Below are 72,089 nucleotides of genomic sequence, written 5' to 3'. Positions count from 1 at the left end.
GTTTTTTTTTTTTTTTTAGATTCCATACATATGTGTTAGCGTACGGTATTTATTTTTCTCTTTCTAACTTACTTAACTCTGTATGACAGACTCTAGGTCCATCCACCTCATGACCAACAACTCAATTTCATTCCATTCTATGGCTGAGTAATATTCCACTGTATATACGTTAGGCTGATTATTTTTAAGAAACAGAAGACTCAGGAAGTCTTTCTTTCTACGTAAAGAATTTAGATATAAGGCCTGTTCCTGGAGTACAGCTGTCACCAGAGAAGCTGCAAAGAATGAAGGCTACATGTAGTTGGGGAAACTCTACAGCAGCGGTCCCCAGCCTTTTTGGCACCAGGGAGCAGTTTTGTGGAAGACAGTTTTTCCATGGGATGGGGGCGGTGTTCGGGGATGGTTCAGGCGGTAATGTGAGTGATGGGGGGAGCGATGGGGAGCGGCAGATAAAGCTTCGCTTCCTTGCCCACCGCTCACCTCCTGCTGTGCCGGTCCAAGGCCCGGGGTTTGGGGACCTCTGCTCTACAGGGCCTAGAGATCAGAGTCTATTCTGTGTCCCAGTGTCTCTGCAGGCCCAGTAAACCTTTGTTCACCAAACTTTTGCTTTTCCATTTCCATGTAAATTGCCTTCCTCCCCTTTGAAGTCCCAAATCACTACCACTAACATCCTTTTTTATCTTTTGCTTAAGATGGTATTTAAAGTGAGGGTTTCAGCCATTTCGGCAAGTTACTTAGCTTTCCTGGGTCTCTCTGCTGTATACATTTTATTAAACTTTTGTTTGATTTTCTTTTGTTAATCTCTGTCATGTCAGTTTTTTTTTATGGAAGTATAGTTAATTTACAATATTATATTAGTTTCAGTTATATAGCATAGTGATTCAGTATTTTTGCAGGTTATACTCCATTATAGATTATTACAAGATAATGGCTATAATTTCCTGTGCTATACAGTATATCCTTGTTACTTATCTATTTTATACATAGTAATTTGTATATGTTAATCCCATACCCCTCCTCCTTTCCCTCTCCCCTTGGTAGAAATGTAAATTGGTGCAGCCACTATGGAAAACAGTATAGAAGTTCTTCAAAAACCTTAAAATAGAATTGCCATACTATCCAAGGAATTCCACACCTGGGTGTATACCCAGAAAAAAATGAAAACACTAATTTAAAAAGGTACATGCAGGGCTTCCCTGGCGGTCCAGTGGTTAAGATTTCGCCTTCCAATGGGTTTGATCCCTGGTCGGGGAGCTGTCCCGCATGCCTCGTGGGGAAAAAACCAAAGCATGAAAAACACAAGCAATGTTGTAACAAATTCAATAAGGACTTTAAAAATGGTCCACATCATAAAAATTGTAAAAAAAAAGGTACATGCACCCCAATGTTTATAGCAACTTTATATATAACAGCCAAGACATGGAGGCAACCCATGAGCCCACCAACAGATGATTGGATTAAGAAGCTGTGTGTTACTCAGCCATAAAAAAGAATGAAGTTCTGCCATTTGCAGCAATGTGGATGGACCTAGAGACAAGTACTGTAGGACGTTGCTTATATGCAGAATCTAAAAAATAATACAAATGAATGCGTATGCAAAACTGAAACAGACTCACAGATACAGAAAACAAGCTTGACCTAGAGAATATCATCCTTCCTTTTATCCATGTGGTGTATCACATTGATTGATTTGCAAATGTGGAACTATTCTTGTGACCCTGGAATAAATCCAACTTGGTCATGTTGTATGATCCTTTTTACATATTGTTGGATTCAGTTTGCTAATATTTTGTTGAGGATTTTTGCATCTGTATTCATCAAAGATATTGGCCTGTAATTTCCTTTTTTTGTAGTGTCTTTGTCTTGTTTTGGTATCAAGGTAATGGTGGCCTCATAGAATAAATTTGGCAGTGTTCCGTCCTCTTCAGTTTTTTGGAATAGTTTGAGATAGGTATCTGGTAGAATCCCCCTGTGATCCCCTGACCAGGGATCAAACCCATGCCCCCTACAGTGGAAGCACTGAGTCCTAACCACTGGTCTGCCAGGGAATTTCTGAAGGGCGTTTTAAAATTACAGATTCAATTTCACTTCTAGTGATTGTTCTGTTCAAATTGTCTGTTTCCTCTTGACTCAGTCTTGGCAGGCTCTGTGTTTCTAGAAATTTGTCCATTTCTTCTAGGTTGTCCAATTCATTGGCATATAACTGTGTCATAGTCCTCTCTTACGATTTTTTTTGTATCTCTGTGGTATCCAAATTGGAACTGAAGAGGTAAAACTCTCATGTCAATTTAATTCTTAGAGCAGCCAGTAGAACCCAGAAGGCTGGAGGAAAATTTCTTCCTCTCTGACAACATTACGCATGAATTAATAGATTAATTGGGTATTTTCACTATGTTTCTCTTTGTCCCACCACATATACACAAAACAGGGAATATGGTAAACATATAAACTTTTTCTAATAAACTTAACAGTGAACATGGTGAAGAATTAGTTCCTAAATATCTTTTCTCTGTCATACAGTGTGAATATTTCAAATTGATCAGATATATGCTCTTACAGGGATCAATTTCATTTGAGGATATGACTGTGAACTTCACCCAGGAGGAGTGGGGTCAGCTGGACCCTGATCAGAGGACCTTGTGCAAGGATGTGACGCTGGAGAACTACAGAATCCTCATCTCACTGGGTAAGCAGAGCTTCTCTAAGTAACAACATCAGACCTATCCTTTGTTACCAAAGCATATGGATCTTTTGTAGAGTTTAATGATATTTAGGTTTGGACACCAGGAGTATTGTTTGTGTTTTCACGTCCCCTTTGAAAGATTCCAGTGGGCCCCTTCATTGTGCAGTTCCTGAAGCTGGTCCTTGGTTTTTCTTCTGAGTTCCTGAAGCCAGGCTGTGTTCTCTATATCCTGTATCACTTTCCACTATCAGGGCATTGCATTACCAAACCAGAGGAGATCTTCAAGTTAGAGCAAGAAGCACCATGGATATTAGAGGAAGAATTTGCAAGCCATTGTTACCCAGGTGAGTAATCCAGGGGAAATTAGATCCCAGGTGGTTGTTTTAGATATAAGCATCTTTGGAGCATTTTGAACAAATCTATTTAAGAGGCTCCATCTGTTTGGAATTGACTAAGGATATTTAACCTACATGCCTCAGATACCTAAATTCACCACCAGATATAGTCTCACACATAAATGTTTTCTTTTTCATTTGGCTTTTTAGGAGTTTAATCCCTACTACCTGTACCTTGAATTTCATTCCTATCTCATAATAAATATTTTATCTTAGTTAGTCCCCTTTCCTCTAAGCATTCTCAGTTGCCCACATTCCCTTCTATCAAGGACTCCTTTTGTTTTCAGGAGTTAATTATTAATTAACTTAACCAGTACTGCTTGAGCACTTGGTCCATGCCAGTCATACTCTAAATGAAAGAGATACAGCAGCGGGTGAAATAAGTCCCTTGCTCTCAGGGAATTTACTTATTAGCAGGAAACAGACACAGGAACCTGACTGCCCTGTGAGAAAATGATGTAGAGGGGTGGCAAGAGTAGAAGCAAGGAGACCAGTCAGGAAAAGAGATAATGCCATTGACTAGGTTTAGGGGGACAGAGTGTATAAAGTGATGAAGTTCTGGGTGTATGTTGACAGTGGGGTTAACAAAATTGGCACATAGACTAATCTACCTCCTCTAAATACTTCATTCCTCTGGTAATTTCGTAGAACAACATCTTTGTCTACTTGTGCTCCCTGTCACATTTACTGCACAATTCTCTGATTGGGCATATTTTACTGTGAATTCCACTCTTTGTAATTCATCCATTCTTATTGAACCTTTAATTCTCTATTCTTGATGTTTCTTTCACCCCTTCTATCCATTTTGGAAGGTATATTCGTGAAGGGTCACATAAATATATGTACATTCATTGCCAACTTTACTCTCCCCTTTTCTACCCCAGTAGCTTTGATTAGTTTGTTCACTGTCACCCCGTCCCCTCAGCTCCTCGGAAAAGTGGAGGAAATGGAAAAATTTATTTGGAACTTTTATCTCAAAAGAATGATTCTGAAACCAAAGAGTCAGATAAATAGTATTTGTGTATTAGCCCAATTTTATAAGTAGTTTAATTCATAATGTATGTTTAATTTTTCTTATTTTTAGATGAATTGAAAGTTGATGGCATGGTAAAGAGCAAAGAAAACCAAGACAGACATTTATGGCAGGCTGCATTTATCAATAACAAAAAAGTAGTTACTGTGAAAGAGAATGTATTAAGGAAACCATTTAATTTTTGCATAGACTCTATTCCTTCCAGAAAAATGCCCAGTAAATATAACCTAGATGGAATCAGTTTAGAAAATATATCAGAGTTAACCAATAATAATAGAAACTATTCAGGAAAGAAATCTGATGATACCAATGGGTGTGAGAAATTGATTCCTGAAATTAATCACGAGAAAACTCGTATTGGAGAGAAACTTAATGATCTTAATAAAAATGAGAGCACTTGCTATCATAATGAGGACTTTATTCAGCAACAGGAGAGTCACAGTGTGGAGTAACTATTTGAATATAATGAACACATTAAAGCGTTCCACAGTAATGCCCTCTTCATTACTCAAGAAGGAACTCACACAAGAGAGAAACTCTGTGATTATGGTGACTGTGAGAAAACTGTCAAGGATGAGTCAAACCTCATGTTACATCAGGTAATTTACTCAAGGAAGAATCACTATAAACTTAATGAATGTGGGGAAACCTGTGATAAGTCAGTCCTCTGGAAGAAATGTCATAGACTTCACATGGGTGAGAAATACCATGAGCGTAACGTATGTGGAAAAGCCTTCTTCCAGAAGTCAAACCTCACAATACACCAGAAAACACACACAGGAGAAAAACCCTATCAATGTAATGAATGTGGGAAATCTTTTTACCATGAGCCAGCCCTCATTGTATATCAAAGAATTCATACAGGAGAGAGACCCTATGAATGTACTAAGTGTGAGAAAACCTTCTATCAGAAGTCAGCTCTCTGTCATCAACATCAAAGAACACACACAGGGGAGACCTTATAAATGTAGTGAGTGTGGAAAATCTTTCTCCCAAAAGTCAGACTTGACTGTGCATCAGAGGTCTCACACAGGAGAAGAACCTTATAAATGTTACGAGTTTGAGAAATCCTTCAGTATAAAGTCAAAACTTACTATACGCTCAGGTGAGAGCACTACGAATGTAGTGAATGTGGGAAGATGTATTATATGAAGTCAACCCTCAATAAACATCAAAGACTTCACACAGGGGAGAAAATACATGAATGCAGTGAATGTAGGAAGACCTTCTGTGGGAAGTCAGTTCTCCTTAAACACCAGAGAACTCATACAGGGGAGAAACCGTAGGAATGTGTTGAATGTAGGAAAACCTTTTCTGAGAAGTCAACCCTCAGTAAACATCAGAGGATTCGTACCTGGGGAGAAACCCTTTGAATGTAACAAATGCAGGAAAGCTTTCTGCCAAAAGTCACAACTCATTCAACATCAGAGAATTCATCCAGGGGAGAGACCCTATGAATGTAACGAACGTGGGAGAACGTTTTGCCAGAAGGCCTCCTTCAACGTACATCAGAGAACACACACAGGAGAGAAGCCCTATGATTGTAACGAATGTGGAAAATCTTTCTGTAATAGTTCAGCCCTTGTTAAACATAAGAGAATTCACTCAGGGGAGAAACCCTATAATTGTAATGAGTGTGGGAAGACCTTCAGCCACAAACCCACTCTTGCCACACATCAGGGAATACACACAGAAGAGAAACAATGTAAAGACATTTGTACAAAACACTCCTCCCATAATTCAGAGCCTTTGGTATGAGAGAAACTATATCTGGGGAAGAAACTCTATGCATGTAATGAATGTGAGAAGTCCTTCTGCCAGAAGTCAGCCTTCAGTTTATATCAGAGAACTCACGTGGAAGAAACCCTGGCAGTGTTTTTATCAATATACATTTCCCTTTGCTACTGAGCACATTGCTAGTCTGTATTTCTGAGTTTCTCTTGCAACCACGTGGGACAGTGTGAATGAGAACTGGCCAATGGGATGTGAGTGTAATGATGTCATTCACTTCTAGGTCTGAGACATAATGGGCTCCGTGGCAGTCCTTTGTGTTCTCTGTTCTCTGTGGGGTAGGAATGTAGTTGCCTTCCATTGAGAGGTCTGTATGCACTGTATGTTGGTGAACTCACACAAGAGTGGAGACTCCTGTCGAAATCCTGAATGTTTAGAAGCCTCATCCATAAATCAAACTCACTGTAATGGGAAAAATCAGAGTCAAGAAATCTATTGGTTACAACAAATGTAGAAAGGCTTTACTAAAAGGTGATTGATATTTCACTGAACCTCAGGTAAATCAGAGTACAGTAAAACTTTATAAATGTTTGGCTTTCTGAAAGTTTTCAGTAAAACATACTTTATTATATTTCAGAGAATTTTTACTGAGGGAAACAATTTAGAAAACATGTTTTTTTAGAAAAATGTTTTGGTAACAAAACGTTTGCTAAATATAATAAAATATTTTCTATGTATGTAGCTGCTGTAGTACATGTGTTTTTGTAAAACATCACAAATATTTTGAATGAATCATGTATACAGCGTTATGTATGTGTGAAAAGTCCTTGAGCTGTGGGAGACTTTTATATGTGAGTGTATTGTATAATATTTTCCATGTTTAACATTTTCACTGGAACCCAATAGAATCAAACTAAAACATCAAGATCCTTAATTTAATGACCATTATGACATAATTATCATTGTAAATGTCACAGCAGTCTTTTATATTTTAACACAATATATATATATATTTTTAATTAGTTTATTTTTGGCTGCGTTGGGTCTTCATTGCTGCGTGTGGGCTTTTCTCTAGGTGTGGAGAGCAGGGAGTACTCTTTGTTGCGGTGCGCGCACTGGCTTCTCATTGTGGTGGCTTCTCTTGTTATGGAGCATGGGCTCTCAGCACGTAGGCTTCAGTAGTTGTGGCACATGGGCTCAGAAGTTGTGGCTCGCAGGCTCTAGAGTGCAGGCTCAGTAGTTGTGGAGCATGGGCTTAGTTGCTTCGCGGCATGTAGGATCTTCCCAGACCAGGGCTTGAACCCGTGTCCTCTGCTTTGGAAGATGGATTCTTAACCACTGCGCCTCCAGGGAAGTCCCTCTTAACCCATTTTTGATGAATCTAATGAAAAATGGCCTGAGAGCTCTAGCCCATGCTGTTCTTTCCCTTACCTGAAATCTGATAGCTTTGCCATTTGTGATAGTCAATTTTATGTGTCAACTTGAGTAGGTCACAGTACCCATATAATTCATCAAACACCAGTTCTGATGTTGCTCTGCAGGGTTTTTTTTGTTTGTTTGTTTTTTTGAGATGAGATGTACATTTAAATAAGTAGACTTTGTTAACCAGATTACGTTCCATAATGTGGGTGGGCCTCATCCAATCAGCTGAAGGCCTTAAGAGAGGGAATTCTGTCTCTAGAGACTCAGGCTGCAACATTAATTCTTCCCTAGGTCTCAGACTGGTGGCTTACCCTGCACATTTCAGACTTGCCATTCCCACAATCATGTGTGCCAGTCCCTGAAAATAGATCTCTCTGTCTCTCTCTCTCTCTACATACACACACACCCCTATTTGTTCTGTTTCTCTGGAGAACTCTAACCTGTCACTTACTGTATATCCATTTTTGAGATAACCTATTAAAAGCATCTGGAAGTGCCTGTCAAATTGTAGGTACTTATAAGCATTCATGTTTTTTCTCTGACTTCTGCTTTCTATCTGTATTGTTTAACAGGTTCATGTTTTGTTTTCCTGTATTAGTTGTTTATTGCTGTGTAACAATGTACCCCAAAACTTAGTGGCTTACAGCAACACTTTTATCTCACAGTTTCTGTGGGTCAGGATCTGGGCACAGCTTAGATGGGTGCCTCTGGCCTAGGGTCTCTGACAGACCACAGTCTTGGCTGTTATCATCTCAAAGGTCGACTGGGGAAAGATAAGCTTCAAGGCTCACTCACCATGGTTGTTGGCAGGATTCAGGTCTGTGCAGGCTCTTAGCCTGAGGGCCTCAGTCCCTCACTGAGAGGAACACTTGGAGGCTATCCTCAGCTTGCTTCATGAAAGTGTGCAATCTGCGATGGCAGGAGAGAGCATACCCACAGGAAGGAAGTCACAGTCATTTATAACTTAACCACGAAGTGACATCCCATCACTTTTGTTAGATTCCATCCATTAGAAGCGAGTCAGTAGGTCCGGCTTCAAACTCCAGGGTGAATTCAAAGGTGTGAATACCAGCGGGTGAGGGTCATTGGGATCATGTCAGAAGATGCCTACCACATTTTCATTTAAATCCATTCATTATTCAACAAACAGGTATTATATATGCCAGGCACTGTTCTAGCCACTTGTACCAGTGAATAAAACATACAAAATTCCCTGTCTTTAGCAGAGAGAGATAGTTAATTACATGTTTGTATGTTTCAAGGTGATAAATGCTATAAAAATTAGGTAAGGATAAGAGCACTGGGGGTGCGGGTGGGAAGTCAGAAAAGGCTTCAGAGAGGGGACAGTTGAGCAAAAGCTTAAAGGAGGTGAAGGAACTGGCTACATGAATATCTGGAGGAAGAGAAACCAGTGCAGAGACTCAAAGGCAGGAACATGCCTGCATCTTCAAGGAAGAGCAAGGAGGCCAGTGGCACTGAAGTCCAGTGAGCAAAGGAGAGTGTAATAGGAAATGAGGTCTGAGAAGATGGGACCGAAGTCTGCAGAGCTGGGAGGTTATTGTAAGGATTTTGACTTTTTCCTGAAGTGAAATGGATGCCATTGAAGGGCTTTGAGCGATGAATGACATGATCTTACTTGTTTTTGTTTTATAAACTTGAAAATTAAATATAATATACACTCAGAAAGCACACAAAGCACAAGTGTACAGCCCAATAAATATTTACAAAGTAAACATACCCATCAGTTATAACGCACCAGATGAGGAAAGAGAACATCACTGGCATTCAAGAAGTTGTCCCCAGGGCCCAACCTAGTCATACATCCCCTCCTCTACAAAAGTAAATTATCTTGACTTCTATTGCCTAGTTTCAAATGTTATATAAATGGAGTCATACAACATATTCTCTTGTGTCTCGCTTCTTTTGCTAAATATCATCTATGTTGTTGCTCAAGGCAGCTTATTTTCGTCGTTACGTATTATTCCATTGTATGAATATACTATAGTTTATTCATGCTTCTATTGATGGACTTTTGGGGTTTTCCTAGTTTGGATAATGCTATGAACATTCTTGTAAATGTCTTTCAGTATATATTTCTGTCGCTGGCTTGTAGAGTAGGTGTATGCTCAGTAATAATAGATATGCCAAACCATCTTCCAAGGTGTTTATACCAATTTAAATTGCGATAGATGCCTTGTTTTTTTTTGTTTGTTTTTTTTTTGCAGTACGTGGGCCTCTCACTGTTGTGGCCTCTCCCGTTGTGGAGCACAGGCTCCGGATGTGCAGGCTCAGCGGCCATGGCTCACGGGCCCAGCTGCTCCGTGGCATGTGGGATCTTCCCGGACCTGGGCACGAACCCGTGTCCCCTGCATCAGCAAGCGGACTCTCAACCACTGCGCCACCAGGGAAGCCCGATGCCTTACGTTTTTACAGGATCACTCTGGCTGCTGCATTGTGAAGTGACTGTGCAAGGGTAAGGGTGGTTGGAGGAAGACTAAGAGGTCATGCAGTAACCCATGTGTGGTAAGATGGGGCTCAGCCCAGAGCAGGAGTATTGGAGATGGTGATACGTGGTTGGATACTGGTTATATTTTAAAGGTAGGATCAACAGGAATTTCCTGACAGGTTGGATATGGAGGATAGAAAAAGAGAGGAGGCCAGGATGTGTCCACGGTGTTTGGCCTAATCATCTTTATGGACAGAACTGTCATCAACTGAGATAAAAGCTGGGCAACCAGTTAGAGAGAAGATCATTAGTTCCATTAGGGCCTGTTACGTTTGAGATGTCTATTTGACATCCAGCTGGATTGTCAGGGAGGTGGCTGGAGTTCAGGAGAGAGGTCTGAGTCATTGATACAAATTTGGGAGTTGTTGGCAAATTATATTATATTGATCAGGGTCCAATCGGGAAAAAGAAACCACACGGTAATTTGAACAGGCAAAGTTTATGTTAAGAATTATTACAGGATGGTATTTTACAACAACTTAACAGTTACAGGCTAGGACTTCTGTGGAAGTATCTCTTTCCCATTTCCCTTCTTCCTCAACCCTCTCCTTTCCTTTCCTCTTTGAAATTTAACCTGGTGGATGTGGACTTATTGCTGCTGAGAGCCATCTTGATACCAAATGAAGCCTAAATACAGAATCCATGATAAAGGAAAACATAACTGCAAATGGAGAGATGTGCCATTATGTGTGCCCTTGAATCAAGCTTTTCTTGAAGTAATTTATACTCTTGGGCCTGTCAGCTCCATTAACCAATACATTCTCCATTTGCCCAATCCAGTTTGGATTCTATTTTCTAATACTACAGGAAGAGTTATAATACAGATGCTTAGTTTTCAGTGTGTTTGCAGTATTTTCTTGAGAAATATTAGTTTCTCATTTCTCCTGTATTAGCCTTGGTGTCAAACTACCTGGTTTAAGTCTTGATCCTGACACTGTTAAGAAATCACCAGCTACTAAAGCTCTCTTTGCCTCATTTTCCTTAGTAATAAATTGACAATAAAAATATACCTTACTGATAGTGGTTTTGTGAGGAATAAATGAGATGAAATGTAAAGTGCTTACTAAGGTGTCTTTCACATGCTAAATAAATGTTAGCTATTTTTTACTGTTTAACAATTAAATAGTGTTTGTTATTATTTTCCATTGCTGAGAGATATTTGATTTATTCTGCAGTGTGTTTTGCTACAAACTGCATATTTTTAGCCTTTAATTTCCCAATTACTGAATTTTAAGGCTTGTAGTGTGTTCCAGAATAAATCATCCATATCACTATTGCTGAAGTGTGTGTAAACATAATCTCTTCCTATAACTTATTTTGTACATGTCATTGGTGACATAGCCTATGAAATTCTCTTATTTAAGAAACTTATAACAAATGATAAAAGAATATAAAATTACTGAATTAACTGTGCAAAAAAAACCCCAAGAATTATTAACTACAACAGGGAATTGGAGCAATGAGGTATGGACTTAGTAAGAAGTAAAGAGAACTCTAAAGTGTATAAGAACAGCAGATGTGAGGAGCAGCCGCTACCCTAGGGTGGAGGTGGAGGGCCCAGGAAGAGGTCCCTCCCCCAGACCCATACTTGCCCCCCAACAGCTGAGATCCAGACCTCATTGGAGGGGTGTGGCCACGGCCTACCAGTGTCAGGGGAGTCCCTGTGGTGCTGCACCACTGGAACTTGTTGGAAATCCCTCTTTAGGTGCTGGGGAAAGGGGCGGTGTCTTGGGAGAGTCATGCCATGACAAAACTGCTGGGAAGTTGGGATAGGGGAATGGGGGCCTGCTGGCCACCACATACCGGAGGAGCTGGCCCTGGAGAAGTTCCCACCTTCAGAAGCCCAGCAGGAAGCACAGCAGAACCAGGAAGGAAGACTGCTTCCTCCTGCAAAGTCTCTCCGTCACCCTCTACTGACAAAACCTAACATCATACCAGTGTCAAAGTAAATATAAAGGGCCTAACTCCATTTTTGCAGAGTAGGTAATGAAGGATGAATTTGTAGCACAGTGAATCAGTGACAGATACAGATGGCATATAAAACTAAAAGACAGAATGAAATCACCAAGGGAATAAGTATAGACACAGAAGAAGACCAAAGGCTGAGCCCTGTGGGCTATCACTTTAATAGGTCAGGCAGGAGTGGGACAACCAGCAAAGGCCACCGTGGAGGAGCAGCCAGGGTGGTATGTGGTATTCTGGGAGCAAAGTGAATCAAAGAATAGGAGGAGAGGAACCAGAAAACATATTGACAGTTCTTTTGTGAAATTTTTCCTCAAAGGGGAGCAGGGGAAAGGTGCAGTAACAGACAGGGGAAATGGGGTCAAGAGGAGTTCGTTTGTTTTGAAGATGAGAGAAATAACTACATGCTGTGTGATGGCAATAGTCCAATAAAGACTGATGATGCTGGGGAGAGAATAGATGGGCTGGAGTGACGCCCTGGAGTAGTAAGGGATGATGGGATCCAGCACTCAAGTACAGAATTCCTTTTAGGTGGACACAGTGGTAGTTCATCTACAGTAACAGGCAGCAGAGAGGGACACAGCTGGATGTGGTAGAAGTCTGTGGTGGCGGGAGTCTCCACTTCCATTTTCTCAGTGAACTAGAAAGCAAGGAAGGGGGAGGTGGTGAGAAGGAGTGAAGAGGGAAGAGGAGGTGTGAAATACACACGTAGAAGAATGGCATAGACCAGGCAAAGTTAGAATTATTAAAGTAAGGGTAGTCAGCATGGTTCTAGGTTTTCCTCCAGCCATGCACTGCTGTAGTATGGAGTAGATGGGCAACTGGCTTTATCCAGAGCTCTCAATTTACCAAGCAGGTGTGATGAGGCGACAGGGAGGTGAGGGAGTTGAGGATGCAAGACACTGATGATAATGATTGACCATGGAGTTTAAGCTAGGTTACTAGGGAGGGAGAAGTCATAAGGGAATAAGGTAGTACAATGTGGGTTGGAGGTGTGTGTAGGGTTACGAAGTCTTGATTTCAGGGCATTAGAGGGAGTAACCTGTAAAGAAAGCAGGTGGTGGGTATAGTGGGATGCTTCCAGGGTTCCATTCCTTGAACGGGACAAAGTCTAGGGTGTGATCACAGGGAGAGTGAGTCTGAGGTGAGAAAGAGGATAAGAGTGGGATTCATGGAGCCAAGAGGTTGTTAGGATTACGTACCTGTACGCTGAAATCTCCAAGAAGTGAGGGGAAGTGTTGCAGGGTGTCACAAAATTATAAGCTCTTCACAGATGAGAGAAGTGTGTGTCCTATACAGTAGCCTCCCAAGCACAGCACAGAATGTGTAGTGTAGGCAGAGTGAATACCTGCGGGATGCTGAGGGAGAGAACAGGTCCGCTGTGAAAAGGCATGAAGCATAGATGAGCCTAGTTTTGTGAGGTAGAAGAACTGAGACTCGGGTGCTTTGGTGGGATCATATTGAAAAGAAAGCCTCCAGGACAAGAGGGAGATTCAAACTCTGAAAATGTACCTAGCTTTGCAGGCACTAGGGCATTCCAGCTCACCCGAGAGGTGGGAATGGGCAGAGCCCTGGGAAGGCAAAGTTGTGCTTCAAGAAAACGGCAAGAAATGCATCCCCAGGGAAAGCTTTTTCCTGCAACAGAGAAAGGCCAAAGCATTTCGTGCTGGGCCAGAGTCTGTCGGTCCTAGCAAAAGAGGGTCCTAGCACTAAAGACGTCCGAGAAATCTCCAGCTCTGTCATCTTTAAGGATGAGCAAGCGGACCAACCATTGCGACTCCCAGCCGAGTGCTATTCCATTGGGCCAGTCGGAGGACGCAGTGCCTGGGGCTTTAGGAGTGGGCCGGCGCAGTGACTACGGGGTGACCAGGATAAATGTGTTATTTCTGGCTTTTGTCCAGAACCAGGGAGCGGGTACCATGCCGCACCGTCAGCACAGCCTCCGGATGAACTCGGGCGTGCGCTGCACCCGTGGCTCGGAGACCCAGGGTATCACCAGCGCAGCTCAGCTGCTGCGCGGCGAAGCGGCGCCCCTCGGCGCGGCAGCGGGGCAGGGCGGGGCTCCAGGTGGAGAGCACCGCGCAGACTTTGCTTGCGTCCGCTCTCAGCCAATCACGAGCCTTCCTTCGGCTTTCCCCTGAAAGTCATCCCTCAGCAGTTCTCTTTCTTTTGCTTCCTTGTTTCCCGCCGGCGTGTAGAGTCCTCGTGTACGTTGCATTTCCGTTTCCGGCGCTGTCCTTGCGGGCGTGAGGAGGAGCAGCAGTTGTGATCCCGGTACGGTCGCGGGCTGGGGGAGGGGGCGGCGGTGGGGTCTTCGGGGCTGGGGCTCCGGGAGGGTCGCGAGTCGCGCGTGTGGTAAGGTCCTCGCTCGGTTCTCCCGGGCAGTCTGCTCCCGGGCAGCGCCTCGTGGCCCGGGCAGACATATTTGGTACCTGCCGGAGAAGTGCTGAATGAATTCACGCAGAGAGCCGGGACCGGGAGGGGAGGTGACAGGGAGAGGTGAGAGGTCGTTTCCTACCGGGCTAATCCTAGCAGGTGACTTAAACCGGAGCCAGATCTGTGGACTCCAAATTGTGCTTTTCCCACCCCTATACCCCGAATAAAGGAGGAAGGCATTAGTACAAGTTCGGAACCCAAATGTAGTGAAGAAAAATAATGTCTCTGGAATTCTACAGCAGTTTAGTGAAAGCGTTCCTAGAACCCAGCTCTCCTGACTCCCGGCTAGGGTTTTTTGACATTATGCTGGTATATGTGGACTTTCTGTTTCCTCTGGTGTGTGTCCGTGGGAAACCTCAGGCTGGCCTCCAGCGGTTGTGCAGACTTCTGATGCGGCCCTTATAGCATGGTACAGAAGACATGGGTTTGTATTTCTTCCACTAGTTCAGATCGCAGCTGAAGCCGTCTCCATGCACAATGCCTAGTGCATTATAGGCCGATGCAAATATATATCGAACTGAAATGAATTCAGTACCTTAACTGAATGAAGTGACCCCCCCACCCCCTTTTTTTTTCAAGCAAGCGCAGCAGATTGTATGCGACCCAGTTTCCTAAAGAACTCTCTAATCCAGTGGTTTCCAACTTATGGGCCATAAATTCCTGGGCCTCTCAGAAATCATTGTAAGGGTTTCTACAAATCCATATGGTGTCCAGGCATCATCCAGAGTCAGATCTCACGCACGGAGATACTGCTGTTTCTTAAAGGTATATAGATGAGTATTAGAACTTGAAAATTTTACATATTCAACAGTTTTAAAAATAATACTGCTATTATGTTGGAGGTTGTTAAAATGATTTAGTTTTTCAGAATAAAATATCTTAAAAATAGTGTAAGTTTGGAGGCCATTTCATTAGTCCAGTTGATATTTAGGGCTGAGTTAGTGTGGTAACCACTAGTCACATATGGCTATTTAAATTTAGAGTTGAATTAATTAAAATTAAATAAATGTAAAATTCAGTTTCTCAGTTTCACTAGGTACATTTTAAGTTCTCAGTAGCTACATGTGGCTGGTGGCTACTGTGCTGAAAAATATAGAATATTTTCATCATTGCAGAAATGGACAGTGCTGATGTAGACATTTAAGACAAATAAAAAGTAACTTAAGCAGAGGTAACTAATTTATAGCATAATAGAGATAAGTGAGATTGGGGATAATTAATTAATTTATTTATCTTTGGCTGCGTTGGGTCTTCGTCGCTGCGCCCGGGCTTTCTCTAGTTGCAGTGAGCGAGGGCTGCTCTTTGTTGCAGTGCACGGGCTTCTCGTTGCGGTGGCTTCTCTTGTTGCAGAGCAGGACTCTAGGCATGCCGGCTTCAGTAGTTGCGGCACGAGGGCTCAGTAGTGCCTCGCGAGCTCTAGAGCTCAGGCTCAGTAGTTGTGGCGCACGGGCTTAGCTGCTCCGCGGCGCGTGGGATCTTCCCAGATCAGGGTTCGAACCCGTGTTCCCTGCATTGGCAGGCGGATTCTTAACCACTGCGCCACCAGGGAAGTGCCAAAAGTCGGGATAATAAGCAGTTTCCACGCCTGTTGGGTAAACAAATATATTTCTCTTCGTAAAGACGTAAATGAAATTTACTGTTTTTCTCTGGGTGTTTTCTGGATTGTAAAATGCTTCCCCTGCCCCCACCCCACTCAGTGTAGGTTTGAGTTAGTTGTGGATTGGTAAAAAGCTACTATGGAGACTAAGGACCAGAAGAAACATAGAAAGAAAAACAGTGGGCCCAAAGCTGAAAAGAAGAAGAAACGTCATCTGCAGGATCTCCAACTTGGAGATGAGGAAGATGCCCGGAAGCGAAACCCCAAAGCATTTGCAGTCCAGTCTGCTGTGCGGATGGCAAGATCCTTTCACAGGTATGTTTAGCTGGAGTCTAGTGGTTCTTCCAGTTATTCTTTTTAAACAGTAGGAGCCTCTCCAGAGGTTTGGATTCACGAGTCTGTTCCAACTCTGAAGGACATGGAGATGCAAGTCATATTTCTTTTACTGAAATGTGAGAAGTCTTTGCTGTGGACGTCACTTTGCCTCCAGCATCTGCACACTGATTGGCTTCTTTTGTCCAAGAGAAAAAGAGTTTTTCTTTATAGAATTTGTTTTGTTTGTAAACTTTAAACAATCTCTATGGTAACAGGTGTGCTTGTCTTATTTTCTGGGTATGTTTCATATAATTGGAGTATGTAGTATTAAACAGCTTTATTTAATGGGTCCTTATTATATGTACTTTAAAGACAGTGTACTTTAAACATTATTGAATTAACTTCTCCTAGTAGAAGAGCCAAATTTAACCCAATAGCCTCTGCTTTTATTATGGTACACTGCCTCCATGTTTGCCTCTTGTTTTCTTTTTAAACTATTAAAGTCAACTAATAAGGCAATCAGATTTAAGGTGTGTATAGTTTTCAGCTCTGCTATTGTGTTGTATATATTTACTGAAGTGGTTATTTGGATTGGCACCAGAAGTTAACAAGTTAATTGTATTCACATATTGTCTGTTCTGCTCTCTTTAAAGTTTGTGCTTCTAGGGATGATGCCTTTTATATTTTGAAAGTGAATTTACTTTTTTTTTTTCTTTTAAACAAATAGGACTCAGGATTTGAAGACAAAAAAGCATCACATTCCAGTGGTTGATCGAACTCCACTAGAACCCCCACCAATAGTGGTAGTGGTGATGGGGCCTCCAAAAGTTGGAAAGAGCACTTTGATCCAGTGCCTCATTCGGAACTTTACCAGGCAGAAGCTGACAGAGATCAGAGGCCCTGTAACAATCGTGTCAGGTAGGAGGTGCTGTCACAGACTGACATGGCAGGTGTTGTCATCTGTGGGACATGCATGTCTTTGTTTAACATTTTTTTCACTGGTAAATGGTAAAGTAATATTGTCACTCCGTGTTACTGCTCTTGTACTTTTATTAAGGTGGCTGTAGCTTCAGAAAAGGATAGATTCCCAGAGATAATAATGATGTAGATGTATACCTTATTGTAACTGTTGTATGGATTTACCAGCTGTGCTCCTCTGAAAGGCTTGGCAGGCCTGGGCAGGCTGGCTTGGTTATGGTGAGCACCTTCATTTAACAGATAGTGAGTACCTGCTATGTACCAGGTGCACCTGTTTGCCCTCCTGAAGCCACGTTCTTGTGGAAGTGAGGGAGTTTTTCCTTTCTTTTTCCTGTGAGAACTTGTCTGCTCTGGGAAATGGTGATGTTTCTAAAGTCTGAGGGAGGATGAAACAAATTCCCAGATGGCAGTGGTAGAATCTGAAATCTCTTCTCATAGTAATAATATAGTTGGATTGAGGCCTTTCTTTTTCTTTAAGGCATTCCCATCATTTTGACTGATTTCTTTTAGCTTAATTTAGAAATAATGATTGCTCCATGAACATTCTGTTGCATTAGGTTTGAGGGTTTTTTCGCTGTAGTGACAACAGGGGAAGCTTTGATAGAGATAGAAGCTTTGGCCCACTGCTGAACAGCAGGATCACAGCCATCATGAAGCCTACTTGTCTGCCCATTCCAGTTGGAATTTTACCTATTTGAGCACTTGATTCCTATGGGTAGGCTTTTGATATTATTTTAAAATTAGAAAACATAACAAGAAAACTAATTTACTTTATTTGATATTTACTTTATTTGATCAGTTTTCTCCTATAAAAATGAACTTCTGGCATACTCTTGTGAATGTACAAGGTGCTTTCCTAGATGCAATTAAAAATAATAATTAGAGTTAACAGATTTTTTTCCAAGGCTTTTTAAAAGTAAAATTTTCATCTTTTCACTTATAGGTAAAAAGCGCAGACTCACCATTATTGAATGTGGATGTGACATTAACATGATGATTGATCTGGCTAAAGTAGCGGATTTGGTAAGTCATTGGGGGCAGCATGGGTTTCTGATGGGGATTTACAGCAATGTGATAGGTTATTTATCCCATGTTGAAGGGAAGAAAGATTTAAGATTATTTAAAAAATGATGAGTATCATCAGGGATACAAAAGATGTGTTTGAATTGATGATGATAATAATTGTTATAGTAAAAATAGAATGTGCATAATGAAATGTATTCTGAACTCTGAAAGTAGACCATAGGTCAGAGAAAACCTTTAATGAATGTAGCTAATAAAAGCTCATTAAGATATGCATACATACATACAAGTTTATAATAGTACCATTTCCTGGACCCTTACTAGGCACTGTGCTAACAGCTTTCTACAAATTTAGCTCATCTAATCCCCCCAGTATGCCTTAGAGGTAAGTAGGTATTATCTCTAGTTTATGTATGATGAAATCGAGGCTCCCAGAAGTAAGCAATTTTTCTGAGGATGAGAATTCTGCTCTTGATGGTGCCAGAAAGTCTGTTCTTAATGATTATGATAAAATATGGATCTTTTTACCATATTGGGTAAAAAATCTCATGGATTACCCTTGAGAAGTTGTCAGAATTTATAATAGAAAATCTGTACTGTACTCAGCATCTGGAAATTGTGCAGCCTTGATTGCATTTACAGAAATGTTAATGTCTGTTAATTACCTTTAAAACTAGCAAAAATAGGGCTTCCCTGGTGGCGCAGTGGTTGAGAGTCCGCCTGCCAGTGCAGGGGACACGGGTTCATGCCCCAGTCTGGGAAGATCCCACATGCCACGGAGCGGCTAGGCCCGTGAGCCATGGCCTCTGAGCCTGAGCGTCCAGAGCCTGTGCTCCGCAACGGGAGAGGCCCCAACAGTGAGAGGCCCGTGTACCGCAAAAAAAAAACAACCTAGCAAAAATAAGCCAAAAAGGAAAAAATAATTCAACCGTATTGATTAGGAAGTGTGGGGTAACAGATACCTCATTGGTTTTTTTTTTTTTTTATTTAACACCTTCTGAAGAGCTGTTTGGGACAAAGAGCTACAGATTTTACCCTTTGGCTCAGGAAGTCTCCTAAAACATAAAATAAAAAGTAATTTAATATAGATGTTACAGTTGTGCCATCTTAATATCAGAAAATAAGTACCATTCAAATTTTGAATATGTAATGCTGCCATTTAATAAAAATAAGTATGTTACTGCCAACACAAAGCACTATAAACTTATTAAATCTTGTGTACTTGAAATGATTGAAATAGTTCAGCATGTCATTAGTTTCTGTTTTATGTAACATATATTGTATACTAATCTTAAAAGCATACACATATTAAGAAAGATGCCTTTCATATACGTCTTTTTAAGATTTAAAAAGGAACACATGCATTTGGTAAGATATTCAAACTGTGCTACATGGTATGCACGATGCATGATTTTGCTTTCCTTGCTCTGACCCCTAGTCTCTCAGTCCCCCTCAGCAGTATTTTCCAGATACATGTATAAATACACATACAACCCTTTTAAAGTACACACTGTTTATCATACACAGTGTTCTGTGCTTTGCTTTTTTTCACTTAGTACGTCTTGGAGGTGTAAAATAAGCACTAAGTTCAACCTCATTATTTTTAAGTATTCTGTTGTATGTACCATTATTTATTTAGCCTAGCTTAATGTTTGTTTTTGTTTTTATTTTTGTTTTATTTATTTTTGGCTGCATGGGTCTTTGTTGCTGTGTGCGGGCTTTCTCTAGTTGTGGCGAGCGGGGGCTGCTCTTGCTTGTGGTGAGCGGGCCTCTCATTGCGGTGGCTTCTCCTGTTGCAGAGCATGGGCTCCAGGTGCGTGGGCTCTAGGCGCATGGGCTCTAGAGCGCAGGCTCAGTAGTTGTGGCGCACAGGCCCAGTTGCTCCACGGCATGTGGGGTCTTCCCAGACCAGGGCTCGAACCCGGGTCCCCTGCGTTGGCAGGCAGATAGATTCTTAACCACTGCACCACCAGGGAAGCCCAGCCTAGCTTAATGTTGATTGCTCTGTTCTGAGTCATAAAGCTTCCTAAGTAACAGCGAAGGCACACAGTACATGGATTCGCGCCTGTGTGTGTGCGCGCGTGCACATGGATGAACATTGGAGGAGTAATAGAGGCTTTACTTATCTTTAGTTGACAGAGATTGTCAGCTCACGGACTGTTTGCCACCCACCTGTTCTTCTGACTCTATGACTGATTGCTTGCAACTTGTCACGCCATGGTATCAAGTGGGGTGTAGGAATACTCCACAGCCAGCCCACACAGCTGTGCTTCCTCACAATGCTCAGTGGTCCACCTTCATGTATTTTGTGGCTTAGGATTATGAATGTTCCCTAGTTTAATCAAAGATTAAGTTTTTCTGTTTTTCTAAAAATTATTTTTAGTTAGCTACAGAAAGATGAGGACAGAGATGTCTTAAGTCTCTAGGAATCAACTATGAGATTGTTTGTTTTGCATGTTTGAAGAGTGTAAATTTTAAAAATTGGTCTTATGTACTTATATTTTCTTACAGATTACCATCCATGACTATCCTTTGACTCAGTTCTGCACTGGTAGACTTTTTTAGTTTCTGAGCAATTTCATGTTACCAATTAACTTCTAAGGTAGAGCTTTCTTACTACATACTTCCCAGTGGAAAACTTTTTCCCCCCTGAGGAGATTGAAACAAAAATGTTTGGCTTTCTTCATGTTTTTGATGTTTTTCATTGATTACCACGTCCTCCCATTTTTTTGGATATCAGAGACCTGTTATTTGGTTTCCTTGTTAGAGATCTGTTATTTGGCTTAAGAACACCTTACAAAAAACTTTATTTCTTGAAGTGAGGACTTTTCAGGTAAGGGCCAAATTAGATCCGGCCCTTTCTGAGTTATTTCTCATATATGCACATTCTTGAAATGTGGTTGAGACTGTGTCAAGGTTGCCTTTTAGAGCAAGTCAAAGGATAGTGTTTTCTCTATCATGGTGATTCCCTAAATAATCATTTGCTTTAGTCTAGAGCAGGAGTTGGTGAACTTTTTCTATAAAGGGCCAGATAGTAGATATTTTAGGCTTTGTAGGTCCTAGTTTCTATTGCAACCACTGAACTGCAGTTGTAGCACAAATGTAGGTGTAGACAATATGTAAACAAGTCAACATGGCTGCGTTCCAATAGAACTTTAGTTATAAAACAAGTGATGGGCCAGATTTGGCTCATGAGCCATAGTTTGGTGATGGTCTATTTTGGGTAGCCTCCTTGAGAAATTGTGTCTTCTGTTTTTAGGTTCTGATGCTTATAGATGCCAGTTTTGGGTTTGAAATGGAAACATTTGAGTTCCTAAACATCTGTCAAGTACATGGCTTTCCTAAAATTATGGGCGTTCTCACTCACCTAGATTCCTTTAAGTATAATAAGCAACTGAAGAAGACAAAGAAGCGACTAAAACACAGGTTCTGGACAGAAGTCTACCCGGTAGGAAGAGAATTAATTATTGAATACTAACACTCTAATCCTTTAAAAATAGAATGAGTGGGAGAGATTAACAAACATCTTTACAGGATCACCTCCTTCATTTCCTTAATATATCTGTTCATAGTCCCTAGAATATTTTCTTGAGATAGTCTTTATTCCAGACCTCTTGGTGTGTCTCATTTGTCTCTGCATCCCCCAGCACCAGGCAGTGTCTGGCTCTAAGTATTTTGGATTTGTGATTTAATAGAATTTGTCCAAAGCTTTTCCTTGTTACAGGACCAGGAACTATAGCGCACACATACTGCCACTCCTTCCTCTCCCCCATACTACTGTGTTGTGTCCCATCGGTCATAAAATTTTTTCTGTGCCCAGGAGCCTCACTGTTCCTTATGTATCCGTACTCCAGATAGATGCCACTGCTTGACTTGAAACTAAATATGTTTGCAGTTCTGTCCATACAAAGCCCTAAAAAGATGAGTCCTGAAAGAAGCCAGAGAAGTTCTGAAAGCATTGGCACAGTGGGTCACTAGAAGTCTCCCTTTCTTAGGATTGCTTCTTATTTAAAGGCCTTTATTTTGGTGCAGTGTTGACAAGAATTTCATTGAAATTTAATTTTTTGTTTTTCTTAATATTTAGGGTGCCAAGCTATTTTACCTTTCTGGAATGGTACACGGAGAATATCAAAACCAAGAAATTCACAATCTGGGCCGTTTTATTACAGTTATGAAGTTTAGGCCTCTTACATGGCAGACTTCTCACCCTTATATCCTGGCAGACAGGTAAAAAGTGAATGCAAACTTTTTCTTCCTGACCCATATGTTTCAAAGCTAAAAAGTTAGGAAAAGAACAATAATAGAGCTTATTTTGTCTTATTATTGAATAGTGGTGAGAGAAATGTACTTGATGGAAAATATCTACTTTTTTTGTATCATTACTTAAAGATGCTGTGGCTTCAGGAGTAAAGTATGAAATGTTTAAAAAAATGTGAGGATTCTGAAGCATTTAAGGCTACAGGATGTGGGCCCCATCCTGCTTTTTTATCCTTAATTTTCAGTGATGCTGCCTTTGGACCGTGGTGCTCCAGTCACTCAGATGTGCCCTGTGCTTTCCTTCCTTTATGCTTTTTTCATATATTTTGTCAGCCTGGAATACCCTTTCTCCACCTGCCAAAATCCAAGCCACACTAAAAAATCCAGGTCAAAGCTTAATCTTCTTCCATAAATGGTTTTTCTGGATATGTTCTCTACTTTTCCTCAACTCCAGGGCCATGTCGTTTCCCATTTTTGGTGTCTTGCTTGTGGAATGTGTATCCTGTAGAGCCTGAGAGAGATGCAGTCATGTGTTTGCCCCTTTGCCCCTGGTAGATGGTGAACCCTGCTCCCTTATTTCTGTATTTTCTATACTTTTCTAAACAATATGTGCAGTGGATTACTGAATGTGATGAATCACTGAAATGTGAAGAGAGGTACAAGAACTCTGACATTTATTTCTGCCATATAATTGGGTTTTATTTTTCTAGGATGGAAGATTTGACAAACCCAGAAGATATTCGAACAAATATCAAGTGTGACCGAAAGGTGTCTCTTTATGGTTATCTAAGAGGAGGACACTTGAAAAATAAAAGCCAAATTCACATACCAGGTATCCTTTTGTTGTAAAATATGCTATATTTGTAAAACTCTTGGGATGACTTCATTTCTCAGGAAAACTGAAAAATGGCCAGACAAGATAGAGCCATCTTCCTGGAGGTTTTTTTTTTCTTTCTTTTTTTTTTTTTTTTTTGCGGTACGCGGGCCTCTCACTGTTGTGGCCTCTCCCCGCGTTGCGGAGCACAGGCTCCAGACGCGCAGGCTCAGCGGCCATGGCTCACGGGCCCAGCCGCTCTGTGGCATGTGGGATCTTCTCGGACTGGGGCACGAACCCGTGTCCCCTGCATCGGCAGGCGGACTCTCAACCACTGTGCCACCAGGGAAGCCCTTCCTGGAGGTTTTAAGAGTTAACTCGGCTCTGCATTGGCCACCCAAGGTGTTGAGTTGACCACATTTCCTCTGCTCTGATGGTGTTTAGCTAAAGAGATACAGTGCTAGTGTCAAACCGTGCCCTTGTTGTGGTTGAAGCCTTCCGACTGTGGGCCATTTCTGCTGCCAGTCACTTGTCAGCTGAAGCCATCTTCCTGTGTCTGTCTTCCAGGTGTAGGAGATTTTGCTGTGAGTGACGTCAGTTTCCTCCCAGACCCCTGTGCGCTTCCTGAGCAACAAAAGAAGCGCTGTTTAAATGAGAAGGAGAAGTTGGTGTATGCACCTTTCTCTGGAGTTGGTGGTGTGCTGTATGACAAAGATGCGGTCTATGTCGACCTTGGGGGCAGCCATGGCTTCCAGGAATCGGTGAGAGGGAAGTCACGGGAAGTTATGTAGTCACCTTTTATTTACTGAAGCTTTTTATCTTTAGTCAATATTTATGATAAAGGCCACAGTGCATATTGTAAATGTTCAAAATACTTAAATTGCACCAAGCAGAGAGTAAAAGTCACATCCTCCATACCTCCCTGCTGCCGAGACACACAGGGGATCCCGTGTCCCCAATGTGAGCTTTGGAAGCAGTTTGGTGCCTGTACTTCCCATTTCTCATCATATAAAATCGATACGTTTTCTAGCTCTCTTTGGTCATTCTCTTTTTTTTCTGTTTTTCTCTAAACATATACATATTTATTTAGATTATATATCTAAATTATTATATATTATTTGCAGATACCATATATATGGTATTTGTGTGTGTGTTAGAGAGAAATAGTATTTGTTATATGGGGTCCAACTGTAAATGCTTTTGCAACTTTTTGAGGGCACCTAAGAATATGTGAATCTGTTTTTCCCCTGTTAGTATTCATAGAACTGCTTCAGGTTTTTCATAGCTGTGTAGCATTTCATCGTATAGATAAACTTTGTTTACTGAACCAATCCTTGGAGGGCTATGGGGCTCAGTCCCCGTTTCCCCTGGTTTGAGCAGTACTATAGTGAGTGCCTTCGCACATGCAGCTTTGCCCACTGGGAGGGGTCTTTTTATGCAGTAAATTCCTTGAAGTGCAATTTTTGTATCAAAGGTGACAGATTTTAAAAAAATAGACTCCAGATTTTTATTTCTTTGACTGTTCTGAAATGGGATTTTTCTGTAAATGCTTTCTGTAGCATTAGCAACACAGTATTTAGGTTATCAGACTGTATACTCCATGCACTTTGGAAAAGTTTAATGAGGACAGATAAATTTTAGGCCTTGTTGTAAGAATTCTTCTTTTTCTTCCTCTTCTTTTTTTTTTTTTTTTTGAGGCAGTAAGAAAGGTTCTCAGAAACTGTGTTTAAGGTAATTTTGAGAAACTGATTGAAACCAGTGTGTTTTTCTTCAGAATCCTTATGCATTCCTCACTTTCCCTTTCTTGGTCGCCTTGACAGGAGGAAGTGAGGCCCACCCATGAACTGGTCCAGAGTCTCATTTCCACCCATTCCACTATTGATGCCAAGATGGCTTCAAGTAGAGTGACACTGTTTTCTGATTCCAAACCACTGGTGTCAGAGGATATAGATAATCAAGGGTAAGTGTGCTGTTTTTGTGTTCTTAAAAAAAAATTATATTACATAAATTTATATCATACATCATTCTGCCATCATACAACGTTTTGGTGGGATTCATTCCAGGTTGTTTGGTTTTGCTTTTTGCTTTGTACATGCTTGTGTTTCTGAGGGCTCTTTACTTATGTGACATTACTTGGAAGTATTTTCTTGAAATCATATGAAGGATTCAGTTTTTTAACAGACTCAAAATATTCCTTAAATTTCACAAAACCTTTTCCATAGGTTGCTTTTGTTTCTTAGGAGTCCTGAGGCCACTTGGCTTTATTTTAATGGCCAAAATTACAAGCAGAGTCAGGGAGCTTTTTCAGGCTGCTGTCCAGAAGCCACATACCTTGTCTCTAAAATTTTTACTTAGATTGTGTTGTAATATCTCCTGTGGCTTAATTTCCACTAATACAGGGTTTATGTGAATTATTATCAGTCTGGGTTGGGAATTTGTATATTTATACATAGTGGGTATTTTGGTTTTATTGTAGTGATTTATGACTGCCAATAAAAATTAGTCTGAAAATGACTGAGATCATCTAATTTATCATTTATTATAAGTATATACAAAAGCAGGAAAAATTTTTTGGAAAAAATCATCTGCTGCCCTCTAACTAGCAGATGGTATAGCATGGTAATTAAGTGCAGTGGGCCTACTAATTTGAGGAAATCAATTAATTTCCTAATATCTCACAGGAGTTGTGATGATTAAACACAATAGTGCACATAAACTACTTATCATGGTGCCTGACAGATAAGAAGTATCACTAAAAGATCCCTGTTATTACGATCATTATTATTAGCCCTTTTCATTTTTGAGCATTCCTGTAATTATCCTTGTGTACATGGATACTCTAATATAGTTACCGTTATAATACAGGTAAAATTTTTATATTTATATTGTGAACATTTCCATTTTCTATATAGTTTCTTATATATAGTCATCATTTTGTTATTATTGATGTATTCAAACTTATCCATTCTCGTTTAGTACAATTTTTAGTATTTTTCTAATTGTTTTTATTTTTACACTTTTATATAATACTGTTACATTAAATAGCTTGATAGTTTTTTATTTCATCCCATATTTTTGGCATCTTGATGATTCTTCTTTATCAAGCATTGCATTGGTGATTTCAAAATGGGAATATTCTTAGTTATTCCTTCTCTATTCGTTAGCTGGCATTCTTTAACGAAGAGCTTTCACCCCTTTATTTTAGTATCACTGTTGACTAATGGAGTTTTAAAAAAATATTTGTTATTATCCCATTACTATCATTAGTCTTTGTGATGCTTATATTGTCCCTTCAGTCTGTCTTCCGTGTCCTTTTGGCGTGTCCCTGTTAGTGCTTGAGCACTTTTTGCTTTCTGACAGCAGGATGTTCCAGCTTATTTTGTACTTTCCCTGCCTTGGACCTGCAGTCAGCCATTTCTCTAAGGATCATCTGTTTCAAGCTTGGAACTAATGGGTCTTCTAAAAGATCTATTAAGCACTCACTTCCCTTTTGAGCAGTTTCTTTCTAAAATTAGACGTTTTTTTATAAAGGTTATCTCTTTATTTTCTCTATAAGTTCTTTTGTAGAATGGTATTATGGAAATATGCATGAGTTTGCTTATTAACTATTCCAGTATTTATCACATCATTCCTTTATATGCTATGTCATTTAAAACCATTCCTTGACATTATTTTCTATTTCTTTGCATATTTATTGACTTGCAGATTAACTGGTTATTGTACAAACAGAATTATTTTGCATTTTCTCTTTAATATAGGCTGTGGATGCCAAAAGAGGAAAAGCAGGTGGATTTAAAAACTGGTCGAGTGCGTCGGAAAGCCATTTTTGGAGATGAAGAAGATGAATCTGGAGATAGTGATGATGAAGATGATAAAGAAATGTCTGAAGGTGACAGGTTGGAAAATAGCTCTAGTGATGATGAAACAGAAGAGGAGGAAGATGCTGAAATGACTGGTAAACAGTATATGCCTGGTAAAGGTATCAAACGGCAAAAACTTGAGATGGAAGAAGACGTTGAGGTGGATTTGCCAGCGTTTGCTGACAGTGATGATGACCTTGAGAGAAGCTCAGTAGAGGAAGCAACAGAGGAAGCTGATGAAAGCATTGAAGAAGAGGATTCCACTGCAGAGGAAGAGAGGGATATTTTAGAATCTAAAGCTGTTAGAGAAGGTGGTAAGCCAGGACTATTACAAACTAATGATCTGAGTGATAGTTTGAATCTGGAGAAGTCTTTGACAATGAAAAAACCAACCCTCACCACTTCAGATTCAGGTCATTGCACAGCTGAAGAGGCATTTGCATCTGAAGATGAATCTGAAGAAAACTCTCTCAGTACAGAGGAGGAGGATTCAGAAAATGAAGAGGTTATTAGGAAAAAGTTTCCAAAGCCTTCTCAAGTGGTCAGTAGTCAGAAACTGGGGTCAGAGAAGTTAATTGATGAGACCAGTGATATAGAAGACTTACTCAGAGAGGAAGAAGATTATAAGGAAGAAAATAACTATTCCACAGAAACTTCAGGTATGCTTAAACTTAATTTAACTGCCGTTACAAACTTGGCACTGAAAATGTTCTACAAATAGAATGTCTACCATTTGGGGTCTGCTGTTTTGGAGACTTTGTTAACTGTTCAAGTATTACACCTCATTAAAGGACTTCAGGATGGATGAGTGATGAGCTTGAAGCAGAGAGGACAGACAAACAGACTTAACTGATGTCTGTGTTCGTCCTTTCAGGTGCCCTCAAGTGGAAGGAAGACCTTTCCAGGAAGGCAGCTGAGGCCTTTCTGAGGCAGCAGCAAACAACTCCAAACCTTCGAAAGCTCATTTATGGGACAGGTAAAGGAGCTCTGGTTCAGATCTAGAAACATTTTAGTTTCTTAGACTATTTTCTGAAAAGGAGATGAAGAAATTGGTTAGAGGATTTGGGAGGTACTTTGGATATCCATAAGATATTCCTGGCCGTCATAGTTTATATTTGGCAGATGTTTTTAATCATCAGCTCATGAGGACCGTAAATCAGTCGTACGAAGTAGATTTATGGGTTTGCCATAAAACTTTTGATAAGAATAGTCTTCATTATGTCATTTTGTACCCCCTGTAGAAAATCCTTCATGAATTTTTTTGTAGAATTTAGTACCAGAAAAATAATTCTGCCTGAAAAGGTGTTTTCTCCCCTCTGAGAATGGGTGCTCTGTATTACTCATTCTGTTTTTTCCTTTTGCCTTTCTCCTCTGATTTTATATTTTATTAAATTTGTCTATATGTTCTTTTTGGAAAGAGCTTGACTCAGTAATGCAAAAAATAAAGTGGTGAACCTGATATTGTGGTCCCTATTTACTGTATAGTTAGAACAAGGCCAAGGAGTATATGTGAGGTAGGAGCATGGAATCGGGGGTTGGTATTCACTGACTTCCATTCAGGTTTTGTCTAAGTACTCTTAGGGATTAGAGACTCAGCACTGTTTAAGAGAAACTCTTTATGATAATTGAAAGCTCTGTCTTTAAATGTCCCCTCCCTACCCCATCCCCCAGTATTTTCCCTCCTCAATGGACACTTTGCTGTTGCCTTGCAGGAGGGCAGATGTCCTCCAGACCTGCTCAGCAGTAGTATTCCGTGACCTTTCTGTGTCTGTGGCTGATGCGCTCAGGGACACACACCATACCTACTGCAAACAGAGACCCTCAGTCCCTAGTCCTCTAGCGGGTGGATTTATTCTCACTTTTCTATCATGGTGGTCTCTTTAGTGACAGAGGATAATGAAGAAGAAGATGGTGATACCAAGGAAGAGCTCGGAGGGTTGTTTCGTGTCAGCCAGTCTGCCAGCGAGTGTAGGCACAAGGCTGACTCTTTGGACTGCTCCAGATTTCATGTGGAGGTGCCCCATGATTGGGATTTAGAGGAGGTGAGGCTGAATGTAAATAGTGTGTTTGACTTATGAGAAAATTAGGGAATTTTTTTAAAAGATTATGTGATTTCAGTATTGCCTACCTGTTATTTGCTTTTTTTTTTTTAACATCTTCATTGGAGTATAATTGCTTTAAAGTGGTGTGTTAGTTTTCACCTCTTAGTGTGAATAGTATTGTTAATCTTTATTTTGAAGCATTGCATGTAGTCATACATTTGAGATACTTTGTGTTTTATAACTAGGAGATACGTAGTGTCCCTGAGTTAACATTTATAATTTCTACTATTTGTAAGCAAACAGGAATCCATGACACTGGTAAATTTTCTTCCCCCACTCATCACTCTCTAGTCCCACTAGAGAATTCATTCAGTTCTTAAACTTGCCAGGTTTAATCCCATCTTAGACCTCTTGTTTTCTTTTCTGGAATGTTCTTCTGATCTTCCCAAGGCTGACTTCTTTTGATCATTCGGTTTAGCTGAAATGTCACTCCTCAGGGAGGCCCAATGACTATCATATTATGTATTTTAATTCACTGGGTAGCACTTGTGCACTTTACGAGATTTTTATGTAAGCATTTTTTTGGGTAAAATTTAATACAGATTATAGAAAACCACATAAAAGTAATTGTTTAACTTAATGGATTACTACATGAGTACCTCTGTAACCACCATGTGTCCATCCTAGTCATAGTCCTCTCCTCCCTGCAGAAGGAATCACGACTCTTACGGTAATCATTTCCTTCTTTTCTTTATAATTTCATCCTTCAAGTATGTATCAGTAAACACCAAAGTTTAGTTTTACCAGGTTATTTTTGTTTATTTTTCTCTATGCCTTTTAAATCTCTCAATCTACAATATTCCCCTCCACCCATCTCTTTTTTCCTTACCTTTTCAGTTGTTTAAGAAACCAAGTATTTGATATGTAGAGTTTCTCATATTCTGGATTTCCTGGACGCATTGCATCCCTATGTGCAGTCTGTCAGACTTCACTCTTCTCTGTATTTCCTATAAATTGGTACAGAGCAATACCAATAGAATTGTCTATGGTGATGGGTAAAGAATTGTCTTATGTGGCTACTTGTGGCTATTGAGCACTTTAAATGTGGCTAGTGAGACAGAAGAACTAAAATTTTAATTTTATTTAAGTTTTGTTTAATTTTAATTAGAACTTAAATAACCACATGTTGTAGCTACCCTCTGGACAGTGCATCTAGAAGTTTGATTAGATTTAGGTTTGAGGTTTTCGTTTTTTGTTTTCAGATTTTTTGGCAAGACTGCTTCCTAGGTGGTGGTGTTTTTTCATTAGGAGGTACATAAAATCATCTTGTGATGTTAGCTATTGATGCTCAATGCCTAGATCCATTAATTTGTTAAGGATGTAAAATGGTGATATTTTGTTCAAATTTCTCTTGTTAGCTGGAATACTTCTGTAAAGAGAAACTTCTCATCTATTATTTGGTTACCCAGTTCCATATAAGCAGTATAAATGCTTGATTATTTTTATCAGTTTTCAGAACGATTCTCCAAAGGTGACTCTTTTTTTTTTTAAGTTTTTTTTTAACTCATGAATTTAAATATAGTTGACGTGTTTCCTTCCACTGCACTTGTTATCCTTACTGATGATCGTATTTATCGCATCTGTGACCAGTGAGAGTCTCTTCAAATTGGCTCCTGAGTCCTTTTGACATGATCCTAGTAGTCCTTAGATTGCTTCATTGCTGTCTGATATGATAAGGTGTTCCAGTATCATCTTGTACATTTCTGATACCAGACTTGGAAACAGCCATAAGAAGTCCTGATTTTTCTTAGTACAAAATGGTATTTCAACATCACAGTCTAGGTCTATGTATACTCATTGCTATGGGTCGGTCATTGTTTCTAGGCCTTTTCAGTGACCAGAGCTAGGAAAATTCATACCTACATTTTCAATTCAGATTCAGGACTACAGGGTTCTTACTTAATCTCTTTTATCTTATGTTTATATCTCTTGTTTTTCCACTGTAAAATTAGTCCCTGTTTGAACTTGAAGATGATTAAATTAGAAAATTGTGTAATTATTTGCTTTATCCCAATTGTACATAGAAGTGTCAGAATAACATTACACATGTTTCTATTAATATGGTTACTAAAAACAGTTAAAGTTTTTTCCTTTATTTTAAAAAAATATATTTATTTATTTATTTGGCTGTGCGGGGTCTTAGTTGCGGCACGCGGGATCTTCATTGCTGTGTGCGGTATCTTTTAGTTGCAGCATGCGGGATCTAGTTCCCTGACCAGGGATCAAACCCGGGCCCCCTGCATTGGGAGCACGGAGTCTTAACTGCTGGACCACCAGGGAAGTCCCCTGAAGTTTTTTTCTTATATGTTCTCCCTTTTGTTTTTTCAAAAGTGGCTATACCATTTTGCATTCCCACCAGCAGTATATATAGCTTTTGGGTCCTCCACATTGGAATAACATCACCAACACTTGTTATTACCTGTTGTTGTTTTTCTTGTTTTTTATTGTTATAACCATTCTAGGAGGTGTGATGTAATATCTCATTGCAGTTTTGATTTGCCTTTCCTGATGGCTAATGATGTTAGACATCTTTTCATGTGCTTGTTTTCCATTTGTATATATTATTTGAAGAAATATCTTCATACTATTTTCCCATTTAAAAAATTGGGTTATTTGTCTTTTTATCATTGAGTATGTATTCAGGATCCAAGTCCCTTACCAGATATATGATTTGCAAATATTTTCTTCTATTCTGTGGGTTATCTTTTCTGTGCCCTTTGAAGCACGAAGTTTTAAATTTTGATGAAGTCCAATTTCTCTGTATTTTTGTTATTGTTGGTATCATATCTAAGAAACCATTGCCAAATCCAAAATCATGAAGATTTACTCCTATGGTTTGTGTAAGGGTTTTATAGTTTAGCTCTTACATGTAGGTCTTTAATACACTTTGAGTTAATTTTTGTATTTGGTGTGAGATGAGTCCAACTTCATTCTTTCGCATGTGGATATCTAGTTGTCCTAGCACCTGTTGAAAAGTCTATTCTTTCCCCTATTGCCTTGTCTTGGCACCCTGGGTGAAAATCACTTGACCGTAGTTACATGGGTTTATTTATGGACTCTTAATTATATTCCATTGATCTATACATCCGTCCTTATGCTAGTACCATACTTTTTTTTTTTTTTTTTGCGGTACGCGGGCCTCTCACCGCCGTGGCCTCTCCTGCCGTGGGGCACAGGCTCCAGACGCGCAGGCCCAGCGGCCATGGCCCACGGGCCCAGCCGCTCCGTGGCATGCGGTATCCTCCCGGACCGGGGCACGAACCCGTGTCCCCCACATCAGCAGGCGGACCCCCAACCACTGCGCCACCAGGGAAGCCCAGTACCATACTATTTTGATTACTATTGTTTTGTAGTAAGTTTTGAAATCACGAAGTGTGAATCCCCCAACTTTGTTCTTTTTCAAGATTGTTTTGTCTTTTCTGGATCCCTTGGGTTTTCTATATTTTAGAATCAAAGAATTCTTTGCAGAATCTTCTTCTGCAAAGAAACCAACTGGGATTCTGATAGGGATTGCACTGACTTGGGTAGTATTGAGACCTTAACAATACCAAGTCTTCTAATCTGTTAACATGGGATGCCTTTCCATTTATTTAGATCTTTCAAGAATGTTTTGTAGTTATCAGAGTATAAGCTTTGCAAGTCTTTTGTTGGATTTATTCCTAGTATTCTTTTTGATGTGATTGTAAAAGGAACTGTTTTCTGAATTTCATTTTTGGATATTCATTCCTAGTGTATAGAAATAAAGTTTACTGTTGTATATTGATCTAGTATCTTGCAATCTTGCTGAAGTCGTTTATTCTGATAGTTTTTCAGTAGATTCCTTAGGGTTTTCTATACACAAGATCATACCACCTGTGAATAGAGATAGTTTTTCTTTCTAAACTGGATGCCTTTTATTTTAATTTCTTGCCTAATGGCCCTGACCTAGAACGCCTAGTACAATGTTGAATACAAGTGATGAGAGGAGACATCCTTGTCTTACTCCTGATCTTAAGGGGAAAGCTCTCAGTCTTTCACCATTAAGTGTGATGTTAACTGTGGTTTTTTATGGATGCCTTTTATCAGATTTAAGAAGTTCCCTTCTAAGTTTGTTGAGGGTTTTTATCATGGAGGGTCTATTTTTTAAAATTTATTTGGTCCCTTGTTCCCCTAAGTCAATTGTTAAGCTTCATGAAAGCAAGGATCTTTTGGAACAGTTTGCCATTCAGTGCCTGCAAAGCTTCTTGGCACAGAGTAGATGTTCAGTAAATTATTTACTGAGTGATTGTAGGCATGAAGGAATGAATAAATGAGCAGATTTGCTTTTGCATCCATTGTAATCATGCTAGCTTCAAGGCTACTCTTTGAGAGTGAGGTTGTATCTGAAAAATGTGAATCATGATCAAAATGTGATTGAAAGCCAGGACCTATGTGAAGATTTCTTTATATGTGCTTTTGAGCCCTTGGCAGTGAGTGACATGTACTGTCTTAAGTCAGGTTCCCCAGGAAGCAGTCTGAAACAGAGTTGTGTACAAGTTTTAGCCTGTATTTGAGAGGTGCACCCAGCATCCACTACATGTGTGTACTGGATGATCTGGCAGATCTGAGACTGGGAGCCTCATCAATACTCTTTGTACTGTTGGGCTCATACAAGACACTTTGTCTTTGGCAGAGGAATTACATTTTCAAACAGCCATGATAAGTCTGGATTAACGAATTAGTAAATATCTGTTTGTTTACTTATGAAGTCACTGGGCTGACGTTATTTTCCCTATCCACTGGTTAATGCTATAATATTTATGTTTTTATATCTGTTGTTATACTATCTACATCAGTTATTTCATAGGCCCACTTGGAATGAAAATATCCATAGAAGTGTCTTGAAAAGTATTTAAAGGCAAATTGTCACCTACTGTTTCTCAAAGCAGTTATTTATTGAATGATTGGAGCCTGTCAACTAAGCTGACTTTTCTGTATAAGGTTATGAACAGTATCAGAGATTGCTTCGTGACTGGGAAGTGGGAAGAGGATAAAGATGCAGCCAAGATCTTAGCAGAAGATGGTAAGTAAACGGCTGTATTCTTCAGAGAAGACTGCCTTCTCTCTATATTATTTTCTTCCATATCTTTAATAGTCAAGTTGAAAATATTAGTCAATTGTGAAATGGCTTGGGGAACTCTGACAAGAGTTCTGACAGGAGTAACATTCTAGTTCCTCCTTTCATGATGGTCTTATTTTTTCCCTCTGGTTAGTTGACTTATTAGATATGGACATTGAAGAAGAGTGGGAAGCTTTCCATAAATTTTATCATGCATTGTTAAAAATAGTCATTCTTGTTTATGTGCTGTGATTAGATTCAGTTTAAGCATTTTGGGCAGGCATGCATAGGTATGTAAAGGCTTCCTAAGAAACATTTTCAGTTTCTTCTATGATCATTGGTCAAATTTGGTTTTCTTGTAGTGGTGGTTGTGGTTTTTGTGTTTATATTTTGACATTTTCATGAGATATTCTTCATAATATTTTCTGACAAGACTTTCAGTGAAATTTTGAATTTATAATAGAATAAAGTGCTCATCTGTTACTTGCACTTTCTCATTTCTAACATTGTTCCTTTTTTTCTTTTTCTTTTTTGTTTTTTAGTTAGATTTGCACGTTCTTTATTTTGTTAGATCCATAACTTTTGGATTTATTTTTCTCATGATTAAAAAATTAACAAGGTTTGATTTTTTTCTTTTTCTTGTATTTGTTAGTTGTGGGATTAGAAAAGGAATTTTTTGGTTTTGTTTTTAAGGAAAGCACTTTTAAAAATTAAGGTATAGCTTAATGTTCAACCTAATATATTTTGACAATTATATACACTTATATCCATCACCCAAAACGAGAATAAGAACATTTCTGTCACACCCTAAATGTTTGTCTGTGTCCTTTGCAGTCAGCACTCACCCCCTACCCCAGGCAGCCACTTTTGGATTTCTGTCGCCATAGATTTGTTTTGCCTGATCTTGGACTTCATACAGATGTAGTCAGACAGTATGTATTTTTTAGTGTCTGGGTTCTTTCCCTCAACACAATGTTTTACTTTTTGATAAATCAACCTTGTGGAGATATGTTTTACATACAATTAAGTATACCTGTTTTAAGAATATTCTTGTTTGGCTAGTTTGGACAATTGTATATGTTCATGTACTACCATTACAATCAAGAAATAAAGTATTTCCATCACCACAGAAAGAACCCTCATGCCCCTTTGCAGTCAGTCCCTACTCCCACCATCACAGCAGTCCCAAGGCAACCAATGATCTGCTTTCTCTCACTATAAATTAGTTTTGCCTTTTCTAGAATTACATAATAAAAATACTCTCTTGTCTGTAGATTCTTTTACTTAGCATACTGTTTTTGAGGTTCATTCATATTATAATTTGTTTCTTCTTATTGCTGAATAAGTATTCTGTTGCATGGATATGCCAATTGTTTATCCATTTTTCTCTTGATGGCCATTTAGGTTGTTTGCAGTAGTTGACTATTACAATTAAGGCTGCTCTGAACATTCACATATAGGTCTTTTTTTGTGGAAATTGGTTTTCATTTCTCCTTGGTAATACCTAGGAGTAGAATGGCAGAGCTATGGGGTGGGTAGATGGACACCCAACTTGATAAGAAACTAATAGAGTGTGACTCCATTTTTAATGTTAGACTGATGACAGCTCTTAAGCCCCACCTGTTCTGTCCCCCTTTCTGGCCTACATCTGGGCAAGCTGATAAAAAAGGCAAGGTGCTTCTCTTTTGGCATCAGGAGGGAGTTCAAACCATATACACTCCAGCTGTCACCAAAGCCCTACCACCTCCTAACCACCAATAGCTCAAGCTATTCTCCTTTCCCACCTGCTCTCCCAAGCTGTATTTGAACTAGCTTGGGAAGTCTGCCCTACTGTCCCCAAAAATTATCATTATGTGAATTATAAATCTTTCCGTATCCTCTTGATTCATGTGTGTGTTATCTGTCTCAATATGCAAACCATATTTTGGGTGGGAGGTTCATCCTGTCTCTGTGGGTTGATCACAAAGTAAACTGCCCCACAGTTCTTCAAAGAGAACTCCAGCAGTGGATGACAATTTCAGTTCACATCCTAGTGGGTGTGAAATAGTATCTCGTGGTTTTAATTTGTAATTCCCTGATGACTAAGGACGTTGCGTATCTTTTCATGTGCGTATTGGCCAATTTAATATCTTCCTTTGTGAGGTATCCACTTAGGTCTTTTGATTATTTTTTTAAAGTTTATAATAGTTTAGATTTAGAGAAAAATTGTGAATATAGTACAGAGTTCCCACATACCTCACACCCAGTTTGCCCGATTATTATCATCTTACATATGGATGGTACATTTGTCACAACTAATGAACAGAGCACTAACAAAATCTTGGGTCTCTGCCAGTTTGAGCACCTTTCTGTGTGTTAGGGGGCCATTTGTATTTCCTTCCATGACTGTCTTTGAATATGCTTTGCCCATTTTCTATTGGGTTATTGTTGATATTTTTTCATACTTATTTATAAGAATTTTTTATATATTAGAGAAATAAGTCTTTTGTGATATGAGGTGCCACATTTAACCCCCTTATTTTAATATTTGTATTTTAACTTTATGATTCTTTCATGTGGAATTTTTTTAATGAAGTTAGATTTATCAGTTTTGCCTTAAATGACTTTTGGGATTTGTCTTATACTTAAAAAGGTCTTTTGTAAAAAAAAAAAAAAAATGGAGAAGAAAAATCTTCCATTGTTTTTTCTAGTACTTCCTGATTTCCTTTTTTTTTTTTTAACATTTAAATCACCGATTCATCTGCTACTTATTTTAGTGTGAGTTGAGAGGCATAGATAGAGTTTTTCCCAGGTGGCCACCAGGTTCTTTCCAATACTATTTGTTCTTTTCCCAACTGATTAAAATGCTCTTTTTGTCATATTCTTAATTGATAGATATAGAAAAAAGTTTTTGGACTTCTCTAGTTTATGTCATTGATTTCTGTTGGTTCATTCATCATTGCTATGTTTAAAACCCTTATGTAGCTTTATAGTATGCAATTAAAACACCAACTATTAAAAATGGTATGACTGGTTCCTATCTCTCCCTGTCTCTGCTAGGTTTTTTAGAATTCTTCTGACTATTCTCTTACTTATTTTTCCATGGAAACTTAAGAATCATCTTTTCTGTTTCCAAAAGAAAGTGTGGTGGATTTGTGTCTTTTTTAGTAGCTGTATTGAGGTTTAATGGATATACAGTAAACTGCACATATTTAAAGTGTACAGTTTGATAAGCTTTGACATGAGTATACAATCACCACAATCAAGATAATGAACATATTTGTCACCCCCAAAGTTTCCTCATGCCACTTGTTATCCCTCCCTTCTGTCCTTTGCCTATTACCAGGTAACCACTCTTCTGCTTTCTGTCACTATACAAGAGTTTATATCCTCTGTAATTTGATATAAATGGAATCATACGGTATGCAGTCTTTTCTAACTTATTGTACTCAGCATAATCATTTTGAGATTCATCCCTGCTGTTGCATCTTCATTCCTTTTTATTGCTGCGTAGTTAATTTCTTTTTATTGGTGAGTAGTATTCCATTGTATAATGCAATACAGTTTGTTTATCTGTTCACCTTTTGATGGACGTTTATGTTATTTCCAGTTTGGGGCTATTGCAAATAAAGCTACTGTGAACATTCTTCTACAAGTCTTTGTATGAACAACTGCTTTCATTTCTCTTGGGTACATACCTCAGAGTGGACTAAATGAATCATATGGTAGATGTAGTTCTAATTTTTTTTAAGAAATAGCTAAATTGTTTTCTTTAGTGGTTGTACCATTTTGCATTGCCACTAGCACTTTATGAGACTTCCAGTTGCTCCACATCCTTGCCAGTGCTTAATATGTTGGTCTTTTTAATTTTAGACACTTTTTAAGGTTTAGAGTAGTATCTCATTTTTTTTTCCTAATGATTAATGATAATGAGCCTTTTTTCACATGCGTATTTGCCATCTGTGTTTCTTCAGTGAAGTGTCTGTCAAATCTTTTGCCCATTATTTTACTTTGGTTGTGTGTTATTATTGAAGTTTAATTCTTAATTACTTTTTTTTTTTTTTTGCGGTACGTGGGCCTCTCACTGTTGTGGCCTCTCCCGTTGCGGAGCACAGGCTCCGGACGTGCAGGCTTAGCGGCCATGGCTCACGGACCCAGCCGCTCCGCGGCATGTGGGATCTTCCCGGACCGGGGCACGAACCCGTGTCCCCTGCATTGGCAGGCAGACTCTCAACCACTGCGCCACCAGGGAAGCCCCTTAATTACTTTTGATACAATGCTTTATCACATGGAATTTGCAATTTTTGCCCATTGTGTAGCAAAGACCATCATATATGATCTGTGAATAAAGACAGTTATACTTCTTTCTGTGCTATCTGGATGACTTATTTTTCTTGTCTTAGTACACTGGCTTAAACTTCCAGTACAATGTTGATTAGAAGTGGTCAAAATAGACTATATACATATTGTAATATTACACCGACTATTAACCAACATTTTACCACTTTGAGTAACATGTGGAAACTTTTCTTCCATTTAGGCCCTTTTATCTTCCCCACTTAAAAAGATTTTTTTTTATTATTATGTAAGTTACAGATGTACAATATAGTGATCCACACTTTTTACAGATTGTACTCCATTTATAGTTATTATAAAATATTGGCTATATTCCCTGTGTTGTATGGGGAATATATCCTTGTAGCTTATTTTATACCTAATAGTTTGTACTTCTTAATTCCCTACCCCTCTATTAACCCTCCCCACTTCCCTCTTCCCACTGGTAACCACTAGTTTGTTCTCTGTATCTGTGAGTTTGCTTTTTTTTTGTTATATTTAGTAGTTGTAGTTTCCCCACTTTTAAATATTGGCTTGAATATTAGATAGTGGTATAATTTTTTTGACTATGAAATATGATTTTACAAATTCATAAGAAGATGGATAGTCTGTTCTGTGTATCCATATTTCTGTTCTTTTTTTCTTTTCTTTTTTTTCTGATGGTCTCAGATTTCTCCTTTTATAATTTCCTTTCTGCTTAAGAACTTCCTTTAGCCATTTTTTAAGGGTAAGTATGGTAGCTACAAATTCCTGTAGCTTTCCTTCATCTGAGAATGTCTGTTTCCTTCTTCATTTCTAAAGAATAGATACATAGGCTGTCATTTTACTTGGTGTGCCCCTACAGGTAATCTGTCATTTCTGAGAATGTCTGTTTCCTTCTTCATTTCTAAAGAATAGATACATAGGCTGTCATTTTACTTGGTGTGCCCCTACAGGTAATCTGTCATTTCTTTCTGGCTGCTTTCAGATATTTTTAATTTGTTTTTAGTTTTCAGAAGTTTGATTGGTGTGAATTTTGTTGGATTTACTCTGTTTGAGATTAACTCATCTTCTTGAATCTGTAAGTTTGTGTCTTTCAACAGATTTAGGAATCTGCAGTCATTATTTCTTTCAGCTCCAGACTCCTTGTGAGACTCTGATGATACAGATGTTGGGATTTTTTTGTTTCTGTCCCACAGGTCTTTGAGGTGCTCTTCATTTGTTTTTAGGCTTTCTCTATGTTGTTCAGACTGAATGAATTCTATCATGCGGCCTCAAGTTCTCTAAGTCTATCCTCTTTCATCTCTATTCTTACTATTGAGCCCGTGTAGCCAGTTTTTTAATTTCTGTTACTGTATTTTTCAGTTCTATAATTTCCATTTTGTTCTTCAATTTCTTGTTGAGGTTTTCAGTTTTTTGGTTGTTGCTGTAAGATTTATAGTTGCTTGTTGAAGTTTTTTTTTTTTTTTTTGCTTTTATAATTTTATTTATAATGGCTGCTTCAAGGTTCAAGTCAGATAGTTCCAACATCTGATTCATTTCAGTGTTGTTTTCAGTTGTCTTTTCACATTCAAATGATGATTTTCTTGGTTCTGGGTATGACAGGTGATTTTCTATTGTAGCCACACATTTTGTTTGGAGACCCTGGGTCCTATGTAATTTTTAAATCTTAGCAGGCGATCATCCTGTTTAGGTTTAATGTGCAGGCCCTGGTCTGCACAACCCCATGGGCTGTGGTTCCAATGACAATTTAATTTCAGAGCCTTTGTGGTACTGTTTTGCTGTACTTGGTTTATCTGGTGCTACTTGTTCCTGCTGGTGCTACTGGTTCCTGCTGGTGCTACCTGGGGGGAACAGAGGAGCTTCCCTAGGCTGGGCCACCTAGTGTGACTAGGTTGGGGAAAGTTGTTTTGGCCTCTGGGGCCAGTTTGCTTGTTCTGGGGGCATCTCCTTTGCTTGGTCCTGCCTGGACACACATTGTTTTTAAGGTGGAAGAGGAGAGTCTCATGCCTGGTGGAATCCCTCCTTGCTGATAACCCTTGGGCACCTGGTACATCTTGGTGGAGGAAAGGAGATTCAAGCTCTTTGGGAAGGCTAGCACTTTCCTTCATCACTTGCTGTCAGTGGGATACCCAGTTTACCTGGAATGCTGGTGAGATCTGGTTCAATCTGAAGGAAGAATGAGCCTATCTCATTCTGCGGCTGCCTTCTGTTGCCACTTGTGGATTGGGAAATGGTGGCCCTAAGTTGCCTTTCTGTGGGTTGTGGTATAGTGAGACATAGGCCACTATGTCATTCCTCTGGTCCTGGGGACGCTCACCAGCCCATCTTTGTCTTTCCACCTTTCAGAGTTCTCCTTTGGTTGTCTCTTGTGCTCTTGCATCACTTCTGGAGTTGATGGTTATACACAGTCAGAAGGAACAGAGGAGATATGTCTACACCATCTTTTCCAGACTGGAAATCCTTGGTGGTTATTTTCATTGTAACTATGTAAAAGAGAAAATTAGAGTCTTCATGATATTGAGTCTTCCTTTCCAAACACATGGTGGTTTTACTTGTTCAGTAGATAACATTAATAATACCTCCTTCATTGAGTCATGTTGAAGAATATAGTTAAGGCATGTAAAACACGTAGAGCAGTGCCTGGTATTTGAAGCACTTAAAAGCATTAGCTGAGGTTATTCCATGTGTCCTTTATTTTTTTATTGGAGTAAAATTGCTTTACAGTGTTGTGTTATCTTCTGCTGTACAGTGAAGTGAATCAGCTATATGTATACCTATATGCCCTCCCTCTTGGCCTCCCACCCTCCCCCATCCCACCCATCTAGGTTGTCACAGAACACCAAGCTGAGCTCCCTGTGTTATACAGCAGGTTCCCAGTAGCTATCTGTTTTACATATGGTAGTGTAATTATGTCAAACCTAATCTCCCAATTCGTCCCACTCTCCCCTTCTCCCAATGTGTCCACATGTCTGTTCTCTATGTCTGTGTCTCTATTCCTGCCCTACAAATAGGTCCATCTGTACCCTTTTTCTAGATTCCACATATATGTGTTAATATATGATATTTGTTTTTCTCTTTCTGGCTTACTTCACTCTGTATGACAGACTCTAGGTCCATCCACATCTCTACAAATGACCCAATTTCATTCCTTTTTATGGCTGAGTAATATTCCATTGTATATATGTACCACATCTTCTTTATTCATCTATTGTTGGACATTTAGGTTGTTTCCATGTCCTGGCTATTGGAAGTAGTGCTGCAGTGAACATTGGGATACATATGTCCTTCTCAATTATGGTTTTCTCAGGCTATATGCCCAGTAGTGGGATTGCTGGGTCATATGGTAGTTCTGTTTTTAGTTTTTTAAGGAACCTCCATACTGTTCTCCATAGCGGCTGTATCAATTTACATTCCCACAAACAGTGCAACAGGGTCCCCTTTTCTCCACACCCTCTCCAGCATTTATTGTTTGTAGACTTCTTGATGATGGCCATTCTGACTGGTGTGAGGTGATATACCTCATTTTAGTTTTAATTTGCATTTCTCTAATAATTAGTGATGCTGAGCAGCTTTTCATGTGCCTCTAGGCTATCTGTATGTCTTCTTTGGTGAAATGTCTATTTAGGTCTTCTGCCCATTTTTAATTGGGTTGTTTGGGGTTTTTTTGATATTGAGCTCCATGAGCTGTTTGTATATTTTGGAGATTAATCCTTTGTTGCTTCACTTGCAAATATTTTCTCCAATTCTGAGGGTGTCTTTTCATCGTGTTTACGGTTTCCTTTGCTGTGCAAAAGCTTTTAAGTTTCATTAGGTCCCATTTGTTTACTTTTGTTTTTATTTTCATTACTTTAGGAGGTGGGTCAAAAAAGAACTTGCTGTGGTTTATGTCAAAGAGTGTTTTTCCTATGTTTTCCTGTAGGAGTTTTATAGTGTCTGGTCTTACATTTAGGTCTTTAATCCATTTGGAGTTTATTTTTGTGTATGGTGTTAGGTAGTGTTCTAAGTTCATTCTTTTACATGTAGCTGTCCACTTTTCCCAGCATCACTTATTAAAGAGGCTGTCTTTTCTCCATTGTATGTTCTTGCCTACTTTGTCGTAAATTAGGTGACTGTTGTTTGTGGGTTTATCTCTGTGCTTTCTATCCTGTACCATTGATCTATATTTCTCTTTTTGTGCCAGTACCATACTGTTTTGATGACTGTAGCTTTGTAGTATAGTTTGAAGTCAGGGAGCCTGATTCCTCCAGCTCTGTTTTTCTTTCTCAAGATTGCTGTGGCTATTTGGAGTCTTTTGTGTTTCCATACGAATTGTAAAATTTTTTGTTCTAATTCTGTGAAGAATGCCATTGGTAGTTTGGTAGGGATTGCATTGAATCTGTAGATTGCTTTGGGCAGTATAGTCATTTTCACAATGTTGATTCTTCCAATCCAAGAACATGGTATATTTCTCCATCTGTTTATGTCATCTTTGATTTCTTTCATCAGTGTTTTATAGTTTTCTGAGTACAAGTCTTTCACCTCTTTAGGTAGGTTTATTCCTAGGTATTTTATTCTTTTTGTTGCACTGGTAAATGGGAGTGTTTCCTTAATTTCTCTTTCTGATTTTTCACTGTTAGTTGTATTGGAATGCCAGAGATTTCTGTGCCTTAATTTTGTATCCTGCAACCTTACTAAATTCATTCATTAGTTCTAGTAGTTTTCTGGTGGCATTTTTAGGATTTTCTATGTATAGTATCATGTCATCTGCAAACAGTGACAGTTTTACTTCCTCTTTTCCAATGTGTATTCCTTTTATTTCTTTTTCTTCTGATTGCTGTGGCTAGGACTTCCAAAACTATGTTGAATAAGAGAGGCGAGAGTGGACATCCTTGCCTTGTTCCTGATCTTAGTGGAAATGCTTTCAGTTTTTCACCATTGAGTATGATGTTTGCTATGGGTTTGTCATTTATGGCCTTTATTATGTTGAGGTAGGTTCCCTCTATGCCCATTTTCTGGAGAGTTTTTATCATAAATGGTGTTGAATTTTGTCAAAAGCTTTTTCTGCGTCTATTGAGATGATCATATGGTTTTTATTCCTTAATTTGTTAATATGGTGTATCACATTGATTGATTTGCATATATTGAAGAATCCTTGCATCCCTGGGATAAATCCCACTTGATCATGGTGTATGATCCTTTTAATGTATTGTTGGATTCTGTTTGCTAGTATTTTGTTGAGGATTTTTGCATCTATCTTCATCAGTGATATTGGTCTGTAATTTTCTTTTTTTGTGATATCTTTGTCTGGTTTTGGTATCAGGGTGATGGTGGTTTTGTAAAACGAATTTGGGAGTATTCCTCCCTCTGCAATTTTTTGTAAGAGTTTGAGAAGAATGGGTGTTAGCTCTTCTCTAAATGTTTGATAGAATTCATCTGTGAAGCCATCTGGTCCTGGACTTTTTTTTTGTTAGAAGATTTTTAATTACAGTTTCAATTTCATTACTTGTGATAGGTCTGTTTATGTTTTCTAATTCTTCCTGGTTCAGTCTTGGTAAATTGTACCTTTCCAAGAATTTGTACATTTCTTTGTGGTTGTCCATTTTGTTGGGTTATAGTTATTTGTAGTAGTCTCTTAAAATCCTTTGTATTTCTGCATTGTCAGTTGTGATTTCTTCTTTTTCATTTCTAATTTTGTTGATTTGTGTCCTCTCCCTTTTTTTCTTGATGAGTCTGGCTAAAGGTTTATCAATTTTGTTTATCTTCTCAAAGAACTAACTTTTAGTTTTATTGATCTTTGCTATTGTTTTCTCCATTTCTATTTCATTTATTTCTGCTATCATCTTTATGATTTCTTTCCTTCTACTGACTTTGGGTTTTCTTTGTTCTTTCTCTAATTGCTTTAGATGTAAGGTTAGATAGTTTATTTGAGATTTTTCTTATTTCTTGAGATAGGATTGTATTGCTATAAACTTCCATCTTAGAACTACTTTTGCTGTATCCCATAGGTTTTGGGTCATCGTGTTTTTGTTGTCATTTGTTTCTGTGTATTTTTTCTATTTCTTTGATTTCTTCAGCAATCTCTTGGTCATATAGTAGCACACTGTTTAGCTTCCATGTATTTGTTTTTTTCAGGTTTTTTCCTTTAATTGATTTCCAATCTCATAGCACTGCAGTCAGAAATGATGCTTGGTCCGATTTCAATTTTCTTAAATTTTCTGAGGCTTGATTTGTGACCCAAGGTGTGATCTATCCTGGAAAATGTTCCGTGTGCACTTGAGAAAAAAGTCTATTCTGCCAATTTCGGGTGTACTGTCCTATAGATATCAATTAAATCTATCTAGTGTATTTTGTCATTTAAAGCTTGTGTTTCCTTACTTATCTTCTTTTTTTTTTTTTTTTTTTTTTTTTGCGATACGTGGGCCTCTCACTGTTGTGGCCTCTCCCGTTGCGGAGCACAGGCTCCGGACGCACAGGCCCAGCGGCCATGGCTCACAGGCCCAGCCGCTCCGCGGCATGTGGGATCTTCCCAGACCGGGGCACGAACCCGTTTCCCCTGCATCGGCAGGCGGACTCTCAACCACTGCGCCACCAGGGAAGCCCCTTATTTTCTTTTTTGATGAACTGTCCATTAGTGTAAGTGGGGTGTTATAGTCCCCTACTATTATTGTGTTACTGTCGATTTCCCCTTTTATGGTTGATAGCATTTGCCTTATATATTGAGGTGCTTCTGTTTCGGGTGCATAAATATTTATAATTGTTATATCTTCTTCTTGGATTGATCCCTTGATCATTATGTAGTGTCCTTCCTTATCTCTTGTAACAGTCTTTATTTTAAAGTCTATTTTATCTGATACAAGTATTGCTACTCTAGCTTTCTTTTGATTTCCACTTGCATGGAATATCTTTTTCCATCCCTTCACTTTCAGTCTGTATGTGTCCCTAGGTCTGAATTGGGTCTCTTGTAGACAGCATATATATGGGTCTTGTTTTTGTATCCATTCAGCCAGCCTGTGTCTTTTGTTTGGAGTATTTAATCCATTTACATTCAAGGTTATTATCGATATGTATGTTCCTATTACCATTTTCTTAATTGTTTTGGGTTTGTTTTTGTGGGTCTTTTTCTTCTCTTGTGTTTCCTGCCTAGAGAAGTTCCTTTAGCACTTGTTGTAAAGTTGGTTTGGTGGTGCTGAATTCTTAGCTTTTGTTTGTCTGAAAAGCTTTTGATTTCTCTGTCAAATCTGAATGAGATCCTTGCTGGGTAGAGTAATCTTGGTTGTAGGTTTTTCTCTTTCATCACTTTAAGTATATCCTGCCACTCCCTTCTGGCCTGCAGAGTTTCTGCTGAAAAATCAGCTAATAACCTTATGGGGATTCCTTTGTATGTTATTTTTTGTTTTTCCCTTGCTGCTTTTAATATTTTTTCTTCGAATTTAATTTTTGTTAGTTTGATTACTATGTGTTTTGGTGTGTTTCTCCTAGGGTTTATCCTTTATGGGACTCTCTGTGCTTCCTGGACTTGGGTGACTATTTCCTTTCCCATGTTAAGGAAGTTTTCCATTATAATCTCTTCAAATATTTTCTTAGGCCCTTTCTTTTTCTCTTCTTCTTCTGGGGCCCCTATAATTCAAGTGTTGGTGCATTTAGCGTTGTCCGAGAGGTCTCTGAGATTGTCTTCAATTCTTTTCATTCTTTTCTCTTTATTCTGCTCCTTGGCAGTTATTTCCACCATTTTGTCTTCCAGCTCACTTATTCGTTCTTCTGCCTCAGTTATTCTGTTTTTGATTTCTTCTTGTGTATGTTTCATTTCAGTTATTGTGTTGTTCATCTCTGTTTGTTCTTTAGTTCTTCTAGCTCTTTGTTAAACATTTCTTGAATTTTCTCACTCTGTGCCTCCATTCTATTTCCGAGGTTCTGGATCATCTTTACTATCATTACTCTGAATTCTTTTTCAGGTAGGTTCCCTATTTCCTCTTCATTTACTTGGTTTTGTAGGTTTTTACCTTGTTCCTTCATCTTGACACTTGACATATTTTTTTGTCGTCTCTCTTTTTTTTTAATGGGTCGGATTGTATTCCTGTTTTACTGGTTGTTTGGCCTAAGGCTTCCAGCACTGGAGTTTGTAGGCTGTTGGGTAGAGCTCGGTCTTTGTGCCGAGATGAGGACCTCTGGGAGACCTTACTCTGATGAATATTCCTTGGGGTATGAGGTTTTCTGTTACTCCAGTGGTTCAGACTCAGAGTTCCCACCACAGGAGCTCTGACCCAACCCCCGGCTTGTGAACCAAGATCTTGCAAGCCACGTGGGGTGGCAAAAAAAAAAAAAGGAAAAAGAAAAAAGGAGCAGAACAATAACAAAGAGAAAATAAAATAAGATTAGAAAACTAACAGATATGTTAGAAAGAATATAAAAATAAAAATATAGATCAAACAACAACCAGAAGGTAAAAGAAAACCACAGTAGTAAAAAAGAGGAGTTAAAAAAAAAAAAGCCAGACAAGGCCTTGGCTATGGGGGTGGGGCTTATGCAGGGGCGGGGTTTAGCTGGTGGGTGGGGCCTATGCTTAGAACCCACAGGGCTGGAACAGGCCCTTCGGGGGGGTGGGGGTTGGGGCTTAGGCTCAACACAGCAGGAGGTGCCAGGAGTGCCTCTGTCCCTGGAGGGCGGAGTACCAGGTCCAGGACCCTGGCAGGCTCACTGGGCCTGAGTGGGCAGGGGAAATGCTAGGCGCCTTCCCCCTCCCCGATCCCAGAGGACCCCTCCCCATTGGCCTCTCTTGTCCTCCCCACCCCCACCCCTCCCCATGCCCCTAGGACCCACGCAGCAGGAGAGGGCTCCGGAAGGCAGGGGACCAGACCCCAGCAGGCTTCCTGGAGCCGAGTGGGCGGGGGAAATGCCCATGGTGCTTCCCCTGATCCCCCGGCCCCAGAGGGTCCCCCCTGTCTACCTGTCCTCCTCTTCCCCTCTTTCCCCCTCCTCCCTCCCTCCTACGCCCCTAGGGCCAATGCAGCCCAGAGGGGGCCTCAGAGGTCTGGGGACCCAGCCTGGAAGCCCAGCAGGCCTCCTGGCCCGAGTGGGCTGGGGAAACGCCAGTGGCACCTCCTCTGACCTGGTCTTAGAGGGTTCCCCCCCACTGTCTGCCTCTTTTCCTCTTACCCCCTCCTCCCTCCCTCCCACACCCCTAGGACCCATGAGGCCAGAGGGGACCCTGGAGAACGAGCACGGATGACTAGGCTGAGAGCCCAGCAGACTTCCCAGGGCCGAGTGGGTGGGGGAAACGCCCACAGCACCTCCCCTGATCCTCTGGTCTTGGAGGGCCCCAACATCCCACCTCTCCTCCCCGCACCTCCCTCCTATGCCCCTGAGATCAACACGGACTGGAGGGGGCCTTGGAGGGAGGAGGACCTGGCCCAGGAGCCCCACAGTCCTCCCAGGGCCCAATTGGACAGGGGAAATGCCTGATCCTCCGAGCCCCTGAGGGTCCCTCTAGGCGTGGGAACCCCTCCCCCATCGCAGCCACCCCTCAGGGGTGCCATTCCTGTCCGACCTCCACTTCTCCTCCCCCCTCACTCCCCCATGTCCTACCCAGTCGCTTGGGGGTTCCTCCCATCACCTTGGGTGTCGAGGGCCCCCACAAGTGTCCCACTGGCACCCTAGTTGTGTCTCCATGTGTCCTTTAAAAAGCATATTAAAACTTAAAATTTTTTTAAACTAAAGTTCTAGTACATTTCTTGTTAGGATTATTCCTAAGTACTTTATCTTTTTTTGTTTTTTATTACAAATGAAATCTTCCCATCTTTTATGTGTCCTTTGGCTCTTTCTTGTATGAAAATGTTTTGATACCTTTCTAAATGTTGCCTCCCAGAGTTTTAACTTGCCTGTTTCTTTTAAGGGTAGGATCCATAACTAAACTTAGAGCTCCAAAAACAAATAAATGAGCTCTTCTTATGGGCTTGACATTGTTTTGGATACTACTGTTACTCTAAATGCTGTATTTTATGTAATCTCAGATCTTCCCTAGGTATGTCACATGGTTGTGCTGTGTTGATCTTATTGTTGAGACTCTTTTTCATATGTGCTGTTATCATGCCATGACTTTTCAAGTCACTCCTTGAACTGTTGGTTTGGGGACTGACATGCAGGGCCACACATGCCACCTCTGTATGCATCTCTGCTACAGAATGTTCATCACCTATCCTGGAAAAATAGCTTGTGGCTAAGTGGCATTTTGAAGTAGAATATGGAAAAGTGGATTGGGCCCATTTACTTAACCTAAACAGGTGATGAAATACTGACAAAATTTAACAAGAAAAAGAAGGCTGTGTAAGTGTGGGATTCTTTAGGGGTGTGTAGCAATAAGCACAGTAAAAATGAAGTTTGAGATGCCAGGCACATAGTCCACTTGGTGCTGGGTGGTGCTAGAGTGTCACATGCAGGCCCTACTTACAGGGGAGTCATTTGGATGTTCTTTTCCCAGAGGAGCTCTATGGTGACTTTGAAGACCTGGAAACAGGGGACGTGCACAAGGGAAAATCAGGCTCGGATACTCAGGTATGACTTGGCCATGGCCAGCCATCAGCCACTGGTTCTTGATCTGTGGTCAGTATGTTCTGCAAGAGGCCCCATATGAGATGGATGGATTCCTTCCTAAAAGTGAAGAGGGTGGGAACGGACCAAAAGTTGTTGGTTTATTTGTTATTGTTAATTTTCTTGAGTGATATCTATTACCTCTTCTTCTTGTTATGATTCTTCAATCATTGAAAGTTTTAGCTCCTGGGTCACTGTCTTGCCATCATTCTCCTCCACTTAATTTTAAGTGCCGTTTTAAAAAAAAATAATTCCCTGTTCTCCCTAATATTTCTTTAGAACAGTATCTGGGAACATCTGGGTTGGGAACAGTTGCTATTATTTTTATTCATGTTTGGCATTCCCAGCCATATTAAGGAATGGCGGCTAATAGCAATGCAGATGTCTAAGTGTCTCTTGTTGCAGTACATGTTATTTAGAGACAAAGGCTGTTTTATTTTGTTTTCATGATGATCATAACTAAGATTTTCGCAGCTCAAATAGAACTTTTTAAATCTGCCTTAATGTTTAAAGAAGAGGTCTCCACAAATTTTTACAAAATTTTCTCTTCTGGAAATTTAAGGTTGAAGATGTGGAGGAAGAAGTTAAAGAAGAAATTGACCCCAACGCAGAGGAAAGTGCCAAGAAAAAGCATTTGGATAAAAAGAGAAAATTGAAAGAGATGTTTGATGCAGAATATGATGAAGGAGAAAACACATACTTTGATGATCTTAAAGGAGAGATGCAGAAACAAGCACAGGTGAGAAAACTCAGTTCCTATCAGCCTCATTTCAGAGCTGTAATAGTGCTGTGACTAGGTAACTTTGTAGGTCTTTGCTCCCTGCCTGCTTCTGGGACTCCTGTTTGGGCTTCTAGGTCAAGATGCAAATAGGTGTGTTTATTCATGCAGTTATCTAATTGTTTCTTCAGTCAGACATTCACCAGAAAAATAACAGTGTCTCTTTTGTACCAAGCATTAAATGTTGCAGAGGCAGAAATGGCTGAGACACGGCCACCATTTTTGAGGATCCTACAGAGTAGTGATTTGAGACAGTGTGTTTATTTACATGCAAGCTTTGCCTTAGTATTGTGATTACTACTCCCTGGAACCATAATTGAATAATTTGAATGTGTACGTGATTCTTGGCCTGTGTGGCTTATGCATATACCAGTGCTCTCTGGGGATGGTTTTCTGAAAACCCACCTTGGTCAGAGTTCAGAGGATACTTCGAATGTAAGGTCAGATGCAAAGATAAAGGGAGCCTGTGGAATGCTGAAAGGGAGATAGTGTGGCCCTGCTGTCCGGGGATGCTGAGCAAGCTGTTTGAGTTGATGAACTGACTCTGAAGGAGACACAAAGATGTGTACAGTTGATGGCAAGTTTTTGAGATGTGCTTTGACAAGTGGAGCCACCAAGAGTCCCTGTAAACGGGAGCATACCTTAATATGTCTTCTGCAGATTAAGTATATGATTTGTGAAAATGCAGCTGACAGGGTTTGCTCAACCTAGGTCTTCATCTAGTCAAAGAAGTATCTCCTGGTTAGTCATTAACATAGTGATTCAAAGTGTGTACTGACTAGGAAATGTAAGTCTGGTTCTGAAGTCTTTGCTTTAGGCCATCTATAATTTAAAATCACCTAGGGGCTTCTCTGGTGGCACAGTGGTTAAGAATCCACCTGCTGGTGCAGGGGACACGGGTTCGATCCCTGATCCGGGAAGATCCCACATGCTGCAGAGCAACTAAGCCCGTGCACCACAACTACTGAGCCTATGCTCTATAGCCCACGAGCCACAACTACTGAAGCCTGCGTGCCTAGAGCCCATGCTCTGCAACAAGAGAAGCCACTGCAATGAGAAGCCCACGCACTGTAATGAAGAGTAGCCCCCGCTCGCCACAACTAGAGAAAGCCCGTGTGTGCACAGCAACGAAGACCCAATGCAACCCAAAAATAATAATAATAAAATAAAATCACCTAAAACCTTGTGGCTCATTGTAAAGAACTTCGAATTTTTTACTCTGAATGAAATGGGGGTCCATTGGGGGTTTTGAGTAGAGGAGACATGCATGATCTGCTTACCCCTTGAAAGGATTACCCTGGCACAAGTTCAGTAAGATTAACATGACTTACACTGGGGAGGGGGTGGGGGCTTGCAGTGATGAGAGGAAAGAAAGAGGCAAATTCTGGCTGTACTTTTTTTGAAAGGTAGATCAATAGGATTTCCTGGTGGATTGAATGTGAGATGTGTGAGAGGGGAGATAAGGATGACTTACTGGAGGGATTGGGTTGTCATCAGTAGGATAGGAAAGCCTTTCATTGATGTCAGTCTGCCTGGGAAGATGAAGTTTGGATCTGTTAGGTTTGAGATACCTTTCAGACAAGAGGAGTGTCAGGTGGTCAGTTCTGGAGAGCTGTTGAGGCCAGGGACTTAAATGTGATGTACTCAGGATCTGGTGCTTTTTAAAACTATGAGATAGGTGGAATGACCTGGGGAGTGAGCATGGAGTCAGGAGAGGAGAGGACCAGGACTGGGTACCTCAAGAGACTGGGCACAGACAAGGAAGCAGCAGTGGATACTGCGCAGCTCTCAGGAGATAGAAGAAATGTAAGAGGACATGAAGTATGCTGGAAACCACTGTAGAAGGAAGTGATAAATTGTTTCAAATCCTGCTGATGTGTTAACTACAGTGAAGACAGAATTGACCACTGGATTAAGAACATGGAGGCCTTTAGTGACTTTGGCAAGCATTTCAATGGAATATTGGTTCAAGTCCAGTTTTAGGGGATTTATGAGAATATGAGCAGCGTAACTGGAACCAGACTTTAGAAAACTTCTGTGGCATTTTGCTTCAAAGATAAGCAGAGAAATGGGGCAATAGTGAGAGGAAGTGGAGTCAAAAGGTTTTAAGATGAGAGAAATAACAGGAAAGATTTGTTGGAATAAAGTCCAACAAGAGTGGATGATCTAGGGTGCAAGTAAAGGTTGGCATTAAATAGAGGCATGGATAATCTTTAACAGCTGCCTAGTAGAGCGTCCTGTGATTAAGGAAATGTATATCTTAATGTTTTATATTGTAGCCACCTAGCCACATGTTGATACTGACCACTTGAAATACAGTTAATGTGATAAAATGACAATTTAAAAATTTTATTTAATTTCAACTTAAGTAGCCATGTGTGGCTAGCTACTATATTGAACAGTGCAGAGCTGTAATAAAAGGCTGAATATGGGTGTAAACCCTGGTAGAGGGGCTAACTGTGGAAGTTCTTTTAGGTTGCTTTAATTTTGAGTGAATTAGGAAACAGTCAGCAGCTGAGAGTGAGGATGAGGGAGGAGATAACTGGGTGTTTGATGAAAAGAGAAAAAGTGTGAAATAATTGGGAGAGTAAGAAAAGAAAGTGTGGATGGGGAAGTTCAGAGTGTCGACCAACATCAAGGGCTGCTTTCAGAGTTGTTTGTATTTACTATAGTATAGCTTGGAGCAACAGAGAAGAAAACAGTTGGGGCATATCCTGAACAAAGATAAAGCATATTATTTTTAATTAGGATAATTAGGATAAAGCCTAAATAATTCTGTACATGGTTCCTTTATTTAGAAATTGTTCTTTTTTTAAAATGTTAATCTTACATTTATTAAAAGTAACAGGATTATGGGTTTTTAATTGTTTTATTTTTCCCCTCTCATGTGTAGCTTAACCGGGCAGAATTCGAAGATCAAGATGATGAAGCCAGAGTTCAGTATGAGGGTTTTCGACCTGGGATGTATGTCCGAATTGAGATAGAAAACGTCCCCTGTGAATTCGTGCTTAACTTTGACCCACATTACCCAGTTATTTTGGGTGGTTTGGGCAATAGTGAGGGCAATGTTGGATATGTACAGGTAGGTACCCTTCACTGTATGCTTAATGATTGAGGTTCTGTGGTCATACTTATACCAGTAATCTTACTGAAGTCTCTTCTCCTTTCAGATGCGTCTGAAGAAACATCGTTGGTATAAGAAAATCCTCAAGTCCCGAGATCCAGTCATTTTTTCTGTAGGGTGGAGGAGGTTTCAGACCATCCCACTTTATTATATTGAAGACCACAATGGAAGACAAAGGCTTCTGAAATACACCCCACAGCACATGCATTGTGGAGCAACCTTTTGGGGTAAAAAGGGATTAGAATAAACTTGCTTGTAGGTTAATTTAAATCTTTTAGGCTTTATCATTATAGTTTTGCTTTTTTCCTTTCATGAAATCCCAATTCATAAGATTTTTCTCTTTTTTTTGGAAGAGTATATATATAAAGCAAAATCCAGAATGTGTGGTTCACTGTATTTTTTTTTTTTCCTGTTTCCTTTAAGGTCCTATCACTCCGCAGGGTACTGGGTTCTTGGCAATACAGTCTGTCAGTGGCATAATGGTAACTATCTTTGATGGTTTATTTTATAGATTGTGTTTGAGAAATAATGTCTTGATTATGGAATATGTACCTGAAACTTTAAGTTGAAAATTATTCATTTTAAGTATTTATAGTAAACTTCTCTTTGCTTTTAATTTTCCTGCATCTTTTGAAGTAAGGTGGGGGAGTAGAGAAGAGGGAAATAGAAGAATTGTAATGGTACTGATGACATTTTACATGTTTATGCTTTTATGCTTTTATATTTTATGCTTTTTAATATTTTTCTAAAAATATTTAAGCAGTGCTCACCATGAGCTAACCACTCAACTAGGTTCTGACATACATTGGATACCAGCTAGACATAAGACTACCCCCTAGTAATCTGGTTTAGCAAGGTATGTTCACACAGTCTTCATTTGACCAACCGGAGCAGGCTTTATTGGCCTTATTTAACAGAAAAGAAAACAGAATAATGGACAAATGGAATCCATCCTGAATGTCCAAAATTTAATTTCTCAAACATTGTAGCCAAATTTTCATATTCCCTTTCATTCATTCATCTTTGTGAAACTGTGTTACTATGAAATCACCCTCAGGAAAATGCTCAAGATATCATCATTAATTTTGGCATACATGTATTATAGTTTCAGATATCTTTTGTTAAAATACTGTTTTGCATGTTCATATATTCTTTCTTACTTTTTCTTAGGTGATTGTAAGTGAGTTGCACTTTGCTGATTTGTTGTCTTACAGAGAAATGTAGTTCTTCTCTTGCTGACATTATTCCTGTATTCACATTTTGGGGATTCCTTTTTAGGCTGATTTCCGGATAGCTGCCACAGGAGTTGTCCTTGATCTGGATAAATCTATAAAAATTGTGAAGAAATTAAAGTTAACTGGTTTTCCATATAAAATTTTCAAGAACACTTCATTCATTAAGGTATATATATATATATATATATATATATATATATCTGTATATTCATATGCTTATAAATGTGTATATTGTTAAAGGAGGAATGAAATATTCTAATATAGATTTAAGGTATAGTTCTAATGTTTTCAGAAAAGTATTTGAAATCTTTTGTAAACTTGGTCTTTGATATTTTTAGTTTACTTCTTTATATTTTATATTCTTTATATTTAGTTTACTTCTTTAGATTTCTGAGCATATTTAACACGGAGCAATATAACATGGGAGGGTAGTTTGAGAAACATTTATTGAAAATTTCATCAGTAGAGGGTGTTTCCATTAAAAACACAGAGTTAAGATGATCATAAAGTGTTCTTATAATATAAGGTAATACTACCATCAGCATTTATCTTGCTGTCTCTTTATTTTCTGAGTGTGTGCACCTAAGTAATAGGATATGAACTGTAGTCAAGCCCTGTGAGATGACAGCAAAGGCCATCCATCTAGGCCAGTTCAGACCAATAAATATCTTTTTGCTCTTCTCTTCTACAAAGATAACAGTGGTGAACATGTTAATGAGCCCACAATAGAGTCTTAATTAGTGTTATTTCAGGGAAGATAGAGTTGTATTCCTTTTGACCTAGTAATTCCACCTTTAGGGGGAAAAATATAGTTGATTTTTTTTATCACCTTTCAATGAATTATTTTTTGTTTTTTAACCAACGATATGTTTATGAACTAAGAAGTAAAATATCTGACTTTGTGTGTATGTATTTTTTTAATATATATATGTGTATATATACCTGTAGGGAATGTTTAATTCTGCTTTGGAAGTGGCCAAATTTGAAGGTGCTGTGATTCGAACTGTCAGTGGAATAAGGGGACAGATCAAGAAGGCACTCCGGGCTCCAGAAGGAGCTTTCCGGGCCACCTTTGAGGATAAACTGCTGATGAGCGGTAAATATCCTTTGTGGTATGTTCTTAACAGCATGTTACGCACCATTCACTATTGATTTCTAGCCAGTGTGAACTATAGGTGGTAGTTTAGGTCTTTAGAAACAGGAGTCAGCTGTAGCTCTCCCCAGTTGGAGCATCTTGTGTATCGCGCCCAGCCACACCCAGTAAAAGCTTTGTGTTATTCAAAAGTAGTCTACTTGGTGAAGTCTCTCTTCAAATACTGTGCAACCAGCTAGAGAAGTTTGGAGTGAATATTTTGTTCTTTTGTTTACCGAGATGGATATGAACCTTCTTTTGAAAATGTTAATGTAAATTTCCTCTCTTTCCAGACATTGTCTTCATGAGAACTTGGTATCCTGTCTCTGTTCCAGCCTTCTATAACCCAGTAACATCTTTGTTGAAACCAGCTGGTGAGAAAGACACCTGGTCAGGAATGCGGACAACTGGTCAACTCCGGCTCTCCCATGGCATCAAACTAAAGGCCAGCAAGGATTCTCTGTATAAGGTACAATCACCCTTGTGCTGTGTAGATGGGTGTCACCCAGAAGCTTCATATGTGATGTTTTTTTTTGTGGTTTGAATTTTCAAGTAGAAAGTCTAACATGAAATTTGAATGAACATGTTGTATATTCATAGACTATTTTGGAAGGAACACAGGACAAGTGGTAATAGTGGTTTTCTGTGGATTGGAAAGGAGACAAACTTTTCACTGTATATACCTCTTTTGAACTTGTTTTTTGTACTATATACATGTATTAATTTGAAAAACATTAATGTACTGATTCTTATTGAAGCAAGGGGGGCGCTTTTTGAGAGTATTAATAAACTTTTTATTGAAGTGTTAACATACACACAGAAAAGTACACAAATAATAAGTGTATACAGCTCATTGAATTTTAGCATACCTAAGTTGCCATCGCCTGGATCAAGCATTAGAATTACCAGCACAATACCTCTCCTAGTCACTACCCCACCTCCACCTCAGAGATAGCTGCTATCCCAACTCCTGACATGGAAATTCCTTCTGCCTTTTTTTGAGTTTTATAAAATATACCGTGTACTGTTTTGCCTGGTTTCTTTCCTTCAGTATTATGAGATTCATCCATGTTCTTGTATATAGCAGACATTTTTTTGTTTTTATTGTTGAGTAGAATTTCATTGTATGAGAATGTTGGTTTTATTCATTGATGGACAGTGTTTCCAATTTTTGGCTATTATAAATGCTGCTCTGAACACGTATATGCAACTTGTTTGGTGTGCATATGCACACAGTTCCGTTGCATAGATCCCCATGGGTGGGATTGCCAGGTTACAGGGTACATGTGTTCAACATCAGCGTGTGATCCCTGTAGTATACTGAAATACCAGGTTAGACTTGAACAGCTTATCAGAGTTCTAGTTATTCCACATCCTTTCCGGTAGTTGGCCTCATCAGTATTAAGTTCTCAGTGCCTGTCTGGATTCCCATTTTCATTCAAGTTTTGGTCTCTGAGAACGTCCATTATTTTGTTCACAGGTTAACAATGCATTTGAAAAGATTTGTTTGTGTGAATGCAGGATATTTAATTATTTTGTAATAAGAGGGTAATTCAGGGTGTCAGTCTGCAATTCTGCTAGAAACAGAAGTTTTCCAGACATTAGTTTTTCTGTAAAATAGTTAATAAAATTTGAATCACATTGCCATGAATTTCTCTTAAAATATACTTCAGGACATAGTACCTGTTGTCCAGTCTGTGGTGCTTACTTGTTTTTGAGAAGGAGATTTCTCTGATTTCTTTCATTCTAAAATATTTTTGTTTCCTAAACAGAGAATATTGAATATTATTGTAGGTGATGTCTTTAACATCACCTACAATAATATTTAACATCACCTAGGTGATGTCTTTAACACCTAACATTTAACAAGTAAATGTATAAAGATACAGCAGACATATTCTCTATATAGTTGTCGACCTTGGTAAAGGTCTAGGGCAAAGCTTTCAACTTATTAACTACTGAGGCAGTTAAGAATTTTGGTCATCTCAATTTAAGCATAAAATTTGGTTAGCTTGAAAACTGAATGTAGAAGGAGTTTTGCCTTCATTTGTCATTTAAATGTCACTTTTCTCAACCAGCCTTCTATTAGAAACAGAATAAAGTTAAACTTCTTAATGAGAATCAGGGATGGGGGCATTTCAGCTGCTCATTGGGGAAGATCTATGTCCTTAAATCCAGAGAGGTTTATAGTCAAGATGAAAAGCTAGTTATTCTTGTTAGGCTAGAAAAAACCATCTCAGTGCCCCAAAGATAAGGCCAGAGTTTTCCATTAACAGAAACTTTGGATCTTTTCATCTGCTCTGTTGAGATCCTATCATCCATACTGTAGATATGGGCACAGTTGATTTCTTGGAAGAATTGTAAATATGTATATTCTATATATTCCTTTGTTCTGCCTGCAGCTGTGCATGCCCATTGAGGCAATATATATTTGATGGATGATTGAGTCCTCATTTCTGATGGTCAGCAAACTGTGGTGTTACTGATCTTGTGGAAAAATCAACCCATTGAGAAGATTTTATGCAAGTTTTAAATGCACATAGATCATAATATAAATATGTCACAGTCTTTGTTTTCTTTTTCAGCCAGTTGTGAGGCAGAAGAAACATTTTAATTCACTGCACATTCCAAAAGCCTTGCAGAAGGCCCTGCCATTTAAGAGCAAGCCCAAGACCCAAGCAAAGGCAGGCAAGATTCCAAAGGACAGACTGAGACCAGCTGTCATACGGGAGCCTCATGAAAGGAAGGTACTGTTGATGGACGGCTTCCAGCATGTTGCATTTAGATGTGAAAATAATGCTTTCAGTAACACACTTGGCATTTTTACTGCATTCTCACTTTTCATTAGGAAAGGATAAGGGCCAGACTTATTCAAGGCACTAGATCTGGAAGTTAGAACAAAGGCCGGAGTCCATTTCGCTTCTTTTGTTTAGTCATGCTCTGCCTTATGCATTTTAATGGGGAATAATAGGCACACAGCTGGCAAATCACTCTTAGTTGTACAGAGTATCCACAGAGTGATTTAACAAAGGTGGTTTTGTGGTCAAGGCCATTATTTAAGTATTTTGCTAAGTAAATATGCTCCTACTTATATTTCCATGCAAATTATAATTGCCTAGTTCAGGATAAATTTACTAGGTTAATATTCATTTGGATCATGAATTGATTGTAACTTTGATGCCATCAGCCGTGGTGTTTAGGCCTCCTGAGACTTAGAAGGAAAGCGTGCTGTAGCTGTAAGAATATTCTGATCTCACTGGGTTTTGCCCTTGTCAGATCCTTGCGCTGCTGGATGCTCTGAGCACTGTGCACAGTGAGAAGGTGAAGAAAGCCAAGGAGCAACGGCATCTACACAACAAAGAACACTTCAAAGTGAAGCAGAAGGAGGAAGAAGAGAAACTGAAGCGACAGAAGGACCTCAGGAAGAAGCTCTACCGAATTCAGGGTCAGAAAGAAAGAAGAAATCAGAAGTCCAGCCTGAAGGGGCCTGAGGGGCAATTGAAGTGATCTCCAGACAGACAGACAGACATATAGACAGTCATTTGAATTTGCAGTGACGAATGGTTTCATATATTGTAGTACTTTTAAATAACAAGTCAGGGGACTGGAGCCTAAGCACAACCTCTTTGTTGGATATATTGCCTAGACTGTGCCTTTGAGAGGAGAAATGGAGACTGCTGATAGGACACCTGTTCGTTCTCAACATCTGAGTTATGTCAAAATAAAGCGATATAATTTATGGTTTTCTAGATTCCCTCACATTCCTCTTACCTGTCTCAGTTTAACTTTGTGCTACAAAAGTATCATTAAAATATTTTCTTGTTAATTTGGGCTTAGTAGTTTTCATTAGGGATGAATGCTTGATAATTGCTTACTCTACCACCTTCATGATGAGTCTTCCAGAAGGGAGAAAATATTAACTTGAATCCTCAGCATTAAGGTAAACTTTTAGAGAAGGATATATAGTTATTTTTATTTTTTTGTCTGTCATATGTTATATTCTTTGATTATTGACCCTAATGGATGTTTTACATATTATTTCACATGTTTTTCAAGTTAGTATAGTAGCTAGTTAACAGTAAATACTGTTTTAATGCTTTTAGACTAGGGATGACATCTGTGGAGGTAGTTAGGCATTCTCTCTGAAGTTCATGTTGATATACCCTCTGGGTCTAAAATGCATGCCTGAGAGACATCAACACCTAGCTGGGAGTGGGTAGAATCATCTAGGAATAGGAAAGGATCAAGATGAAGCAGTCAGGTCTCAGTCCAGCGTTCTCTCCATTGGTTCAGTATCTTCACATACCTCAAAGAACATCACCAAGTCCAACCCGCATATGCAGGCCAGTGCCCAAGAAGCCCAAATGATCCTGCTTAGATGTCCATTTGACTAAAAGCTGAGCAGGTCCAGCTTAGCAAGGCTGTGCACAGAAGCCAGACACGTAACTGACATGAACAAAGAGGGCAGCCTGTCTTTCCCAGTGTCTTAGACTACTACACGCAGACTTGACCATCCCAGTGCTAGGTGCAGGGAGGGTCTGGGTAGGGCTCCAGCCTCTGCCACTCTTCATGGTGTGACTCTGGGTAAGTTCCTGAGTATCTTGGAGTTTCAAGTTTCTTATCTGTAATATGGGGATGATAAACTAATCTTGCAGTCTGTGAGGATTTAATGAGACAAAATGCAAAGTGACTGGTACAGAACAGATTTTTAAATTTTTTGTTTCTCCTTCCGGTCCCATTTTAAAGAGTTGTATAGGTCTGTGAATTTGAACACTTATATAGGTTTTAAAACATACCTATATATTCATGTAATCAACACCACTATCAAGATACCAAACAGTCCCATCTCTCCAAAGCACTTCCTCATGCTATGCAGCCCAAGCCTTCCCCACTTCCCCACTCCCCACTACCAAAAAAACTGATATGCTTTTCATCACTACAGCTTTGTCATTTCAAGAATATCATGTAAGTGGAACAATACGGTATGTAATCTTTTGAAATTGGCATCATATCTTTGAGATTCATCCCAATTGTCCTGTGTATCAATGGTGTGTTCCTTTTGATTACTAAATAGTTACCAGCTGTACAGACAGGCCACAGTTGGTTATCTATTCTCCAGTGGAAGAGCATTGTGGTTGTTTCTAGTTTTGGGCAGTTATGAATGTGGCTGCTGTAAATATCTGTGGAGAGGTTTTTGTGTGAACATAAGTTTTCATTACTCCAGGGTAAAAATACCCAGGAGTAGCACTTCTGGGTCATATGGTTTAAAAGAACTGTCAGACTGTCTTCTGGAGGGGCTGTACCATTTTGCATTCCATCTCACTGTGGTTTTAATTTGCATTTCCCTAATCACCAATAATATTGAGCATCTTTTCATATGTTTACTTGCCTTTCATATACTATGTCCTCTTTGGTGAAGTTTATGTTCAAGTCTTTTGCCTACTTTTTATTTGGATCTTTTTTTTTTTTTTTTTTTTTAGCGGTACGCGGGCCTCTCACTGCTGTGGCCTCTCCCATTGCGGAGCACAGGCTCCTGACACGCAGGCTCAGCGGCCATGGGTCACGGGCCCAGCCACTCCGCGGCATGTGGGATCTTCCCGGACCAGGGCACGAACCCGTGTCCCCTGCATCGGCAGGCGGACTCTCAACCACTGCGCCACCAGGGAAGCCCTGTGTCCTTTTAAAATTGGCTTATTTCACTAAGCATAATTTCCTTGAGTTCATCCAAGTTGTTGCTAGTATTAATAGTCTCTTCCTGTTTAATGCTAGATAGTATTCCATAATGTCTATTATGTTCTGCAGTTTGTTCAGCATTCACCATTGAAGGACATTTGAGTAGTTTCCAGTTTTTGGCTATTACAAACAAAGCTGCTATGAATGAATATACATGTATAAGATTCTGTGTAAAAATAAGTTTCCATTTCTTCTGTAAAAACGCCCAAGATTGCATTTTTCTGAGTCAAATGGAAAGTCCATTTTTAAATTTAAAAGGTACTTCCAGGGACTTCCCTGGCGGTCCAGTGGTTAAGACTGCCTCCATTGCTGGGGGCACAGGTTTGATCCCTGGTCAGGGAACTAAGATCCCTCATGTTGTGCAGTGTGGCCAAAAATTAAAAAGAAAATAAAGGAACTTCCAAACAATTTTCCAGAGTGGCTGTACCATTTTACATTCTCACTAGCAATGTATGAATGCTCCAGCTCTCTGCATCCTTACAAACATTTAGTGTTATTGCTTTTTTAAAGCCATTCTAATAGGTGTGTAGTCATAATTCATTGTGGTTCTAGTTTGAACTTCCTTAATGACTAATTATGTTGGCCATCCTTTCATGTGCTTATATGCCATCTGTATAGCCTCTTTGGTCATGTATATGTTCAAATCTTTTGTACATTTTCAATTTTGTTTAATGTTGACTTCTGAGAGTTCTTTATAAATTCTAGACATAAGTTCTTTGTTAGGTATGTGATTTGCAAATATTTTATCCCATCTGTAATTTCTCTTTTCATCATCTGAGGATCTTTTGCAGAGCAAAAACAATTTTAATTTTGATGGAGTGTGGTCCAATTTATCAACTTTTTCTTTTATGGATTATACTTTTGGTGTCAAGTCTAAGAACTCTTTGCCTAGTTTCTCCTTTCCCCTCCCCTTCTGCCAGTGCCTTGATCTTGGACTTCTCAGCCTCCAGAACTGTAACAGAGAAACTTTGGTTGTTTAAGCCACCCAGTTGAATGGTGTTTTTGGTCTAGGAGCCCAAATGGACTAAGACAATGGGAGATAAAAAGAAAACCCAGGAGTTCAGGGCAGTGTCATCCCTCAAGTCCTCTGCTTCCCAGCCAGTCTGCTTTCCTCTTTCCACCTTATATATTTTTTATTTATTTTTATTTATTTATTACTTTTTTTTAATCTATTAATTTTTATTGGAGTATAATTGCTTTACAAGGTTGTGTTAGTTTCTCTTTCCACCTTACAGATTCCTTTTACGATCATCTCTTAGATTATTTCCAGCACATTTAGTCATATTTAGAGGGAAGGAGCAGGGACATGTGAGTGTACACCGTCTTGTCATGGAATTCCCAGTCAATCTTTCAAGTGTATGGAACGTATTGTCACAATGTCCCTTGGGAAAGGTGTAACAATTCATACTCCCACTGGCAATGTCTGCGTGTATCCATTTTCTTCTTCCGTGAAAAAACATCTGATGCTGTGATTTTGTTTTTAAATTTTGCTTCTTGTTTCTAATAAGATGATTAATTAATATGGGCTGCTGGCTCTAGTCTATGAATCCAAACCTTGGAGATGCCACAAGAGGGATAATTAATTGATAGAGCCCAGAATGAAGATGAAAACCCATGAGAAATCCCGTGGAGGCAGAGCCCAGTGGGGTGAGGGAGGGGAGGGGAGGCACATTCCAGTTTGGAAGCTGCTGCTCAGCTACCCAGGGCCAGGTTGGGACAGCTTCTTTTCTACCCGCACCCTGGGGTCCCTGCCTGCCCAACACTCCTCTTGTGAGGAGGAGATCCTATGCCAGACACAGGCATCCAGGCAATGCCAGAGTAGCCCGGAACCTACCTGGAGTGAGTGCCACACCACCTCGGCAGGTTAGCGGGCTGCCCCATGGCACCTCCCCATCTGAGCGGATAGTCAATTACGATGCAGGTTGACAGCCCCTGGACAAAGACAGAACCCAGGCTGGAAGACAGGGAAGTTCCCTGAGGCCCAGACTAGCCCCCTGGGAATGAGCAAAAAAGGGGAGGCTGAGCCAGGTAATCTCACCCTACTCTCTGCCCTGAGGAGCAACCTGCCCGCCTTCCCTAACCGTCCCTGGAAGGTGCTGCCTGGGGCTAAGGCTGCCGGCTCCTCCTCCCAAGTGACCAGCTAAGGAGGCTCACCTTCCTCAGGGAAAGTGAGCAGCTGTAGGGAAAAACGAGACACATGAGAAGAGTAAACTCCGAGAGACAAAGACACAAACTGAACACCAGAGGGAACAGATAAACAAGACAGGAAAAGCATTTACGTGTGCGTGATAAATATCCTCAGGAGGATATTGGAAATATGAGGCTAGATGATGCAGTTATGAAGAAGAACCAGCTGAGCTTAAATGGGTGTGAACAACGGAAGTGCTGAAATGGGGTAACTCAATGGGAAGGTTAAAGGGCAGAAGAACAAATGAATGAACGGGGATCAGGTTGAGGGCTCTTCTGGAAAACGAGGAGGCCAACGAGATGGAGAGTTAAGGAGGGCTGGAGGTGAGAAGGGAAAGCGTTCACATTCATCTCATATGAGTGCCAGAGGGGGAGGAAAAGATCAACAGATAAGAGGAAATATTTGTAAAGTAACTGAGAATTTTCCCATTTCTGATTCCTGCCAGTGATGCATGTGCTCAATGCTTTTAATTTTTGCCAGTCTGCTGGGTACAAGAAATATTTCATTATTGTTTAAATTTGCATTTTTATCAGATAACTAGAGGGCTTTAGCATCTCTTCAAGTGTTTATCGCCCATTCTCATATCTTCTGTAATTTGTGCATCTCCTTTGCTCATTTTTCTGTTGGGTTCTTGGCCATTAGTGACTTTGTAAAAGCTCCTTATATATTCTGGATGTAAACCCTGTGGCTGTTTACAAACCTTATAAATATTTTTTCCCTAATATGCCACTTGTCTTTTGGGGTTTTTTTAAAGATTTTTATACACATATATATATTATTTATTTATTTTTGGTTGTGTTAGGTCTTTGTTGTGATGTGCAGCCTTCTCATTGCGGTGGCTTCTCCTGTTGCAGAGCATGGGGTCTAGGCGCACGGGCTCAGTAGCTGTGGCTCATGGGCTCAGTAGTTGTGGCTCGCGGGCTCTAGAGTGCAGGCTCAGTAGTTGTGGTGCACACGCTTATTTGCTCCACAGCATGTGGGATCTTCCCGGGCCAGGGCTCAAACCCGTGTCCCCTGCATTGGCAGGCGGATTCTTAACCACTATGCCACCAGGGAAGCCCTGACACTTGTCTTTTGACAAGTCCATGATGCCTTTCTTTGTATAGAGGTTTTAAATGTCCATAACAATCAAATCTGGTATTTTCCTTTATGGCTTTGAGGTTTTGTGTCTTGTCAGGGTGAGTCATTCCTACCTATTTAATTACAAAAATGACCCTCTATTTTAAATATCCTCCTATTGTAAAAAAAAATCTTTCCATTTGTTTTCTAAATTTTTAATTTTTATTTTTAGCTTAAAATATTTAACTCGTAATTATTAAAGTATTACTTTTCTCTTCAAATTAATATTATCAAGCTATTAATTATTGGTTTATTTTACTTTTATTGATTTGTTTTTCATTTAGTTTATTTTGAAGTAATATATGAACATATTTAGTTTGTAAACATTCCAACGTTACAGGAATAGTGTAAAAAGAATGCTTTTCTCTTTAACTTCCTTCCAAACTCTCTGCTTCACAGCTAGCCACAGTGATCTGACTGATGTGTGTATTCCAGATCTTTTTTGGATACATATTCATGTATATTTATTTTCCTCCATGTGTTGTCTTTTAAAAAAAAACACAAATAAAATTGTCTTGTTTGGAAGCTTTCTACTTTTTTTTTAAATTGGGGTAGAGTTGTTTTACAATGTTGTGTTAGTTTCTACTGTACAGCAAAGTGGAGTTCCCTGTGCTATACAGCAGATTCTCATTAGTTATCTGTTTTATATATATTAGTGTATATATGTCAATCCCAGTCTCCCAGTTCATCCCATCCCCCTTTCCCCCCTTGGTGTCCATACGTTTGTTCTCTACATCTGTGTCTCTATCTTTGCCTTGCAAACTGGTTCATCTGTACCATTTTTCTAGATTCCACATATATGCATTAATATACAATATTTGTTTTTCTCTTTCTGACTTAACTTCACTCTGTATGACAGTCTCTAGGTCCATCCACGTGTCTACAAATGACCCAATTTTATTCCTTTTGGAAGCTTTCTATTTTTAACTACTGTATGTGTCTCAGAGGATCTTTCTGTATCATTGCAGTGTGTGTGTGTGTGTGTGTGTGTGTGTGTGTGTGTGTGTGTGTGATCCTTGTTCAGTTTGTTAATCCTGTAGAGAACTGGGGGCTTCGCATTTTCTGCTGTGTTTTGGTAACATCCATAACAGCATCCCCTGTCCCTGGAGGCTGATGGAGCCCCTCTAATCCCTTTTTACCTTTTTAGTTCTATGTTTATTGTTCTTTTCAGGTTTTCTGCCTCTTGTTAAGCCTATTTTGGTGATTTATATATTGCAGGAAAATCTTCCATTTCATCCAGATACAACAAAACCAACCAGAGTGAAGCTGTGCCTACCATCTTCTTGTGGTTTAAATCATCTCCTTTATATCTGCAGTCGTGTCCTTTTTTTAACCTCACATTTTCAGTTTTGTACCTTTAACCTTTTTTCTTTTGCTTGACTTTCCAGAGGTTTGCTTATTTTAATGGTCTTTTCAAAGAACTGGTTTTTGGTTTTATTTATCAAATCTACTTTTATTACTGTTATTTTCAAATTAAATTAACTTATTTCTTATTTCATCCTTTTTAAAAAAGCTTAGTTATGTCTTTCTTATATTTAAGTATACTTATGTATACTCAAGGCTATAAAATGTCCCTTTCTTTGGACATATGCCATAGGTTTTGATAGGTCATGCTCTTATTGTACATCTCTTCCTCAACTTACAATGGGGTTACATCCTGATAAACCCATTGTAAGTAAAAAATATCGTAAGTTGAAAATGTATTTAGTAAGTTGAAAATGTATTTAGTATACCTAATCTACCAAATGTCATAGCTTAGCCTGGCCTACCTTAAACATGCTTAGAACACTAACATTAGCCTATAGTTGGGCAAAATCACATTAACACAAAGCCTATTTTATAATAAAGTGTTTAATAACTCATGTAATTTATTGAGTACTGTACTGAAAGTAAAAAACAGAACAGTTGTCTGGGTACAGAATGGTTGAAAGTTATCAGTTGTTTATCCTTTTGATCATGTGGCTGTGGCCCAGTATCACAAGAGGGTACCATATTGCATTTCACTAGCCCAGGAAAAGACCAAAATTCAAAATCTGAAGTACAGTTCTACTGATTGCACATTGCTTTCACACTACTGTGAAGTTGAAAAATCGTTAAGTCAAAACATTTTAAGTCAGGGACCATCTGTAGTCTGTTTCTAAAGAGTTTTTCATTTCAGTTTTTATTTTCTCTTTAACATAAGTTGCCTTTCTCTTTTTTCCCCTTTTATTCTGTTTATTACAAATTCATTTGAGGATATAGATTTCCTTCTAAATGCCAGTTTTATTGAATTCCATATTTTTATATGAATACCTTACTGCTACTGAGATCCAAACATTTTATAATTCCCATTGTGGAAATTAATTTTGTTTCCAAAATGCATTTTTAACATTCTTTTTTTTTTTTAAAGAAGATGTTGGGGGTAGGAGTTTTATTAATTTATTTTACATTTATTTTTGCTGTGTTGGGTCTTCGTTTCTGTGTGAGGGCCCTCTCTAGTTGCGGCAAGCGGGGGCCACTCATCATCGCGCTGCACGGGCCTCTCACTTTCGCGGCCTCTCTTGCTGAGGAGCACAGGCTCCAGACACACAGGCTCAGTAGTTGTGGCCCACGGGCCAAGTTGCTCCGCGGCATGTGGGATCCTGCCAGACCAGGGCTCGAACCTGTGTCCCCTGCATTAGCAGGCAGATTCTCAACCACCGCGCCACCAGGGAAGCCCCCATTTTTAACATTCTTATTGTCCCTAATTGTATTGCAACCTGGGGATAGAATGTGATCTGTGAAAGATGCTGAGGGCTCCTTGCTCACCCAGTACAGCATCAATGTTTCCAAATGCTCTACGGGAGCCTGACAAGAACATATGTTCTCTGTTGGGTTCAAATCTTTCTGTAAAAAGCGAGTTAGAGATATTCTGATCTATTTTCCTGTTTTGTAATAGCCTCATTTGTTTTGTTTGCTGAAATCTCTGGCGCTAGTGAATCTTTGAACATATCCAGGATGTTTCTCTGCTTAGGCTGAAGGGGTAGAGTGGAGAGAGGCCAGATACCTGTTGTCCAGGACTGGCACCTTTTCTCTTGCTCTCCTTGCATCTTGCCAGGTAAGTGTTCCCCTGTCTCAGAGCGTAGTGAGCACAAGAGGCAGGAGTTGCAGGGTGGGGTGCATTTCTCCTGGGTTGGGTGTGTGTGTGCCATCTCTGCTGTTGTAGCAGAGACACTGCCCACTTCCCTGCCTTGTGACAGATATTATTGGTCAGCTGGCTCCCACCTGGCCTGGGCTCCTGGCTGACCCACTGTGTGGAGATGGTCCCCGCAGGGATGGAGAGGAATGCAGGCTCCTGGGAGAGTACCAGGGCCTCCCAGGGCCACTGCTGCTCTGATACCAGGGTGTCTGGGAAGCCCCACATGTCTTCCCCTGCAGGCGGTCCTCCTCCTGTGGTGATTCTCAGGGTGCCCCCCTCAGCCTGCAGCTCTGTCTGCCTTGCACTCCGTTTTACCCCACTCCATCACCTCCTTATCCTCTGCTCTCCCAAACTGACTCACATCTTCTCTGAGGTTTATGAGAAGCAGCTCTAGCATGGTGCTCTAGCAGGGTGCTAAGAGTGTGGAATTTCTGAAAGCAGGGACTCAAACGGATCTTTGTACACCCATGTTCCCAGCAGCATTATTCCCAATAGCCAAAACTTAGAAGCAACCTAATTGTCCGTCAGTGGATGAATGGATAAACAAAATGTGGTGTATCCACACAATGGACTATTATTCAGCCTTAAAAAGGGAAGGAAATTCCAACATATGCTACGAGGTGGATGAACCTTGCTTAGTAAAATAAGCCAGACACAAAAGGTCAAACTATGTGATACACTTATATTGGTACCCAGGAAAGACAAGTTCAAAGGGATAGAAAATAGAACAGTGGTTGCCAGGGGCTGGGGGGGAGGGAGAACGGGGAATTGTTTCATGGGTTTGGAGTTTCAGGTTGGGAAGGTGAAAATTTTCTGGAGATGGATGGTGGGGACATTTGCACAACATTGTGAATGTACTTAATACCACTGAACTGGATACTTAAAAATCGTTAAAATGTAAGTTTTATACATATTTTTTAAATCACAATTAAAAAAAACGCATGGATTTTGGAGCCAGTCTGCCTGTATCAAATCCTGCCTTGGCCATTAAGTCGCTGGGCATTCAGCAGGTTACTAAACCTCCATGTTCTCATTCCTCATCTGTAAAATGGGAATCCTAGTGTTTAAAGCATGGCTCTGGGGGGTAACACTGGCAGAGTTGTTAAAGCGGCCTGGCCCAGTGTTAGGGACAACTGCAGCCACCTTCCCTGGGGTGCCTCCATGGGGCTGGGATTGCGAGACAGCTCTTTTTACCATCTTGTTTATCCCCAGCCTTCTTCCAGGAGGGCTTAGCCATGCTTCTCCTCCCACCCAAGCCTCAGCACTCCTGCCCATCGTGCCCTACTTGTTCATTGACCTCTAATAACATCTCGTTCATGCTCAGCTCTAGAGTGGCAGGCACCAGCCCCTGACCACTGGCGTCTCGGTTCCCCGTGGGCTCGGCGCAGGCGTCCATCTGATTTCTCCTAACACTTTATTGCATCTGTTTGTTGAGACACCTGCTTCCCCCACTGGCTGTTAACGTCCTGGACAAGGTGCTCGGCTGTGACTGACCGATGCCGCGGGGTCCTCCTGGGTCCTCCGCTACTGCAGCCTGCTTGCCTGCCGGGCTCAGCAGTGCGGCCCCCTCCCGGGAACTGACCAAGATATCGCGTTCTTTGCTGCCCTAACACCCGGCCCTGCTGCCCGTCAGCAAATGCTGTGGGGCTGGACTGGTCCTCTTCTGGGGGCCTCATTTTCCCCGTCGGTGATATAAACCAACGAGGTCATCGTAGCTCTGATACCGTGTGCCTTTCTGACAGGGAGCGCTGTCAAGCCCGTTTAAGCTTAGAGGGGCCACCCAGGTGAGAGAGATTGTGCGTGCACACGTGTGCGTGCGTTGCGCGGGTGCGAGTGCGCCGCGTTTACGTGCGGGCAAATGTGCCTATTTGTGTGTTCAGACGGAGGACGGCCCCAGCTCCTAGCAGAGCGGGAGGCTTCCTTCCTCTCCAGACCGTGGAGCGTAGAGGAGGAGGGCCGTTTCCGAAGTCTTAGGTGAGTAAGCTCGCCGCTCGCTCGGCTTGGGCTCCGCTCCCCGCGCTCATCCCGGGGAGCTACACGCAGAGGCCGGGAGGGGGCGCCCCAGACAAGCAAATGCAGAGCGACGGCAGGTGGGCCTCCGCCTGATTGCCAGGGAGGGGGTAGCGCACGACTCGGATCCTTGCCTACCGCTGACAATGGGAATAATAATAATTATTAATTACGACAGTTATCGCTTATTTAGCGCTTATGCTCCCAGGAACTGGGCTGACTGCATAACGTGCATTATTTCGCCAATATTTGGAACCCTGTATTTTTGTAAATCTGTTACTAAAAAGCTTCCAGAGTTGAGCTAAAAGTATAGAGACCCGAGTTCTGCCACTCAGTAGTTGTGTGGCTTTGGACACGTCTTTGAGCCTGAGATTCTTCTACATAAAATAGATTTTTTTAGCCTAACTGTGTGTGTGTACATACACACAGGTGTGTGCAAGTGTGTGCATGCACACATGTGTTTTATGGACGTGTCTGTGTGTGTGTGTTTGCACGTGTACATTAAAGACCCTGGAGTTGGAGTTGGAGGAGTCTAGAGGACATGCCAGGAAGGCAGTTGACACGAGGCATTTGGTGCCCAGGAGAGAAGCAGCGATCCCCATGCATCCTGCGGGTGGTGTTCTGGGGAGAGAGGCTCAGAGCCTGCTTACAGTAAGGAAAGAGGGGCACTGGGGGCTGGACCAGGGAAGTCCTGTGCTTCAGGGGAGGTGGAGAGCATGCCTGAGAAGGTGGAGAGAGTGGTCAGAGAAGGGAGTGGAAATAGGGGGCATCGAGAAATGCACAGGCTGCCGGGAGGGCATCTCGGCACCTGGGCTGACGCTGTCCCTTGGGAAGGAGGCTGCCGTAGGGACTGTGCTCGCTGGTTGGAACAGAAACCCTAGAAGGAGGCCCATGAAGTATGGCCGAGTGGGCATAAGGCAGTGACGGTGCCACAAGCAAGAGAGAGATTGGTTATTCCACAAGCGTGGTTGGGACAACTAGTTAATCCACTGAAAAAACATAAAGTCACTCCTTACACTATGGTTAACATAAATTCCAGATAGATTAAAACTTTAAATGTAAAAAAAAAAGAGGAAAACTGAAAAGAAGAGACTTGTGAGAAGGTGTTCAATTGGGGGATTATCCCAGGAAGCAGGACTGAGTGAGTGGAGACAGGCGGAGGTGGGTCAGATGCTGACTGTGGGACTTTGAGGCTGACAGCTGCGTCGGGGGTTCCTCCTGCCACTGCTCCCCCCAGAAGTTCCTCTGAGATCTGGACGCCTCGCACACACACTCTCCCTGAGTCAGGTAAGAGAAACGTTAGGTGAGATGCAGCATCTGAAGTCAGGGGCCGCGGAGAGTGTCCTGGGCACCCGCTGCCATAGGTTTGGGAAGGAGAGAAAAGTCCCGACCCTGGAGACTGCGGCTTGAGGACCTATTTGAACTTGCTTAGACCCTTCCACACTTTTTTTAGGTCCTCATATTTTTCCATGGTTGCAATCATGGAAAGGTACACTGCTAAGTAGTCTTGACTTATCCACTTTATTTTATGATTTTTAGTTTTTATTTTTTGGCCACGCAGCTTGTGGGATTCTAGTTCCCCAACCAGGGATTGAACCCAGGCCTCCTGAAGTGAGAGCGCAGAGTCCCAACCACTGGACCGCCAGGGAAGTCCCAGTCCGCTTAATTTTAAGACTTGGATCTCTCTCTTATGATACTGCTTAGTCCGGCTCTTGCTGTTGCTGAGACCTCTCTGTGGCTGGGCACTCTGGTTGTCGTCAGCATTCTGCTCTTCCTGTTGCTCTTCCTGTAATGCTCTTCCAGCATTCTGCTCTTCCGCCATGGGGCTTCCCTGCGGCCGGCTGGCGTGGACTTTCCAGGGTGGACCACACTCTGCACTGCCTTGCTACCCCCATTCTCACCATCACTGCCTGCACTGGTGGACAACTTTCCATGCACCAAGCCCAGTTTCAGGTGCTTTACAGGAATTTTCTCTCAGCCCTTGTACTAGAAGCAGAGGCACGGTTGTCACTCCCTTTACTGATGAGGCGCTGGAGCTTGCAGAGGTTACGTAACAAGACCAAGGGCATCACTGTTTCTATCTGGTTTGCCACCAGCCCAGCCCTTCTCCCTGTGTCCATGTCCCTTCCCACCTTAACAGAGATACCATCAGGAGCCTTGCTGGGTCCAGCCAGGGGGCTCTGGGGGTTCCATCAGCCCCTCAGTCCCTGGGCTTCCCTGAGGTACATAGCTGACTGGTCTCTCCCAGATCTGGGAAGGTGCGTGTCATGCCATCAGGGTCTCCACAGGGCCTGGCATGGGGTCCTGGAGAGATCTTGTTCTATAAGCCCCCCACCCTGCACGTGTGCACACACACATGCACACACGTATGTACACACGCACCCCCATGCCCTCTTGTCTCTGAACCTTGAATTATACCCTCCCCTGCCCATTCTTACCCATCCTTCAGGACCATCCTCAAAACCCCATCTCAACCATCTCTGGTTCTCTTTTCTTCCCTTCCTCATAGAAGAAGTGATGCTCTCCTCTGTCACCAAACGTTCATTAGGTGCTTAGTGAATGC

At 40.4% G+C, this 72,089-nt stretch overlaps 1 protein-coding gene across 2 annotated transcripts; it reads left to right on the top strand.

Moving 5' to 3' along the window:
• Positions 1-15,904: 15,904 nt before the first annotated feature.
• Positions 15,905-59,145, top strand: BMS1 (BMS1 ribosome biogenesis factor; the record flags this gene model as incomplete). Of its 2 annotated transcripts, none has more annotated exons than XM_079716413.1 (22): positions 15,905-16,080; positions 16,808-16,998; positions 18,002-18,081; positions 21,341-21,529; positions 22,166-22,308; positions 23,049-23,170; positions 23,720-23,907; positions 24,973-25,112; positions 26,911-27,671; positions 27,887-27,988; positions 28,897-29,054; positions 34,074-34,155; positions 48,941-49,014; positions 49,613-49,789; positions 52,722-52,910; positions 52,999-53,179; positions 53,376-53,434; positions 54,231-54,353; positions 55,136-55,283; positions 55,613-55,788; positions 57,905-58,066; positions 58,596-59,145. In XM_079716413.1, 22 exons carry the CDS (start codon positions 15,905-15,907, stop codon positions 58,824-58,826), a joined length of 3,852 nt encoding a protein of 1,283 aa, XP_079572539.1. In that variant the 3' UTR covers positions 58,827-59,145. The 2 variants fall into 2 exon arrangements, with proteins under 2 accessions (XP_079572539.1, XP_079572538.1); XM_079716412.1 differs by having other exon boundaries at positions 23,720-23,913.
• Positions 59,146-72,089: the final 12,944 nt, after the last annotated feature.

Source organism: Hyperoodon ampullatus, assembly GCF_949752795.1.
Source record: "Hyperoodon ampullatus genome assembly, chromosome: 1".
In the NCBI taxonomy this organism is placed as follows: domain Eukaryota; kingdom Metazoa; phylum Chordata; class Mammalia; order Artiodactyla; family Ziphiidae; genus Hyperoodon; species Hyperoodon ampullatus.
The sequence above is the reverse complement of the archived record's forward strand: the minus strand, read 5'-3'. Positions and strand labels throughout refer to the sequence as shown.